The sequence below is a fragment of the Phyllobates terribilis genome, unplaced genomic scaffold (assembly GCF_046119375.1).
Source record: "Phyllobates terribilis strain yellow unplaced genomic scaffold, ASM4611937v1 Scaffold_13__5_contigs__length_258822181, whole genome shotgun sequence".
NCBI lineage: Eukaryota > Metazoa > Chordata > Amphibia > Anura > Dendrobatidae > Phyllobates > Phyllobates terribilis.
In genome coordinates, this window is record NW_027362773.1 from 121,387,943 (window position 1) to 121,460,031 (window position 72,089).

At 45.8% G+C, this 72,089-nt stretch overlaps 1 protein-coding gene across 2 annotated transcripts; it reads right to left on the reverse strand.

The window, feature by feature from the left end:
* Positions 1 to 9,262: 9,262 nt before the first annotated feature.
* LGALS12 (galectin 12) lies at positions 9,263 to 35,599 on the reverse strand. Of its 2 annotated transcripts, none has more exons than XM_073658564.1 (9): positions 35,496 to 35,599; positions 20,876 to 20,964; positions 18,641 to 18,854; positions 18,327 to 18,446; positions 18,104 to 18,142; positions 14,009 to 14,035; positions 13,668 to 13,756; positions 11,236 to 11,398; positions 9,263 to 9,961 (listed from the first exon to the last, which is right to left on the reverse strand). In XM_073658564.1, the coding sequence occupies exons 1-9, from the start codon at positions 35,538 to 35,540 to the stop codon at positions 9,815 to 9,817; spliced, it is 933 nt and encodes a 310-aa protein (XP_073514665.1). In that variant the 5' UTR covers positions 35,541 to 35,599; the 3' UTR covers positions 9,263 to 9,814. The 2 variants fall into 2 exon arrangements, with proteins under 2 accessions (XP_073514665.1, XP_073514666.1); XM_073658565.1 differs by lacking the exon at positions 35,496 to 35,599 and adding an exon at positions 35,372 to 35,487.
* Positions 35,600 to 72,089: the final 36,490 nt, after the last annotated feature.

The window sequence follows — 72,089 nt, forward strand, 5'->3', positions numbered from 1 at the left end:
TCACTCCTGGCACTTTGATTGACAGTTCACTCTGCAGCGTGTATGTGTAGTGTGCACAGAGCAGGCTGTCAATCAATGTGCTGGGAGTATTTATACTGTGTAGTGAGTGGTGACTGTAACGCTGCACTGCTCCAATGAGTGGAAGTGAGCGGCTGCAGGGAGAATATAACTTCATTTTCTCCCTGCAGCTACATTTCCAGTAAACCAGCCAAACATGCTTTAAGTGCCATCAAATTTAAGATGTAGCTGAAAATCTTGAATTCATTAATTAGGGGATATGCCTACATACTTTAAGTCACATAGTTCAATTATACTTCTTAGACAGGATTTTCAGAGTAACTAGTGCTACAGTCAATCCCAGCCATTCTCTGTCTTTTCGTCCTGACATTGTTAATGTTGTGCTCCCTAATTGGATGGAGTCTTTAAAAAGGTAAAGACGTTTGACGATCTTCCTTATAATATTGTTGCACCAGTAGAAGCAAACCACACCATTTCTGCCATTATTTTTTTTGCCTGAAGTAAGAATGAGACGTCACTCGCTGGCTTCACATCAAAGCTTTTTTTTTTTTTTTTACAGTGCCACTAGGGGGCGCTCACTAAATATAGATTTGAACAAGTCATATTGCATTTAAAACTAGTAATATAAATCCATATGCAGATAGCGCCCCCTAGTGGTGGTTGCGTGCATTTTAGGCAAGCAAGAGAGGAAGCAAAAGGAAGTTGGTAAAATCACATCCTGATGCCACAGACTTCTATTGTTAGACAAATAAAAAAAAAATCAAATGACAAAAAACAGTATGTCTGCAAACATAGCCGACTGCAGTTTCCTGTCATGTTGCATTCTTTCTTGCAGTATACACAATTTTGCACATTGCATGCAATAAACACGTACGTCTCCGCTGTCTGACAAAACTGTGTTGTGACCCTAGGCTAACTCCGCGACTGTAAAAGTAAGCAGGGGAGACGAAGATTTGGAGCTGAATTGTGAACCTCACCTCTATAAGGTGTTTCCATGATGAGTTTTTGGTGAGTTTTTACTTTGCATATTTTTGAAAAATGCAAGTAACTGATTTTACTTCATGTGTGCAGAAAATCAAAAAGTCACCAAAAACTCATTGTGGGAACGTAGCCTAAAGATATTATGAAATGATGGTGCTACCATTAAATAAATAAATAAATTACTTTGGAAAAATAAAAAAAAAGTGCAGTTGTAGTCTAGGCACTGTCAAACAAGGACCATCCGAGACCATGAAGAAACAAAAGTTTATTTAAAAAGACAGCGCGTTTCAAAGTCAGTCATCAAGCTTGTGAAAAAGTGTAGCCTTTGCAAGATTTAAATTTGATTTATTTTTTTAAAGTACAGATTTTAATATGGAAAAAATTCGACAAAATTAAGAAAAATTTTAGGGTTGGTGCAAATTGATTTTCAGAATCGAAGTCCAGCAGCCAGGTCTGTAATCTGTGGCGACAAGAGTGGTAGCCCTGAGAACTGCCTCCTGCCTTCCAGCACCCGCGGCTCCTCTTTTGAATAGCCGGCCTGGCACAAGAACACATGACCGTCACACCTTAATAATGATATTTTGCCAGGCCGGATAAGCACAAACAGAGCTGCGAATACTGACAGGTATTAGAAACACAAAACCCAAATTCATGGTTGCTGAAGGCACGTCAATACCAATAGGTAAGAATGTGCCGGGACAGCAGCATAGCTCCAAGATACATATAATAACAGGAGACAACAAGAGCTTTTAAATGCAAGTACGAAAATTCTTTATTAAATAAATGTATAAATTGTAAAAATTTCACATAGAGTCAATAAAACATCTACAATGTGTACAGGACAGAAGCAGACACCCCAAACGGATAACCACTCCAAGGAGTAAAGTGGAAGGTAATAAAGTTGACAAGTATACAAAAGCCACCTATCAGCACATTAGCCACCTAGTAGAAAGACTATTAGGAGGTAACATTAGATGAAGGGGAGCAGACAATGCTGCTAAAACACCCCATAGCTAATCAAAAGCCAATCAGAGGGAACACTAAATGATAGCCCTCCTGAAAAATTGTGCTGAACTGGAAAAAGAGTGAAACCAGTAGTGGACACTTACCCAGGGATAGGAGACCCCCCAGTGGGATGAAAGGGTGCTAAAACAACTTCCCAACGCGCGTTTCGCGCTGAGAAAGCAACGCACTGTCAATGCGAAACGCGCATTGGGAAGTTGTTTTAGCACCCTTTCATCCCACTGGGGGGTCTCCTATCCCTGGGTAAGTGTCCACTACTGGTTTCACTCTTTTTCCAGTTCAGCACAATTTTTCAGGAGGGCTATCATTTAGTGTTCCCTCTGATTGGCTTTTGATTAGCTATGGGGTGTTTTAGCAGCATTGTCTGCTCCCCTTCATCTAATGTTACCTCCTAATAGTCTTTCTACTAGGTGGCTAATGTGCTGATAGGTGGCTTTTGTATACTTGTCAACTTTATTACCTTCCACTTTACTCCTTGGAGTGGTTATCCGTTTGGGGTGTCTGCTTCTGTCCTGTACACATTGTAGATGTTTTATTGACTCTATGTGAAATTTTTACAATTTATATATTTATTTAATAAAGAATTTTCGTACTTGCATTGAATACTGACAGGTAGTAGGCACTTATCCCTTCTAGCAGCTAGAGATTACGAATGCGACAGAGGGACCGGGCGATGCAAATAGATTCGCACTCACTCATCACTTTCTGATTAAATCTACATTTTAGGCCAGGTTCACACGAGCGTAAAAAAACAACAACAAAAAAAAAAAAACGTTCAGTTTCATCCAGAAAACTCCAATAATTTCTCACTTGTCATCCATGTATCATTTTTTACAATAGTAGCAATTAATAATTTACAAGATCGTTTACAGTTTCCTATGTTACGGAATTGCAATGTACAGTATTTGTAAATAACGGAAGCTGTACTATGGCTCCATGTGGATTCCGATACTATGGCTCCATGTGGATTCCGATTTTTTTATTTGCTCATCCATAGACTTGAATGGGCGAGTCTCATCTGATTTACGGAAGACACTAGTGCACGCTGAGATTTCTTTCACACGCAGATTCAATCAGTGCAGAAAAAAAACGCTCATCTGCACTGCCCCATTCTATAACATTGGTGCGGTCCATTTTCTTCACGGACAGCGCTCAGACCGAAAATACGGTCATGTGAACAAGCCCTTCAAGGGTTAAAGAACAAGGAAACTGGCAATGTGTTTAAACATTAAATAAAAATTACTTACCTATTCAATACCCCGATGCTACCACTTGGCCCAGGTGCAATGATGTCACATTCTTTCACAACCGCTGCAGGCAATCACCTGCTTTAGTACTCAGGGTTGTGAATGCCAACAGGATCACTGAAGCAGTTGATTGGCTGAAGCAGTTACGCAACTGATGGATGTTAGAACATGCAGTTAGACCGGCAGGTGACTACCGAAACACCGAAGTATTGAATAAGTCATAATTATTTTATTTGAAAATATTTCCAGCTATTATCACATATCACCCCTAATAAGAGTGCGGCGATACGGTGTATGTCAGGGAAGGAGCTGAAGCATAAACCTCTGAAGACATAAGGAGATAGAAAACCAAGCAGCAAGCACAAGATGGCGTGAGCAGGATCAGAATGACGATCTTCTCCACGTAAGGAACAGCTGGGGATCTGCAAGGATTGTGGGGGTGGGGGGGGATGAGAAGAAAGGGATTAACAGAAAGATTATCGCTAAAGGAGAGAGAACGAGAGTGTGACAAAGGGCAGAGACACAAAGGAAGGATAAGGTAATGGTCAAAGTGACAGAGACCTGACGGATGCAGAGGTTACAAGCAACAGCGATGTGGGAGGAGTGACACCACCACGAGCTTGGAGGAAGGCTTACAAGAAAATACAAAGAAAATAGTACCATAGTGGGAGAACCAAGAAATATAAATTGACCACAACCTGCAGAAACGCTGGAACCTTTAACACAACTCAAAGTCTACTTGAAGCAAAGCAGTCGCTTCTACGGTGAGAGTCATTTAACTATTCCCCCTCCCCCCCCAATACGGTTTTTTCTACTATCCCCTATAATCTGGTATTCCACCTACATGCAACAATTCTCCCATTTCCAGCAATAGATGACCAATATAGGGCGCCTGCTTCTCTCTGACTTGTTATACCCTTTAATTACACTGAATTTTTTTTTTAACTATTGTTAAAACTACACATTTTTCAAAAGAAATTGTAGAACAGCATGTTGAGGATGTTGCTATAGTTCCATTTCTTCTGCGGGGAGATGCTTTGTCCTCAACCACCTATTCTAAATAAGGCGTTCAACGTTATCCTGGTATACTGGTCCACAGCAAAACCTATAGCACTGCATTCTCAACCCATATTCTCATAGATAGCAGCAGAAAATACACAAAATTACCGTAGCTGTATTTTGTTGGATCATGCTTTTGTATTTAATATAATACCTACAAAAAACTAGGGGTCCCACAGAGGTGAAGTGCAAAATAGATTGGCTTTATCATTAAAAAAAGAAAAAAAAGCACACATAAAATTTATATATATTAGTCACCATACCAGCTATACATGTGGCAGTCTATGGTTACGTAACAATAGTCAATTTTTTTTATATTAAAATATCTTTAATTAATATCGATACTTGAATGCTAAAGTGCATGTGCAAATAGTTTAGTTATGTAAACTAGATCTATATAGTATAACAATAGTAAATATACATAGTAGCAAAACAATGCTGGAATGTATAAACACCAGGGACGCTGCACGTAACAGCCCAACATGTGTTTCGCCATTGCTTCTGCTGGGGCTTTAACAACAGAGACTGGTGATCCTGGAAGAATCGATGGTGAAATATGTGTCAGGCTGTTACATGTGACATCCTTTGTCTGTATACTTTATTGCACTGATTTGATACTATTTAGCTGCTTTTATACCTGATAGCTATGTAGATATACAGTATACACATAGATATTTGCACTAGCACTTTAGTATTCAGGTACCAATATGAATTACAGGTATTTAAACATAAAAATTATAACTGATGACTATTGTTATGTGACCATAGACTGCTGCATGTTTAGTTGGCATAATGACTAATATCCTTTTAAATGTATATCATTTTCGTGTATGTTTTGATGAATTTTTACTTTGTTGTTTTACACTTGGTAGATATAGTTTTTAGCTCCTATAGGTGTTGACACTGGAGGACATAACTGCACAGATATTACATTCCACACAAGTGATGCAAGTTATAGTTTTCATAGATTTGGGTTGCTAAAATTGTGCATTTCTATCCAGATTATACATATATTTATTGCTATGGGTTGCACGTCAGATTGCTTTTGCATTTTGAGCACCACTTCCTGAATATTGTGGAAATTATTGTAAAATGAGGCTAACTACTCTGCAATAGAGAAACAGTCTAAAACACTGTGCATTTAAAAATCTAGTTAAAGTGGTTCAGAGGCGTAACTCCTAGGCTACTCTGGACCATCCACAGCTAATATTCATTGTATACGGTATTTGCTATTAAATATAACAATATTTTTTTGGAGCTGTGTTGTCTATATATTTTTATCCAAAACTGGATAATATATCAAGTACAAAAAGAAAAAAAATCCTATGGCAGTAGCATTTTTCCAATAATGTTGGATGTGTGAAACCAGACTGTCATAACAGGCTCACTGACAGATTCTCAGTTAACTCATTCTGCAGCTAGCAATGGACAGTGGAACATAGAGGCTGTAGATGGCAAATGATTGAACATTTTTAATGAAAAGTAAAAATTATTTTTGGCCCCAATTACATGCACTAAAATAAAAAAATTAAGAGGTTTTTGAGGTTTCGTATTTGAAAAAAAAAAAACACCTTGAAGTTGGCAAAAAATGATAAAGTGCAAGACATCAATTATACAATGCAAAACAGGTTGGCTACCAGTTCTGGCAAGTCTTTCTACATGTTGTACAGTCCAAACAGTCCAAGAAAAATGGGCAATCTGTTCCTGTTGACCTAAAATAATCTCCTTTTTTTTCCCCCGTCAAAATCTCCACTGAATTCAATACATTTACTAAACGTTTTATATTATATATTTATTACATTAAAATATTTAGTAAATAACATCTATAGGAAATGACAGTCCCGCGGTGTTCTGAAAAGACCTGCGGTGACGTAATTTAGTCATCTGACAGGTCACGTGACCGCTGATGTCAGAGGTCGCGTGACCATCACACTACTAAATGACGTCACCGCAGGTCCTTTCAGAACACCGCGGGACACCGAGGACAGCGCACGCCACCGGAGAGAAGACCGGGAGCCACCGGAGAAGTATAATGGTTTTTTTTTTACGTTTTAATTCTTTTTTTTTTTTTTACTAATGGTATGCGGGTCGGATGAGAGTCTCCTCTTCTCCAGACCCGGGTACCATACGCGCATTGAAATGCATGATATCCACATGCATACATGTTTACATGCGGATGTTAATGCAAGTCAATGGCGGTGATTTTGCCGTGATTACACACAATAAATGTTTGTGCCGCGGATTTTTCTGCAATGATAATCCGCAGCGGAAATTTCCGCAGCATGTGCACAGCACATGCGGATTATCATTGGGAAACATGGCAGACAACTTAACAAGCATACTTAATGCGTTTTTGCGGCGGAAATGCCGCCGTGGAAACGCATTAAATTTGCATCGTGGGCACGCAGCCTTAATCTACATTTATTCTTAAGAAAAACAGATTGCTATCGTGGCATGGGATGGACAAAGGAGTAACGTGACCACCGCCAAGCAGCTTTACCTTTTCTCTGTAGTCAGCAGAGTGTGGATCCAGCTCGGAGCGGATCGCGTGATCCGTGTGTGACTGCCTGGTGGCCCTGGATCCATTGTGTAACATCATTGTTTCCAAAGAGTTTGTGTTTCGTAATTCATTCTTTATAACTAGTCTTTCTCGGATTAATCAGGTTTTTTTTTTTTGCTCAAGTAGTCTTGGAAAGGCTTAAAATTCTCTTTCTTCTGCTTTATCAGCCATATTTTTTTAAATCTGGTTCTTCTCTACATACATACAAGTCATTTTAGGTCACTTTGGGAAATTTCTAGCTAAGCTTTTCGATAGTCCAAAAGGTCTACCATGTCTAGAGTTATTGAGGTTTCAGACTATTCCATCTCTCATTGCAGATATGTCTCGTGAACAACTGGAAGGAGTGGTCCGCACAGTCGAGACCCTTTTAAGCGAGGCAGAGGCGCTGAGGGCCCGGTGCCAAAAACAGAGCGACGACGTGAGACAACTATGCGAAGAACTCAGGAATGAGAACCGAGATCTCGTAGAACGATTTTCCCAGGCAGAACGAGACCTGGCGGAGGTGAAACGCTCGGTCAATGAATTAATGGACACGAAGGTGGCATTTGAAGCTAGGGAAAGGCAGGTCCGAAAACTGAGCAAGCAACTGTGAAGAACAACTCTAACAGACGTGGATAATTCCACCACTTCTGAATGGGTTAGACATGGGTGAACATAGTTTAATGACAGCTTGTAAGGACCCATCGTCCCCATCAACTCACATCTACATTGCCAGAGCAGCTCCTCAGACATAATTTAACTTTTCAGAATTGGAAATGAGATTTTTCTGGTTGCTTAGGCCTCTCTTATGAGAAACTTAGCAAATTAGAGGAATGTAGTACAGGAAAAAGATAGATAACAATACGTAGTGTGCAAATCAGTCTTCCCAATAGTTATTGAGAGTGAGCAGACAGTTCTCATTCTTATTGATAGAAGAAACCTCTCATTTGCTACTATGTGCCCTTGTAAGATTCATGATCTACTATCATCATGACTGGTATAGGCAGAAGAGAACAATATATTATGATATATCTGGAATATTCCCCATGTGGGTTGTGGTATAGGGAATGTCCAGGTTTGGAGTGACTGCAGACTTCTGAATCCTGACAGTGTGTGGTGCGCTCGCAGTCAGAATTCTGGGAATTGCCCATGAGAGCGGGCATTCACATGAGCACAAGTATAAGATTTGTATCACATTCCGACTAGACGTGCTCACCCTCCCGCAGTGCCCTTTTATTGAGCGAGGACGAGCAAGTCTAGTCGGCATATCACATACTTGTGCTTACATGACTGTCCGCTCTAGCGGGCAATACCAGAGAATCCGGAAAGCGAGTGCACCGTTCGCCGTCAGGGTTCAGACGTCTGACCTCACATAGAATGACTGCAGACTTTAATTCCCCACCTGAACAAGCCCTTTTCAAACTTATGTAGCATTTTTGAATGATGTAAATGCCACTGCTTTCCAGAATCTGACATTGTTTTTCTTTTGTTCCTGCGCCCCTCCATTCCTGAAATATGGTCCCTTGTTTCTGTATAGAAACCTAATCTTTTTAGCTAACTGGGTATGTTCCTAGTGGAAAGACCCACAGAGAAGAGTTGATGGCCATGCCCATTTGACTAACAAGACTTAAATTTCCATATAAGGAAGGTAGGGTCATATCTCAGGAACGGAGGGACGCAGGAACAAAAGAAAAACATCACCGGATTCAGGAGAACAGCGGCGATTACACCAGGAAACAATAATTATGGCAAGTGACAGGTTCTGTTTAAAGACCGACACACTGAGAATGAGACTGTTTGAGATTTATTCAGGAGGACAGACTATTCTGTTAGCAGTGTAGGGATTAAACATGACTGCAATCCAACTATGGATATTTTTTTAACTAATTCTTTATCAATTTTTATTTTTTAAAGTACAAACTTTATTTCAAGGCAAAAAAACGCATCTAATAATAGATCTGAACACAAATAAATGGCAGCTATACAAGGCTTCATACGGGTCATAGTTTAGTCATCAGGAACAATAGGAACAAATAACATGACACAAAATGACCATAAAATATAACCCAAAATGCCAAAACTGGTGTGGAGAAAAGCAATTATCGCCCGTGACTTTACCGTCACTGTATAGTACTAACCGCCATGTAAGGGTTAAGCAGCACGCGCTGTCTTGTGAGGAGTACTGAGCCGATTAAGGATGATTAACTAGGAATTGGGGACAGTGACAAAGCGGAAAAATACTTAACCGCTTCTTAGCCGATATAAAAGTGGATATGTATCCATAAAATGTAGGATTTCTTGTTTCTATTTGTTGCATTTGACTTTTTAAAATTTAAAAAATATATAGGGTTTTCTATGCTGTAGACATTTGGCATTATTTATAAAGACAAGAGCCTGTAGTGGATGATTTTATTTTGTTTTGCAATGAATGTATAATAAATGCAGTGAATTTAGCAGATACCGTGTGCATCACTGTCAGAGTCTTTTGTCATAAAAAGGAACAATGGAGGAGTTGAGGCGGCTGCTTTCATTGCATCCACTGCGGTTTAGGGTGCAGATACAACAGTCTTGTGATATTTGGCACAAGTGACTTTATATATATTCTTATACTGGTAAGTAGTTTGCTTCAAAAAAAAAATTATTGCAAAAACTTACTCCTAGATATCTTCACTGAAGGGCCTCTCGGGTGCAGTATTCAGTGACATAGGACTGCAGAATTACATGGAATGTGGATGAAATCACCTCCAATGGCTTTGCACATGTTTGAAACTAAATGTAACAAGGCACATTGTCAGCACCTACAGAACAACTGATGTCCCAAAGTGTGAGATAAAAGCTGGTCAAAGCAGCATGGGAGGGTCTGCCAGTCCAGATGGGTCTTATTGGTCTTCAGAGTAGAAGCACAAGTGTCCATTGATCAAGGAAGGAGATCCACAGATACTTCAGATCAGCATTTAACAAAGTATATCAGGGCGCTGCCCTCTATCCGGAGCTCATCCATGGATTTCAGGTCCAGTTCTGGAGGAGCAAAGTCACCAAGAGGCGCCCCGTTGATGGCAAGTCTGAACATGCCAGACTCCGGAAGGATTAGTATCTGAATTTAGCGGGGAAAAAAAAAAAAAAAAAAGAAAAAAAAATTGTTACAAAACAAAACCCTAGTATAATTTTTTTTTTATTGCCTACTACTCTATTAGAAGCATTTATGCTCAGCATGGTAACCAGCAAAGGTAAAGCAGACAGCTGTGAACTGATGTTATCAGGCTGAGAGGATACATGGTTATTGGGCCCAATAACTATGGACCTTCCCAGCCTGATAATATCAGCTCTTAGCTGTCTGCTTTACCTCTAAATGGGGAGGACCCCACGTAGTTTTTTCATTTATTAGATTACTACATGTACAGTAAGCTACACACACGGCACTTATTATATATCTCATGGATATCTATTTTTCTATGTACCTCATATCTAACTATCTATATCTTTGTACATCTTTAACTTCTGTTCTGCATTCTATTCTGGTACATGCCACATGGCCGGCACACACATCATCCGTACTGCCGGAAAAAAAAAACGGCCATGTCTACATGTGAAAACAGGGATATATACACAGCTCCATAGACTATAATGGGAGTGCATGTGTACGTGTCTCCGGTATGTATGAAAACATTCTCATAGAATTTTTTAAACTCATAACATTTTTCCCCATGTAATCTGAGAGCAGCATGATGTAGGGGCAGAAACCCTGATTCCTGCGAGGTGTCACTGGCTAGTCACAATTTTCTCTGCTGCAGATCTAGCAGAGCTCAGAAATCTGAGCCATATATAACCCCGCCCACACCACTGATTGACAGCTGTGTATACTGTACATTGACAGAAAGCTGCTAATCAGTGGTGTGGGGGCGGGGTGACACAGAGCAGGAGGACTAGCAGGCACGAGACACCTGGTTCTATAGTGATGATCTCCAGTTGATAAAACACTGATTTTATTGAAACAGCAAAACACCCCAGTAAGTGACACATCACTGGAATCAGAGTCTCAGTCCTTACATTATTCTGTTCTCAGAGTACACATCAAAAACCTGCTGACATTTTCTTTAAGGCTTATTAAAAAAATATATTTTTATTTATTTTTTTGTTAAAGTGGTGTGACAGGTTGCATTCATGGTAAATTTGTTCACAGGAAGTAGCACTCTTAATAAATGTCTACAAAGCTAAAGACAAAGTATGAGCTATAAAAGGATATTCCAGGCATTACTCCAGTTTGTATGTCATGGTGATAGAACTGATCGCTGATAATATTGGTAACTCACAGACCTGTTGCTTGCTGTAAGCGTCACCGCACACCTATCTCATAGCCAAAGAGCTTACCTCAAAATATTTCTGTGCATGAAACACAAAGAAAGGCGTCTGGATTTGTTGTGGCTCCCCCCATGACTGTCCCGTGGAGTAGTTGTAGGACAAAGATTCACCTTTGAAGCTCGCAGTAAGTTTAAAAGGGACGTTATTCTTAGATTTCAATGAGAGAGTTATCCTATAGACAATACATCAAATGTGTCAGATACTGGTGTAAAACACCAAATCTTCCAGTAGAATAATAAACACCAGTGTTATCACCTACAATACAGATCATATAAAGGTGATAATGTCCTATGTAATAAGGCTGAATATATACTATATACAGAATAGCCATGCTTGTGCCTACGTTATACATGAACTGAAGAGACTATATGGCTCAGTACTGCTATATGATGTCTGTGTAACAAAGAGATAAGGAAGCAGGATTCCCTCATGTCTCTGTGTCCCGTGTATTGGAGACACCATGGCAGCTAGTCTCCACTAGCTCAGAGACAACTGAAAATTAGAGATCGTTTAGAGACTTAGTAATAGGAACAACAGTTTATTTTGAAAAGTTATCTGAAAAGTCTAATAGGTATGGTTTAAAGAGTAAGTAAACGCTCAACATATTTTTTTTTAAATCTTTTTCAGCCATTTTAATTGCATGTAGTTGGGTGAGGGTCCATGTCCTGAGACCACCACTAATCACTTAAATGAGGTGTTCAGCTCAGGAGACAGAAGCAGCAGAAAGCTTTGGACTTTCTATTTATTGCATCCATATTCTGCTGTGTGTGCTCTCAGGCCGGAGCTATGTGCTGCTGATTCCTGAGCTGAACACTTCTTAGCAAACTTTTGAGTGATTGGTGGGGAAGGAAAAATAGTAATCCCTCAGGTTACTCCTGAGTAACTGCTGCACGTATTTCCTTATGCTAAGACTTGCATTCATAGATGCAAAAGTAAGAGGACTTCAAAGATGTGGATGGAAAAATAAATGGCCCTATGGAATGGAAGAACAGATGCCTGGAGCCACTTCCGGACACTCCGCCAGTTCGGCTTCTGTTTCTTCCTTCATATCAGGGATCTGCATTAACGGGCAGGGTTTCTTCTTTCTTAGCCGCGCCCACTGCGCGCAGGCACCACTCATAGGGGGCTGCATCATTGGTCCAGCCTGGCATCCATACCAGACAGTTTTTCGCACCGTTTTGCGCTCAGGACGCCCATGATGGGTGGAGCTATTGCCAGCCTCCACGCCATCATTTGCCATCTTAGCTTTCACTGAAATCTTCCCCGCATCTGTCTCGTTCTCACGATGCATGATTTTGTCCTGCCGACTACGCCAATTTTGTGAGGATCCCAGAGCAGTAGTGGTGTCGAGGGGCTGCTGTGTTCCTACACCTTGGCTCCCTACAAAAGAACAATGTCCTATTTTTCCTGTGCGGTGCGTATCACTCACATTTTGGCTGCAGGTCTTTGCTGTTTTCGGTTCTTCACTTCAGGAACCGACCCACACACACACACTAGGGGACTTCCACTCCATTTTATAAAAAATAACTTTACTTAAATGTCCAAATTCAACATAGTGGAACACGCAGTATTGGGTACACACTTTTCCAGGTTCAAAGTCCATTGCACAGCACATATTGATGTTCATGGTCCGTTTGTCCTGAGCTATCCCTTCCATAGTTGACCTTTTTGGCCTATGAGACACTGCAGTTCTAAGAGTCCCGTACAGTCTTCCCCTTCTGGGAAGGTTTTGAGACATGCTACTCTGTGGCTCTTGTGAACCATAGGCCCCGAACGTTAAGGAAATATCTGCTTCAGAGTTTCTGACTGACGTTCCTCTGCTGCTGGACAAACCGTGGTCCTGGTGCCCCCTGGACCTCCAACTACAGCTCTGTCACATCTCTCTCTCTGACTAACTACAACATCAGGAAGTGTCCCACTAGTTCTTCACTGTCCTCCTCCTCCCACACTGGAGCAGCTCCTGAACCCCTTAACTGTTTTCTGACTAATAACTAAATACTTCCTATGCTATTGTGCCCACTTCTGCACTACCCCATTCCTACTACAACACTATCTATACCTGTCCTATACTGACCCTGTAACTAATACATCAGACAGTACGCAATATGAAACAGTCTTATATAAAAATAAGGTACAACATTATATTCACACAGGGGGAAGAGGAACATTACCACTCAGGTCACCCTCTTACAACAAACTAGTCATACTGCCTAGATCAATTATAAGGGGTACAGAAGTAACAACTGCACCCAGGCCCTGATGCTCAATTGGAACCAATGGCCACACTACCAAGAAAGAAGACCTGAGCGTCATAAAAATAAAATGGTAAGTTGCAGATTTTGTTTTGCTGTCAAACTACTCTTGAGCATCGACAATATAACACAATATTATAGAAATACATGACATAATGAAATAGCATAAGAAAATCATAGTTAACTGACTCTTGTGGGTTTTCAGTCACCGATCCGCGAACCAAGATCATCTGACCTTCTGACAAGCCCATGGGCAATGGCCTGGACAGGGGAAGATTCTGTTTGCAAAAGAAAAAGAAGGTCATTCTATAACTGATGTCCTAATATATGAATGTATTTTTATACATTACAGAAACGGATTTGGACACAAGTCACAGACAAAGCGTAAATCTTATGACTGTACCTTTGTCCTTGAACAATATAACTATATACATACAATGGCAGTCTGTGCTTTCTCTCAGTGCGGTGGATGCACATGCCACAAGGTTTTAATGTATTTTCTATAAGATCACATATGTAAAAGCACTTACCAGATCTGAATTTCCAGATTTTAAAGGCTTAAAGAAATAAAAATGAACAAATATTAATTTAAAAAGTTGATCAGTTTTGCACAAAACGATAAAGCCATTATTGTTTGCAAGGGTGGACACAGACAGCAAAGGATCCCCTTTGTGTAATACTTAAAATTAAGGGGGCTCCTGCTCCTTATCAGCTAATTTAGGCCAAGTTCACATGATCGTATTTTTGGTCCGAGCACGGTCCATGAAAAAAAATGGACATCGCAAGGAGGGCACTGAGATCAATATAATCAATTGGGCTGCTCAGATGACCGTATTTTTTATTTTTTGATGGCCCGAATCTGTGTTTAAAAAAAAAAAAAGGCTGAAATAAAATAAAATTGCAGCGGATCCCATACGGATCAAATTTTGCATATTCATTGCAATTTGTTAATTTAGGAAACTATTCGATCTAGTAAATTTTAAAGGGAATCTGTCACCCCCTAGCACTTATCTGACCTCTAATATGGGCATACAAGTGATAGAAATGTAAATCTATACCTATCTGTATGCCCCATATTAGAGGTCTTGTTGCTGTGAAATGTCTTTTTAGTCAGTCAAGTTTCTGATGCTTCCAAGCTCGGAAGAAATCCCGCCTACTGTGGTAATTACAATGTTTCCCCCCTTTCCAGCACGTTACAGTGCCCTGTGATGTGCAGTTGCAGCAGCCAAATCCAGGCACTGTGACATGCAGGGGAGGGGGGAAACATAATTACCACAGGAGGTGGGGATTTCTTTCAGACCCCGGGCCTAAAAGCATCAGAAACTTGACTGAATAAAAAGCAATTTCACAGCAACAAGACTGTTCGATAACAGTAAATGGAGCGTCTCCCCTCCACCTATATTTATCAATGAGAGGAGATAAGAAGCCGGGCTGATCCTCCGCGCTGGTCCAGAGACACATAAGGATTAATGATAAACCAAAACTTTCTTTATTCCTTGGCCTACGTGTTTCGTGGCTACACTGCCACTTCCTCAGGGCTGCCCTGAGGAAGTGGCAGTGTAGCCACGAAAAGCGTAGGCCAAGGAATAAAGAAAGTTTTGGTTTATGATTAATCCTTGTGTGTCTCTGGACCAGCGCGGAGGATCAGCCCGGCTTCTTATCTCCTCTCATTTGTTTCCTGATCAGCGGGGTCTCCTGCAGCGGCCATCTGACAGGTGCTTCACAGTTGGTTGTGACTCACACAACCTCAGAAGGTGAGTCAGACTGATTGTGGGACCTGGTATTTACTTTTATACGGATAAAGCCCTATGTGCGCTGTCTTTCCTATCTTTTGCTCCACCTATATTGAATCGTCGCAGTGGTCTTTATAGTGTAAGTTTCTCCTTTTATCCGGGTCTATTTGTGCATCTGCTTATGTATTGTAATGTCTCCTTTGCAACATCCTTGTGTATATATTTTTCCTAAACACTGCCTCACTTTTGGATTAAATATAAAATTTAATAGTTCTGTTTCTTTTGTCCTGTAATCGTTTCCTCCCCCGAAAACATATACGCTACTAAAACGCAGGCGTCCGCCCAGGCCTGTATATATTTCAAATCTGGATGGTGGTGGCAGAGAATATAATAATTGGGCTATCGTGAAGCTGACAGTGACCGTACAGAGGGCGTAAACACAGATTCCAGGCTTTGGAACTCAGAGGTGTGACGCCATACTCTCACTGGTCGCTTGTCGATACCCACGTACCGAGTAGTCTGGATTGCGAGATACTGACAGCGTGACGGCACGGTGAGGTATCGCGTGATCTCCCCGGTGTCATTGCTGTGTGGGAATTCCTGACAACTTGTGTGAATTTAGGCTTACAGAGTTTTAGGAGCATAAAATAGAGTCTAATTTATATGGTTCTCTAGTGGATGACAATCCACCAGTACCTATGTGTCAATCGTTGCCACAGCTGTGACCTGCAGTCTGTAGCACAGATATTCTCTGGGCGAAAAAAAAAACCTGCTGCCGAAATAAGAACCCTCTCAAAATTATCGAGCAATATGGGTACTCATATCAGAGCTCAAAGAGGTTATAAAATGAACATCGCAAAGTTGGATTCACCTTAACCAGACAAGCCGAAACCCTTTATTTTAACCAGAATGTCAAATTCTGATCTTGTTTGTGCATTTTTTGTAGACAAACAATCCTTCCAAAATTGTTTTGTGTGACCCTGGGGCATGCACATGGCTGGATTGTGGCTCTGATTTTAGCAGCACCATAACAGGACTGCAACTGAGATCTCCAAGGTGCCTCCATGGCCCATATGACTATTGTTTCATAGAGAAGACTTGAGCAGGTTCCTCACAAACTGGAAAAGAAAAAAAAAATGTGGTATGCTCTATAGTGCTCCAAAAAAAAATATATGGAATTGTTTTCTCCTGGAAGCATTGCTTTACATTAGTGTATAGAGGATATAGGAATAATAATGGGTTTGCACAGAGTCTTTTTCACAAGGTTGTTTCGGAGACAAGCACAGAAAGCATATAACTGTCCACCCTACAACTAATGCAAGTCCCTGCCCGACTGCAAATCCAAGGATCGGAACCTAAGAGCAGCTTTTCTGGTAGGTTACATTTAGATGAATTTTTTTTTAATTATTTTTGCCTTTATCCTGACCATTTCTCCTTCATAACAGTCCTCATTACAAATTAGGACCTTCTGGTAACAGGAAGAGAAACTTCTAATTCTTTGTAACATTCAGCACCCCGGATTCTGTCGGAACAAAACAGCTCTGTAATTTCCATAGTGGCTGCGGTCGGATACTGCAGATCCACCCTCTATTCAAAATGAATAGAGGGTGGACCTGCACTACCCGACAGCGGCCTCTATAGTTTTAATGTAGCTACTGTGTTACCAGTGCTAGTAACAACTGATGGGCAGGAGTGCTGTTTTTCGCACCCTCACCAAAGAGATATTGGTGGCCTGCCCAAGGATAGGCCATCAATAAAAAAAAAAAAAAAAGTAGTGGCCAACCCCTTTAATTCTAGATGTGACATGCAGAAGTAGTGCTGGTGCTTTGAAAGCATCCAGCAACTAGGGGGGTTAACAGAGTCATAGGAGAGTGTTTTATCAGAGCCCCAGGGGGATTGTGGGAAAGTTGTTCACTGTCTGGCTGGAGCCGAAGAGAAAGGTGGTGTGTGTGTTCTGTATCTCACCGAAGCATCCCTGCAAGTGAAAAGGATTCAAGTCAGGAGTGAAGCTAAGCACAGGTCAGGTAGAGTTCCTGAACAAGCAGTGCAGAGTATTGTCAGGCATAAAGATAAGGACTGGAAGAAATGGTGTCACAGGGATCATCTCCCTCAGCAAACCCTCCCCCTCCTCCACCTCATTGTGCTGTAAAGAATGCTGTGTTCATTAATGAAGACTGTAAACTGCTGTGCTGCTAAGGAAACTGTACTGTTTGTCACTGGAGCCTGTTGCTCATAAGGCTTAACTTGCACTGGCTGTGCGGCTTCTTCTTAAATGCTACTGTTCTACCGTTTATGAGGACTCTTGTCAAGTGTGTCTGGTCAGCAAGTGAAACAAACTACGTGTCTGTGCTTGAAGGTCAATACCCCTGTGTGCCTGAGAGAAGCTGCAGCCTTTGGTCTCTCTGAGTAACGGTTCCCCCAGGATTCCAAAGAATTCATGAACCTAGCAGCGTGCGTGTAACAGAGTACAATTATTTTTGCACCCCCACCGATTAGATATTGATGGCCTATCCTAAGGATACGTCATTAATAAATTAAGTAGTGGCCAACCTTTTTTACTCTAGAGTACAACTACTTTTAAAACCATGAAGATCAAGAACATTCACATTGTATTATCACACAGTGGCTCCATCTGGTGAATAAACTGAATATTGCATTTTATTGTATTGGCTATAGATCATATGTAAATACTTTTATGCCCAAAAAGACAAAAGTATTCTTGGAGTGATGCGATTATTAACCGAGAGAAAATTATATTTGCTTTCTGGTTAGCTAATCACTTCTAGAATACTTTTTGTATTTTTTTGGCATAAATGTATTTTGATTTTTCTGGCTAACGCAGTAGCAGACAATAGTTTTTTATTGCACATTAGAAGGTCAGAATTCTATTACCTGGCAGAGCGGATAATCGGTCATTTCAGCATGATAAGGCTATTGGAATAATAAAAAAAAAAAAGTTGTTATAACTTATATAGATATTATATTTCCAATGCATAAACCATGAGTTAATAGGACAAGAACATGGAAAAAGTAAAGTAAAGATAGTTACATTAACAGCCAGATTATGAGGCTTCCAAAAACGAAACAATGTTAGACTGTAAATGTCCCAACTTACATTACTGCTCAGAAACGAGATCTCCTTTACAGTGACATCTCCATAAATCCCCAATGTGTCCACGTCACGGAGGGGGAGACGATAGGTGAAGTCCAGGAAATGCTGTCCCCCAATGCTGACCTATACAGAAGAAAGAATGTCATGTCACGTAAGAATAGTTAACCCCTACACCACCTTGGGTTTTTCTGTTCTTGTTTTTTTTTGCTCCTCTTCTTCCCAGAGCCACAATCTGCAGAGCGTTGCAATTTGGGCTGCCGTTTCTTTTTTTCTGAAATTATAAAGCCTTATCAGATTGCATCTTATCAGTCTCTTACCTTTACTTTGTCTGCAAGAAAAAGAAATAGAAGCACAAAAGCCCCTCCTTTTCTAAGTGGGAAGCCTGAGAATTTCTGCTCATCTTGCCACTGATCCCTGCACATGGTATTACAGATAACATGGGCATCCGAAGAAGAAAAGCGTGGATTGAAGTGAAAGGCGATGTCAGAGCGAGGACGAGTGCTGCAGCCGCACTGAAAGTCTATTTGGAACCTGGGAATCAAACAGATTTTACCAAACTCATAGTTATACCAAGTGTATGAAACACACTATCAGAAATAACCCCCCTAACTCCAGCGTGTCACCACCACGACTCTCCGAGCAATAAGAGTATTGCAGATACCATCCCAACTATGGATTTGTAGCTTATGAAATGCCTTATTTTGGTAGGTACTTCTAATTAAGGGATACTAAATATGTATTCTTATTAGCAATATAAGATTGGAGGCATGAAGAGGTACACTATGGCTACTGTAATGTGGAGGAATAAAAATTTATATTGTATCACTCATAGCCACAAGATATCCAACTGATGTTCCAGGAGTTTTTCAATGTTTCCCCATCTTATTTCTAAATAGGTTTATAATGGTAATTGCTTAAAGAGAATCTGTCACCAAGTTCTTGCTATGTAATCTGACAGCAGCATAATGTACAGACAGAGACCCGGATTCCAGCGATGTATCACTTAGTTAACTGGGTGCAGCAGTTGTGATACAATCAGAGTTTTCTCTGCTGCAGATCTAGCAGAGCTCAGAATGCTGAGCTGTGTATAACCCCGCCCACACCAGTGATTGGCAGCTTTCTGTGTACACTGTGCATAAGAAGAAATATGCTAATAAGTGCTGAGGGTGTGGCTGGACCAGGAGGCAAGAAACACCTACTCCTGTAGTGATAATCTCACACTGATTTTTTTTTTTTTAAACAGCACACAGGCTAGTAAGTGACACTGTTGGAATCAGTGTCTCTGCCCTTACATCATGCTGCTCTCAGATTACATAACAAAAAAACGCTTTTTCAAGAAGAACTGTATGTATTTGATTCGGATTTTATACATTAAAAGGTTTTCTGCTTTCTTGCAAAAAAAAAAAACTTTAACAATTGTATGTAGTAAAAGGAACCTTACAAAAGATTGTAACTCATTTGATATAAAACAGAAATGTTTGCATTCACTGGTATCAAATAAAGAAACTTTAAAATAGTGCGGAACTGAAAAAAAGGTATAACAGAAAGTTGTAGAACTTTCATATCATACAGTAATTAAACTTTATTACCTGAAAAATAGCTTGTGTCAGTGTTTTTCTCGTATTGATAAATGAGTAATTTACAAAGCTTATTTTCTGCGCGGACACACGGTCCACAAAAAGTCATGAACATGTGAACATCCCCATAGACTATAAAGGGTGCGTCTTCTACCAATATAAAATCAGTATGTGAAACATGGACATCTGAATTAGGCCTAAGGATGCTTTCACATTGCGTTCCGACACCTGCTCGGTGGCCCCTTTGGGGCTTATATTTGAATCCCCCGCTAAAACGGGATCCTTATGTATGCGCCGACGGGGCCATAGACTATAATGGTGCTGGCAGAGCATGTCCTCCATCCATTTTTTTTTCCCAAGTCACTTTTCTATTTTTTGATTCATGGTATTCGTTGACATATTTCCACCAAATTCGTCAATATGTTGCACACAATCATAACATTTGTGCAAAAAGTTGATGGCATAATAATAATAATAATAATAATAATAATAATATGATAATAATAATAAAAAATATAATATTATTATTATATTTTATTATTATTATTTGTTATTATTATTATTAATAATAACAAATAATAATTAACAAATATTATTATTAGCAATAATAATAATAATACTCCGGTAAAGGACTAGAGTACATTTCCAGAAAAATGTTGCAATTTTTTAAAACGTAGCAATTGATAAATGGATTTCTAATATCTGGAAAACAAATGACACCTACAATGGAGAGAATTAAAAAAAAAAAATAGGAGAACACTTCTAATAGACTTCAAAAAATGTGCAAATTAAAAGGCGAAGCTGGTGCAAATCAAACACAAGGCTTAAAGCACCAGAAACTAAACAAAACCAATCGTAAACACAATAATGAATCAAGTTCTATGACAGAGAGGGATACCTAAATATCATAAAGGTAAAACTGGAATGGATAATAAAAAAAAGGGAAACAGCAGACAAGTGCATTGAGCCACATACCGAGCAGCATCACTGGCAACACGTCCTTGTATAAGTATCATCCGTCCATGTTGCAGACCCCCAAATATCGTGCATGCATAAGGAACAAACTGTATAACCATAAAGCAAAGTAACACAATCAGTAAAAAATGCACAAGAAAATTGGTGGTCTTCACATATTTGCTATTCAGAAACATATTAAAATATTTACAAATATTTCAAACAAATTGAAGTTATATTTTATACACAGAATATTCCACAATACACTGAATAATGGGTCTTAGGCTATGTGCGCACGTTCAGGATTTAAAGCAGAAATTTCCTGAATGTTTCTGCATCTCCTTGGCAGGAAAAATGCTGCCATAAAACCGTGAGGTTTTGCCACATTTTTATGCATTTTTTGTGCTGTTTTTGAAGAGTTTTTGTACATCAATGAATGTTTTTTGGAGCTATATAAAGTTATTTAGTGGGACATTGCTTAAACCCTTGGTTTATGGTCAGAACTGGGGTGAGTATAGTGGTTAATTTAACTGATTAAAGAATGTGTCTGTTGTGTTTCAAATAAAGTGTTTTCTCATTGTCTGTTTATTTAACTCTTTACTTTAGTTTAATTAGGTTTGGTGATGAAAGGGTTTGATTGACACCTTGTCTTCACCAAACAAAAGAACTAGGTGTCAGCTAATCCCATTCGCCCAATGTCATTAGCATTTCCATTCATGTAATTTCTAGGGCAGCTGTGAGCTGCTATTTTTAGCCTAGGAAGGTGCCATTATTAACAGCTTACAGCTGTTTCGTTAGCCACTACGTCCCCACGAATAGCACTCAGCAGCGCTTTGGACACAGCGTATTTTTGCTGCATACAAAACGCAGTGTTCTAATGCCGCACTCTTGTTGTTGGTACATGTGAATCCACCGCATATAATGACACTTTAATTGGTCAAAATCTGCAGCGGAGACTAGCGTGTCTGCTACAGAAATTGACATGCTGCGGGTGAGTTTGGGTACGTGGCCACGGTCAGAAGCCGCTGCAAGTTTGTTGCTGCGTGTTTATACAGCGTCAAACCCACAGCGTCCAGATGTTACAGCATAGTGGATGGGATCTCTAGAAATCCCATGTCCGCTATGCTTGCATCAAAGGCTGAGAATCACCCGTGGACACTGACATGCGGTGCGTCTTTCAGGACCGCAGCATGTCAAATTCTCTTGCGGAGTCGCTAGTCTCTGCAACAGAAATTTGACCATTAAAATGTACTGAATGAGGTAAATACGCATGGTTCAGTGAACACATGTGGATTTACCTGCGTTCAATAGAATGCAATGTTTTGGATGCAGCAAAGAAAAATATGCATCCAAAGCGCTGCTACATAAGGATCGTGGGCACAGAGCCTAAAATTTAAAAAAAAAATGGCGTGGGCTCCTGCGTCATTTTTATAATCAGCAGAGGGAAAGCCGACCACTGGAGGCTGATATTATTAGCCGGTGAAGGGGCCATTAGCCAACAATGTTCCCTGGCTATTAATATCAGCCCACAGCTGTTTGTTTAGCCTTTACTGGCTAGATTACAGGGGAACCCCAGAAAAAAATTGACGTGGGGTCCCCCTATAAAATCTAACCAGAAAAGGCTAAACTGACAGCTGTGGGCTGATATTAATAGCCAGGGAAGGGGCCATGACTACTAGCCCCCTCTGCGGCTATTAATACCACCTTTCAGCAGTCCCAGAAATGGCGCATCCATAAGATGCACCAAATCTGTCGCTTAGCCTCCGCTCGCTCTTCCCACTGTCCTGTAGCAAGTTGGGTAATGGGGTTGGGGTTCACGTCAGCCTTGTATTGGCGGCTGACGTGAAGCCCAGGTTAGTAATAGAGGGCATCTATAAGAAGCCCCCATTACTAACTGCGTAGTAAAGTTATCGCCGCCTTTTCAATAAAAGACACGGCCAGAATAAAGTATTTTAATGAAATAAAAAGCACATGGTTTTTTAAAAAAAAAATATATATAATGTACACTCTGTCCGCAAAGCCTTCGATCTTCTGAAAAAAAAGTAAAACAAACAACCATATCCCTCACCTGTCCGCTGTCATGACGCAGTCCACGATTACCGCCAACGATTGTCCCTCGGCGATCGGTGTCACTTCTACAGAAGTGACATCAGCAATCACTGATGTCACTGCTGTAGAAGACCGCAATGTATACTGACAGGAGTGTAAAATCACTCTTATCAGTATACATTTCTGCTGAAGTGAGGTCACTGGGGTTCATCAGCTGATGAGCCCCGATGAGCTCACCATCATGGGAACATTCCCACGGTGAGGTCATGTAAGTGATCAGCTGATCGCTCACGTGACTGCATGTCCTGGCAGCGCAGTACACTGATGGGAGCGAGCACGGGGACCAAACAGGTGATGATAGTGTTTTTTTTTACTTTCTTTTTTTACCGCAGACACGCGGGCTCGGCAGTTATCAGCGGGAGCGGCAGTCGGCTGAGAGGAGTAGTAGTGTAGTAGTCCTCTTCTGTCGACCTGGGTACCACCTGCAGCGCGATTCCGCCGCAAATTCGCGCTCATTGGCTTTAATTGAAACGTAGCAAATCTGCATGTATAGACATTAATAGTCAATGTGCGCGAATTTGCTGCGGAAACGCGCAAAAAGTGGACATGCTGCGCTTTTTTTTCCCCGCAATGGTAACCCTGAGCGGAAACTTCCGCGTCATGTGCACAGCACATCAGGATTATCACAGCAATAGCTGGCAGACCAATTGGCAAGCATTTTAGCAGTGTTTCCGCGGCGGAGGAAACGCGGCAAAATCACTTCGTGTGCACATACTCTTAAAGCTCAGCACTAATAATGCACAGCAGTTACTTGGGATATTTTTCCTACAAAGGGTATATAGATAGCAGGTAGATAGGTTTGTGCACAGAAAATGCCAAGGAGACTTAAAGGGGTATTCCCATCTCCAAGATCTTATCCCAGTATGTAGCAGGTTTAACCCCTTTAAAGCCCAAGACGTACTAATGCGTACCTGTGCCCTGTGACTTAACAGCCAAGTACGGAATAGTACGTCATTGTGATCGCACCCACACACAGGCTGGGCGGGCGCGATCGCTGCCGGGTGTCAGCTGATTGTCACAGCTGACACCCGGTGCTATGTGCTGGGAGCGGTCCCGCACCGCTCCCGGCACATTAACCCCTGGAATGCTGCGATTGAAGTCGATCGCAGCATTGCGGTGGCAAGGGGAGGTGATCGCGATACTCACCTCTCCTGCCGGCGTCCAGCGCTGTCTACTGCGGCTTCCCGGATGTTGCCATGATGACCTGACGTCGTCATGACAACATCCGGGTCACCAGACAGCAGGAAGATACTTTGGTCATGCGCAGTGCATGACCAAAGTATCTTCTGCATCTGCAGCGCTGACAGCCTGTATAGCACAGGGATAGTGCTCCATCCCTATGCTATACAGGAGATCAGAATAAAAAAAAGTGAAAGTCCCATAGTGGGACAAAGAATAAAAGTAAAACAAGTGTTAAAAAAAAAAAAAAATAATCCACCAAAAATAAAAATATAAATATACCCATTAATAAATATTATTATGAAAAAAAAAATAAACAAACAACAATAAAAGTACACATATTTGGTATCGCCGCGTCCGGAACGACCTGACCTATAAAACTTTTCCACTAGTTAACCCCTTTAGTGAACACGGTAAAAAATAAAAATAAAAACGAAGCAGAAAACAATGCTTTATCATCTTACCGCCAAACAAAAAATGGAATAACACGCGATCAAAAAGAATATAAATAAAAATGGTACCGCTGAAAACGTCATCTTGTCCTGCAAAAAACAAGCCGCCATACAGCTCCATCAGCCGAAAAATAAAAAAAAGTTATAGCTCTCAGAATAAAGCGATGCAAAAAAATAATTTTTTCTATAAAATAGCTTTTATTGTGTAAAAGCGCCAAAATATAGAAAAACGATATAAATGTAGTACCGCTTTAAACGTACTGACCCAAAGAATAAAGCTACCTTATCAATTTTACCACCCGAGGAACAGAATAAAAAAAATTTTAAAAAAACAATTCCTGAATTGTTGGTTTCTGTTTATTCTGCCTCCCAAAAATCGGAATAGAAAGCAATCAAAATCAAAAAATATCACATGCCTGAAAGTGGTACCAATAAAAACATCAACTCATCCCACAAAAAACAAGCCGTCACATGACAGTCTGACAAAATATGGCGATGCAAAAATAGAATTAGTCCTTACCGGTAATTCGGTTTCTAGAAGCCTTCCACGACAGCATTGGAGGATGTTGTCCACGCCCTATTGAGGGACAGGAAGATCACCTGGAAAAATGGTTACCTGACAATTATATGGAATCCATAGGGAGGGAAATTCGTGCTGTCGTGGAAGGCTCCTAGAAACCGAATTACCGGTAAGGACTAATTCTATTTTCTCAATAAGCCTTCCACGACAGCATTGGAGGAATACCAACGATATTTTATTAGGGAGGGACAATAGCTTGTAGGACTTTCCTACCAAAGGCTAAATCCCTAATGGATGATAAATCTAATCTATAATGTTTGCAAAATGTGTGAAGGGAAGACCATGTATTTGCCCTGCAAATCTGCTACGTAGAAGCGCCCGCTCTTTCGGCCCAAGAAGTTGATGTGGATCTGGTAGAGTGAGCTTTTAAGGTGATCGGTGGATCCATCTGTTGGTTGATGTAGGCTTCCTCAATTGCCTTTTTAATCCAGTTTGCTATAGTGGATTTAGCTGCCTTCCTTCCCCTGTTATGTCCTGAGTGTTGTATGAATAGATTTTCATCCAATCTCCAAGACTCAGTCTGTTGAAGATAATAAAGAACAACTCTGCGGACATCTAAGAGATGGAACTCTGCCTCATTTGAATTAGAAGGTTCCTGGCAGAAGGAGGGAAGGATGACTTCCTGGGAACGATGGAAATCCGTAACCCCCTTTGGGAGATAGAATTACGCTTCATTTGGACCCTTCCTATCTTCAGTCACAGTCATGTAAGGTTCTCTGATGGAGAGAGCCTGCAGTTCTCCTACTCTCCGTGCTGAAGTGATGGCTACTAAAAAGGCAGTCTTATGAGAGAGACAACACCTATTAGATTTTTCCCTTAATGAGAACATAGAACCAAAAAAAAGGGAATTGTATGGGAAAAATATCAACAAACCAGATGGTAAATACCCAATCCCAAGAAAAGGCAGCCAGAGAAGAAACCATTAAATTGTATAATTATTTAATGGCTTTCTTCTCTGGCTGCCTTTTCTTGGGATTGGGTATTTACCATCTGGTTTGTTGATATTTTTCCCATACAATTCCCTTTTTTTTGGTTCTATAGTCTTATGAGAGAGAGTCTGTATTGTGCAGGAGGATAGAGGCTCAAAGGGAGAGTGGGTTAGACCCCGGAGCACCACGTTAAGATCCCAGGATGGGACATGAGACTCAATTTTTGGGTGAAGTCTGAGTGCCGAAGTTATGAATCTTTTGATCCATCTGTGAGAGGCCAAATCTTGGTCGAATATGGAACGTAGGGCTGAAATCTGCACCTTAAGAGTACTAGGTTTGAGACCCAACTCCAATCCATTCTGTAAAAAATCAAGGATCCGAGCAATGTTGGGATGTGAGGTGTCAGGAATATCCGGGGCATACCATGATAGGAATTTTTTTTCCATATTTTGCTGTATGGTATGTATTGGTTACTGGTTTCCTACTTTGAAGAGTTCTCATAACTTCTTCAGAGAGACCTTTGGATTTTAAGATCTCGGCTTCAGTAACTAGGCTGCAAGGTTTAGCCACTGAGGATTTGGGTAAAATAGGGGACCTTGTGAGAGAAGGTTGTTGACCGGTGGAAGTATCACAGAACCATCCAGGCAAAGTTCTGTGATGGCGCCGAGCCAAGGCCTTTTGAGCCACAGAGGGGCCACTAGAATTGTTGCCACTCTCTCTAACCTGACTTTCTGGATAGTTCTTGCCATCAGTGGAATTGGAGGAAACGCATAGACCAGTTTGAAATGCCAGGGATGGGCTAATGCGACCAAATTTATGGCATTGTCTCTGCTGTCCAATGAAAAGAAGAGGGCAAGTTTTGCGTTTAGGCAACTGGCAAAGAGATCTACTTCGGGGAGACCCCATTTTGCTACCAGTGACTGGAATATTTGAGGATTCAGGCTCCATTCTCCTGGCTGAATGTCTTCCCTGCCTAGAAACTCTGCTTCAATGTTGTTTGAGCCTTTCAGGTGAATTGCCGAAAGTGACAGGAGATGTTGTTCTGCCCAGGAAAATATTCGAGCTGCAATTTGTTTCAGGCTGTCTACACTCGTACCTCCTTGATGACGAAGGAAGTCAACTGTAGTCACATTGTCCGAGAGTATCTTGATGCGAGTACCCTGGATTTGGTTGACTGCGGCCGTGAGCATTTTTTCTACTGCCTTCAGCTCCCTGAAGTTGGAGGATCTGGCACTGATCTCGGGACTCCATCTGCCTTGAAAAGGAGTCTGGGCCACCATGGCTCCCTAGCCTCATACACTGGCTTCGGTAGTCACTGTAATTAGAGGGTCCTGGGTCCAAGAAATCCCCCACTGAAGATTTTGGGTGCTTAGCCACCAAGAAAGGGAAGCTTTAACCCGACCGGGGGTCCTGGTCCGTTTGTTTAGTGAGTCCCTTTGTCTGTCCTATGATTTTAGGATATCATCCTGGAGGGACCTTGAGTAGGCCTGAGCCAATGATACTGACTGGATACAGGCCGTCATCGACCCCAATACAGACATTGTCGTTCTCAATGTTGGATTCTCCTGGTGTCTGAAAATTGAGATCTTGGTTCTGAGAGCTATTTGATGCTCCAACGGAAGAAAGTACATTTGTATGTTGGAGTCCAGCAAGACACCAAGGAATTTCCTCCTCGACGAAGGAAGGAGTTCCGACCCCAACCTAACGAGCAGAGAGTTTTTAAGGTTATAGAAACATGAAGATTGAGAGTCCCCACCGAAGGGGCGACGATCAGCATGTGGTCCAGGTATGGAATTATGCAGACACCTTGTTTTTGGATAAGTGCAATGACTTCTGCCATAATCTTCGTAAACATCCGAGATGCTGAAGAGATGCCGAAGGGCAGTACGTTGTACTGGTAGTGTTCTGTTATGTTGTCCCTGAAAATCGCAAAGCGCAGGAACTTCCTGCGGGTCAGATGAATTGGCACGTGGTAGTATGCATCTTTTAGGTCTATGGTTGACATGACATAATCCTTCCCTATTAAGGGAATAGTTGATCTTATGGACTCCATCTTGAATCGTCTGTATTTGATGTGATGGTTTAGGGATTTCAGGTTGATTATGATGCATGGGGTCCCTGACGGTTTCAGTATTAGGAAAATTTTTGAGTAGTGACCTGTACCCTCCTGGCCAGGGGGGACCAGAGACACCACCCCGGACATCAGCAGATTTTGTAGACCAACTGATAGCAGTTCCCAAGCCCCCCGAAGGGACGTGACCCTCAGGACCCGAGGGGGGCGACTCTCGAATTCCAATAGAAGATACTTCTTGATGGTATTGAGGATCCACTGGCAGGAAGATATTGCCTGCCACTGGGGAAAGAAATCCGAGAGACGCCCCCCTGCATGGCCCAAGTCATTGCTTGTCCTGTTGCTGGTGTTGTTGCTGGGGAACAAGGATGTTACGACCTTTGCCGTCCTTAGGATAGCTCCAGCGCCCAGACTTTCCCTTTCCCCTATATTGTGAGGGGTGACTCTGGGAAGGTCGAAAGGGACGTTTTTTAGTTTGTTTGTTTGTGTTCAGCAATGGTTTTCTTCCTATCCGAGGCCTTCTCCATGATATCATCCAGTGCTGGCCCAAATACATATTTCCCTTGAAATGGAATGGAACAGAGTTTAACCTTAGAGGTGACATCCCCACTCCGTGTTTTGAGCCACAGTGCATGGCGAGCAGTATGAGATAGGACAGCTGCCCTAGCCGCGATCCGGACTGACTCAGCCGAGGAGTCCGCTAAGAAGCAAGTGGCTTTTTGAAGGAGAGGGATGGAGTCTAACAGGTCTGCCCTGAGACAGATGTTCCCCTAGTTGGGCCACCCACTTGAAGAGGGATCTGGCCACACAAGTCGATGAAATATTCGCTTTGAGAGAGGCAGAAGAGGTTTCCCATGATTTTTTAAGGATGCTTTCCATTTTTCGGTCTAATGGATCCTTCAATTGGGATGAATCCTCAAAGGCAAGTGAGGTTTTCCTCACTACCCTTGCCACCTGGATGTCCACCTTAGGTAAATCCCACTCAAATTCTTCACCTTCCAACAGGAATCTATGTTTTAATTCCGAAGGGGTGGTGAGACGGTTTTCCGGGAATTCCCATTCCTGTCGGAAGAGATCTCTAATGACCTCATGAACAGGAAACCCAGTCTGCTTTTTTGATCTAAGGCCCCTAAACATTTCATCTTGAACGGAACAGGTGACCTTGACTTCCTCCAGACCCATAATGCCTCTAACTGCGTCCAGTAATTCTTCTAAGTTGTCCGAGGAAAAATAATATCTTACGGTTTCAACTTTTTGGGCAGGCCCTAAGGATGCTATTTCATCCAAATCATCAGAGGTAGAGCTACTAACGTCAATAGAGACCACATCTGAGTCTAACTCTTGGATCTTCCTCTTCTTAGAGGGAGAGGGCCTGGAGGAGGAGTAAACAGGCAGCGCAGCAAAAGAAGCTTGGACTTCCTGACTAACTACCTGGACTTCCTGTTTAACAAGAGATCTAAGCTCCTCAATTAGAGAGGGTTTTTCTTCTTTAATTATTTTATCTGTACACGGTCGGCACAACTTCTTCTTATAGGATGAGGACAATTTTTTAGCACAGATGCCACATCCACAGGTCTGGTCTTTATCCTTCTTAGAAGCGGGCCCTTGTCTTCCTAAGAAAGGGGAAAAGAAGGGGACCCATGTAACTAGAAGAAGGGGAGATCGAGTGTCATCTAAAAGAGAGGCTAAGATAACCCCTTAGTGACCACCCAGGTACTACTCACTGTAGCCGAGGGCGTGCTGGGCTCTGCAGATGCAGGGATACTGGATCTGTCACCCTCCAGGGTAGAGATAGCCTTACCTTTGGCGTCTTCAGGCAGGTTTTTATAGAAAAAAAATGTGCCTCCCTGCAAGGAACCTCAGTTCCCTCCCCCTTCCAGTCACTTGAGGGCCAATCCAGATCGATATGGGCCTTGCCGGCCCTGGGACGCGCTCAAACATCAGCGTCCCGGCGTGGGGCACACAGGCCGGAAGCAGGACCTGCGGTGACGTCACCCTGGTGTGTGCGCGCGCCCAGACCCCGCCTGCCGACTCTGGGAGTGCCCATACTGTGCGTCCCAGTATGGAACGCACAGGCCAGAAGAGACAGGACCTGCGATGACGTCACTTCCGGCGAGCGGGCCCAGAACGCCGGAGGAAGGAGGAGATGCCGGGGGAAAAGATGCGTCTTTTAGTGTGTGACAGCTGTCAATCATAAAAACCAGATATGATTCTGGTATCGCTGTAATCGCACCGATCTGAAGAATAAAGAAGTCTAATCACTTATACCGCACGAGGAATGGCGTAAAAAATAAACTCTAGAGTTAAGGTTGTGCTAGGGTTAGAGTTGGGGTTGGGGTTAGGGATTTTTTTCAAAAGTAAAAAAAAAAAAGATGACGATATGGCGACTAGTGTTGTGCGCAAGTGCTCGCTACTTGAGTTTGCATCGGGTGCTCAGGTATGCACCGAGTATCGCGGGTGCTCAAGTGACATGCTTGAGTCTCCGCCCCATATGCTTCGCGGCCAAAAAAATCTTACGGGGATTGCCTGCCATGCACGAGCGATCCCCGCATGTTTTTTTTGGGTGTCTAATAACTGTGAAACATGCGGGTGGGGACTCGAGCATGTCACTCGAGCACCTGTGATACATGGTGCATACCTGAGTACCCGATGCAAACTCAAGTAGCGAGCACTTGCGCTCAAGACTAAAGACAACTTATTCAATATGATGACCTAATGTTATCAAATTCTGTGTCGTACCTCTGGGTTCAAAATGTTCACTATATCCCTTGATAAAATCCTTGAGGGATGTAGTTTCCAAAATGGAGACACTTGTGGGGGGTTTCCACTATTTAGGCACATCAGGGGCTCTCCAAACGCGACATGGTATCCGCTTTCGATTCCAGACAATTTTGCGTTCAAAAAGTCACACAGTGCTCCTTCCATTCTAAACTCTACCGTGCGCCCAAACACTGTATTTTCTCCACATATGGGGTATTGGCGTACTCAGGAGAAATTGCAAAAAGTTTTTGGGGTCCATTTTCTCCTCTTACCCTTGTGAAAATAAAAAAATTGGGGCTAAAACATCATAATTGTGGAAAAAGTTTGATTTTTTATTTTCAAGGCTCCATGTTATAAACTTCTGTAAAGCACTTGGGGGTTCAGGGTGCTCACCACACATCTAGATAAGTTCCCTGAGGGGTCTAGTTTACAAAATGGTGTCACTTGTGGGGAGTTTTCACTGTTTAGGCACATCAGGGGCACATCCGCTAAGTATTCAAACAAATTTTACATTCAAAAAGTCAAATGGCGCTCCTTCCCTTCCGAACCCTGCCGTGCGCCCAGTCAGAGGTTTTCCCCCACATATGGGGTATCTGCTTACTCAGGAGAAATTGCACAACAAATTCTGGGGTCCATTTTTTCCTGTTACCCGTGCGAAAAAAAAATTGGGTCTAAAGTAACATTTTTGTGAAAAAAAGTTAAATGTTCATTTTTTTCTTCCACATTCCAAAAATTCCTGTGAAGCACTTGAAGGGTTAATAAAGTTCTTGAATGTGGTTTTGAGCACCTTGTGGGGTGCAGTTTTTAGAATGGTGTATCTCTAATTTAAGGGCATACAAATTAAAATTTTGAAAATTGCAAAATTTTCTCCAAATTTCCGTTTTTTTTTCACAAATAAACGCAAGTGATATTGAAGAAATTTTACCACAGTATGTTACGAAAAAACAATCTCAGAATCAGGGGGATCCGTTGAATCATTCCAGAGTAATTACCTCAAAGTGACAGTGGTCAGAATTGTAAAAATTGGCCTGTTCATTAACATGCAAACCACCTTGGATGGTAAAGGGGTTAATAATAAAAATAATAATATTAGCTTATACCTCCAATTAGAAATATAGTATAGTTCTTCTGATTAACTATGTCAATTAACCAATTTGCAGTTAGTAATCATAAGCATGAATACGTAAGCTACTGCACATGGGGTAAGCGACATAGTGAATCAGAAGAACTATACTATATTTCTAACTGGAAGTTTTTGCTAATATTATTATTACTACACCTACTACATATTGGGAATATTGGGATAGGATCTTGGATATGGAAATACCCATTTAGCTCTTTACATATACTACCAGTTTGTCAAAACTTTTATGGTAGGAAATCCTAATAAAGTTAAAAATATCAATTCTTACAGCATGCCTCCTGATTTAGAATAAATCAATCCAAAGGGGTTATTCAAGATTTTGGTAATTTTTTCCTATGAGTCCAAGACCTGACTGGCAATGATCTATCCCAGCTCAGGCAGTGACTCTCCTGCTCCCTGCTGGCTAACTGCTGTTGGCTCCCCACAGTCCGGGTGGTTTCACACGTCCGGATATTTCCGGTACTGGAAAAACCAGTACCAGAGATATCTGCGTCCATGTGTTGCAACCGTGTGAAGCATCAGGAGCACACACACTGGCGCTTGGGAATCAGTGTACAGATAGCGCTGTTCCCAAGTACCGGGTGATGAACGATGCCCTCATCATTGTCCCCTGCCGGCGTTGTGATCAGCACCAGCAGGGACAATGATGAGACTAATAGTGTCTGCTCCCGGTGTCTTGACCTGTAAAAAAAAAAAAAAAAAAAAGAATAAAAAAATCCATATACTCACCTAAGTGTCCCCCGCTGTGATCCATCTAATCACGCCGAGGAGCAGGGGAGAATGACTCCTGCAGCGAGCGGGCTCCGGAGCTGCGCTGAGCTCATGAGCAGTGTCCTGTCACTCACTGAGCTCAGCTGATGTCCGGGACCCGCTTGCTCCTCAGCGTGATCAGTCGCATGGATTACAGCGGGGGATACTTAGGTGATATATGGATTTTTTTTACAGGTCGAGACACTGGGAGCAGACAGACACTACTACTCTCATCATTGTCCCTGCTGGTGCTGATCGCAGCGCTGGCAGGTGACAATGATGAAGGTGTGTCACCCTGGCCTGGATGCCACAAATATAATAAAGCTGTGTCTGAGAGCAAGGGGGAGGTTCTCTAGTCAAGGACCATTAGCATGCAATACCTCCTGTCCCAGGCCAGTAGGGGGAGCAGGCGGCCCCTATAAAAGCTGGAACTGGGGGCAGGGTTAGAGAGAACTGGACAACCTGTCTCTGGATTGAGAGGTGTCCCAGAGCAGGGACAGACAGTTGTGTTGCAGCCTAAGAGGACGTGTGGCAGTAGGAGAGCCACGAGCCAGGGACAAGAGGTGAAGTGAGCCTGTCCTGGCAGATAAAGAAACTAATCTATCAGACTTTGGTGTCTGAGGTTGGGAGGATTCCAAGTCCTACAGCAGATAACCAGTCCGAAGGGGACTGTATGTTCCTTGGCCTAAGAAGCCCGGAGGCTCCGCCACAGCAGAAGGGACCAGCAAAGCCGTACCAGGCCGGGAGTAGAAAGGGACCCAAGTTTCAAGCCATACGGGCGAGAGGACACGGTGAGCTCGGGAACGTGGGCTGTTACCCTACAAGGAGGGGAATAGCCAGAAGGAGCACAGAGAGCACGGTAGGCCTACACCCTCACCCTGACCAGGGCCAGCTTCCCACTTGTTCTCAGACATCCAGGCCCCCTCCTAGCCGGGCCTGTTTCTGGGTCATATTACCTGTTCTAATAAAGACCCTGAACTGTTTAAGAGGCCTCCGTTTCCTGGCTATCGCGGTCGGAATCATCCCCTCCATCATCCATTATATACTGCCCTGGGGCCATACTCCTCCCGTGGGGAGTTGTACTATGCAGTGCTGCACATTTATATCAGCCCCAGCGGTCTGCACTGCAGCGGCGGTTAGCCCTGACCGCAATCCATGGGTGGCGTAGTCGGACATTACCTACAGCACATAGTAGACTACCACTGGTCTGACCACCCTGAGCCACGGAACCGGGTCGCCACTACTACTCCCAGCATTGCCCTGAAGCCCGGTTCCGAGTGCCCCACGGCCCAGGGGGCGAGTGAAAGGCAGCATTCAGAACTCGGCGCTTGGGAACAGCGCTATCTGTACACTGATTCCCAAGCGCCGGTACCGGTGTTCCACACATGAACACACGGACATCTCCGCTAACCGAGGCTACGCTCCCACGATGAGTTTTTGTTGAGTTTTTTATGAGGTGTATTTTTGAAAAAAAAAGCAAGTAACCCAATTTAATTAATGGGTGCAGAAAATCTGCGACATGAAAAACTCACCAAAAGCTCATAGTGGGAGAATGGCCTAAAAGGATCATTTAGAAGATCAAGTCCAACAATGAAAATATCCTCATTTTAGTCACAGTTAGGTCTCATTCAGACACCCATCTTTCACTGATAGAACACATAGCCATTTCAGCCGTGTGGCTTTTTTTGTGGACCATGTAAAAAATAATCATGGCGACAGATCAGTCTTTCATGTGACTCACAGATCAAAATCACTCATACAAGTCTATGGGTCTGTGAAAATCTTGGATGCCAAACGTGCTGTTCAGTAGGAGAAGCTTCCACAATTTTTTTGCTTTCTTTATATCAATGAATAATAAACAGTGTTTCCTCAAATAACATGTGACACAAGACATGCTGGGTAAAGTTATATTTGCACAATGTTTTCCGCAAACCCCCCCCCCAAAAAAAAAAATCAAATTTTCTACATTCGCTTAAATGGAAAATATGCACCGTTGACACCGTCAATACATGAGTAAAGTATTACTCTAGTTATCTCGCCACTCTGAACTGTGTGAAAGGTTGTCAGCTGTGCTGAGTGGATTGGGAAGTAAAAGTCCCATACCCTATAGAAAGTTACCATCTGCCGCACTGTAATGCTGGATTAGTGACAGGTCTGCGTGCACATTGGCAGAACACATGGATGGCATGAAGAATATGTAGGACAAACAAGTATGTTATGCAAGTGCCCATCCTCCCCATCAGAGTTCTGCTTCTTGTCAATACATAAAACCCCTTCCTCCCCCCAAGACAACCACAATACAGCGACATTTCTGCATCAATATTACGGCTACAAAACTTTTGCGGTTTCTACTTAACAGAACTTAGAGTTCCTTAGAATGTGATGTTAAATATGCATTGAAATCATAGCGAAAAGTTGTAAACTTTCCAGCCAGGCGGAGTCATAATTAGGCCTCATTACTGTTATTTTAACCATTTGCTTTCCAGAGTGCTCAGTTTAGAGGGGGGGAACATGTGTAAAACAGACCCTCGTACCCCTCTCACCAGTTTCAGTCAATGCATTTCTGATAGTAAATTCTTATACTTTTCCTGCTGACTTGTTGCACCTCTACAGACATGACATGTGGCGTCTTATCATACATAACAAGCAGGAATATCCTGTACACACCGGATAGAAGACAGGCGGCTGTAACAGCAGGGACAGGGGATCCATATCTGTATCAAGCAATGGATGAGTCACACGCCAGGGAAGTTCTCTGAAACCACTCCTTTTTTTTTTTTTTTTTTTTTTTTTTTTTACTTAACCCTTCTCCTGCTACACTGAAGCAGCTTTATATAAAAATGATGCAAGGACAAGTTTTGGTGTTCTGTTTATGACCAGGGGTGGATTAAGAGTGGCAAGGGCCCCGGGCAGTTTAGAAGGCGCGGGCCCCCCCTCCCTTGTGATAGATCATGTGATAGTTCACGTGAAATTAATTTGGCACAATATTAATTATAATAATTTTTTTAGGCTGTGTGCTCACTATGCGTTTTTTAAGCGTTTCCGCAGCGGCAATTCCACTGCAGAAACGCTTAAAAAACGCTTGGTAGAAGGTCTGCCATGTTCCCCAATGATAATCCGCATGTGCTGTGCACATGGTGCGGAAATTTCCACTGCGGATTATCATTGCGGAAAAATCCGCAGCATAACCAATTATTTTGCGGAAGCGTGGCGTTTTCGCCGCCATTGACTTGGATTGGAACGCATGGAATCCGCATCACTGCATCTGTACATGCGGAATCCATGCGTTTCAATGTGCGGATGGTACCCGGGTTTGGAGAAGAGGAGACACTCCTCTGGACTCGGGTACCATAGGAATAAAATAAAAAATAAATATTATACTTACCTTCTGATGGCCCCCGGTGTCTTTATCCGATGCGTCCTGGCTTGCCGGCAGCTCGCGATGGTCTGAAAAGGACCTGCCGTGATGTCATTTAGTCATGTGACGGGTCACGCGACCGCTGACGTCGGCAGGCCATCAGAAGGTAATTATATATTTATTTTTTATCATTCTTTTACGGTCACACTATATAAATCCATGCTGGTTGCATGTATTTATATAGTGTGACCAAGTTGTCAAGCACTTTCTAAGTGATGCTAAAATCGCTTGGAAAGCGCTTGTCAACCCGCATGCAGAAATGCATGTGAAGAACGCTTCACATCTGCATGTCCCTGGCAGGAAAAACGCATGTACAATCCGCATGCATTTTTTCTGCCAGGGAGATGCAGAAAGGCTCAAAAAAAATCCAGAGCATTTCTGCATCGTGGGCACATAGCCTTACATTAATTGTATGACTCAATATTGAGCACACGTAGCCATCTATACACAGCAGTAGGCCGCACGTAGCCATCTATACACAGCAGGAGGCCGCATGTAGCCATCTATACACAGCAGGAGGCCGCACGTAGCCATCTATACACAGCGGGAGGCCGCACGTAGCCATCTATACACAGCGGGAGGCCTCACATAGCCATCTATACACAGCGGGAGGCCGCACGTAGCCATCTATACACAGCGGGAGGCCGCACGTAGCCATCTATACACAGCAGGAGGCCGCACGTAGCCATCTATACACAGCAGGAGGCCGCATGTAGCCATCTATACACAGCGGGAGGCCGCACGTAGCCATCTATACACAGCGGGAGGCCGCACGTAGCCATCTATACACAGCAGGAGGCCGCACGTAGCCATCTATACACAGCAGGAGGCCGCACAAAGCCGTCTATAGACAGCAGGAGGCCGCACGTAGCCATCTATACACAGCAGGAGGCCACACGTATCGACTACACACAGCAGGAGGCCACATGTAGCCATCTATACACAGCAGGAGGCCACACATAGCCATCTATACACAGCAGGAGGCCACACGTAGCCATCTATACACAGCAGGAGGCCGCACGTAGCCATCTATACACAGCAGGAGGCCGCACGTAGCCATCTATACACAGCAGGAGGCCTCACGGCGCCATCTATACACAGCAGGAGGCCTCACGGCGCCATCTATACACAGCGGGTGGCCGCACGGTGCCATCTATACACAGCAGGAGGCCGCACGGGGCCATCTATACACAGCGGGAGGCCGCATGGCGCCATCTATACACAGCGGGAGGCCACACGGTACCATCTATACACAGCGGGAGGTCGCACGGTGCCATCTATACACAGCGGGAGGCCGCACGGCGCCATCTATACACAGTAGGAGGCCGCATGCAATCACGCACACACACAAACATATACAGACATATACATACTGTATACATACACGCATAAACACATTTGAAACACAAAAATACATATAAACAGACATCACACAATGATATCTGCACACACACACTCACTCACACACTCTCACACACTCTCACACACTCTCTCACACTCGCACACACTCACCATCCCCCGGCTCGGCTCCAGTCCTCCTGCTCCTCTCAGTGCAGCAGAGCAGGCCGGGCGCGCACTGCTTGACGTCACAGCTAGGAGACACGGCCGGCCCAGCACAGGGAAGTTAACTGCTGCAGTGCTGGCCCGGCCGAAGAAGAAGTAGCGGCCGTGCACCGCTGCTGGGGGAGCGGTCCGGGGGCCCCCCCACCACTGTCTGCTGGTATGTGCCATGGCACCGCACATATAATGAAGGCAATCTGGCCATAGACACCCCGGAGCCCCGGGCCCCCTGGAGGCCAAGGGCCCTGGGCGGTAGCCCAGATTGCCCTTATTATAATCCGCCTATGTTTATGACACATTGTTAAAAAGTAGCACAATCCCGGAAAAATGTAACGAATACTATTGGAGACATTTGACAATAATTCATTATTACTAGTGTTGAGCGAGCATGCTCGACACTGCTCGTTACTCACCCAAGCATCTCACTACTCGGGATGTTTGGCGAGCACCGAGCATTTCCGGGTTACTCGGGCGGGAGCTCGGGTCTCCGCCCTGCACGTTTGGCGCTCTTTACTGAGCCAATGAACATGCAGGAATTGCCAGCCAGTCACTGTAATACCGCAGCCATGTTGTTTGTGGGCATTACAGTGATTGGTTGGCCGCACAGCGTTACATCGAGTATTTAAAACCGGGCGCCGCCATCTTGGACACAGTCGTCCGGGATCAGACAGTGTAGGGAGAGTGCTGCTGAGTTAGCGAGAGATATATAGTGCGACATAGGTAGTGTAGGGTCTCTAAAGCCTGCCAAATCAAACAAACAGTCCTTCTCATGACTAATATCCATCCCAGATATCAGGCAGGCAGGCTGTATAGGAGACGCAGTGGTTATACCAGCAAACGCTGCATTACAGTCCTGTGTGCTCCTGTTGGTCAAATTGCTAGACTTATCCCCCCCGGTCTCAGGGGCCCGGAAAAAAACCTTTTATTTTTCATCTAAATCCTGTATTTTTTTTTTTCCTCAGTCAGACTGTACAAATACGCGTCTTATTAACCTTTTGGTATTCCCCCCCCCCCCAAAAAAAAAAAATTTAGTGTGTCTGTGACTGTTCAGACACCAATATATCTGTTTAAAAGTGTCTGGTGTAGGCCAGAGAAATAGAACTGTGGTTTTGCAGTTCCAAGGGTCAAATCTCTGTATTATCCTGCTTTTGGCATTTTTTTCTGAAAAAAAAAACTGTAATAGTGTCTCCCTGACTGTTCAGACACCAATATATCTGTTTAAAAGAGTCTGGTGTAGGCCAGAGAAATAGAACTGTGGTTTTCCTCTTCCACGGTTCTAATCTCCTTTTTGTTACCCTTTTTCCAATGATAGTGCAAGTGTAAGCTATTTTACTTCATTTACAATGGGCAAGGCGCGTGGCAAGGGACGTGGAACTGGACGTTCTGGTGATGGTGCGTGTAGAGGACGGGGCCGTGGCCAAGGTGAAAATGTGCCACAACCAACAGCTACATCTTCTCGCTCCCACTTCTTTACCGAATTACTAGGGAAGCACACTACAACACCAGTATTGCGAACTGATCAGTGTGAACAGGTTATTAATTGGATAGCAGATAATACTTCCAGTTATCTGGGCACCACCACCTCCGGTCTGTCTTCCACACGGTCAAGTTTCAGTAGCCGTCTCGACCGCATACTCCTCACCCTGATGCTCCTTCCTCCCACCATGCCGAGTGTCGTCAGACAGCAACTGATCCCACACTTGGACACTCTGAAGAGCTGTTCACTGGTCCATTTCCATATTTGTGCCCCTCGCCTGCTCCGCTTGAAGCGGTGGAAGAGGAGATCCCATGTAGCGATGCCCAAATATTTGAACAGCCATGGCCACAGGAAGTCCACGCTGGCAATTTGTCACAAGAGGTGGACGATGACGAGACACAATTGCCACGAAGTGAGGAGGAGGACCGTGGTGCGCGAGTGGAGGAGGAGGAGGTGGTGGATGATCTAGTAACTGACCCAATGTGGCAGGAGGAAACGCAGAGCGAGGCCAGCAGCACACAGAGGGAGGGAGGCAGAGTACCCCAACAGGCAGGAAGAAGCAGTGTGGTGGCCGCACACAGAAGGCGGGCAACAGTTCCCCGTAACACCAACACGAGGGACATTGCCAGTACAACCGGTAGGTCCTCCAGAGTCTGGAATTTTTTTAAAGACTCTGCTGATAACCCCAAAAAGGCCATTTGTACCACCTTCCATGCCAGCATCAGCAGGGGTGACAAAGCTACCAACCTGACCACCACCAGCATGATCAGGCACATGTCAGCAAAGCACCCGACTTTGTGGGGCGAACCCCAGGGTCCACGGCCAGTGTCAGCGGGTGTCACCACTGCTTCTTCCGCTGTTGTGCGTGTAATAGAACCCCCTGTTGTGCGTGCAAGGCAATCACCTGTCCATACTGCATGCAATGATGCCCCCTCCTCTCAGTCTTCACTTGTTATGGCAGTTTCTCAAGAAACAGCATCAACGTCCACGTCCCACCACAGCGTTCAATTGTCCATATCCCAGAGCTTTGAACGAAAGTGCAAATTTGCAGCCAACGCCCCACAGGCCACAGTCCTAAATGCGCACATTTCACGACTGCTTGCGTTGGAAATGCTGCCTTTTAGGCTGGTGGAGACGGAATCCTTCCACAACCTTTTGGCGGTGGCCATCCCTCGGTACTCGGTCCCTAGCCGACACTATTTTGCCCGGTGTGCCATCCCCGCACTACACAAGCACGTGTCCCAAAATATCTGCCGTGCCCTCAGTTACTGGGAGAGTCCACCTGACAACGGACACATGGACAAGTGCTTGTGGCCAGGGATGGTACACCTCCCTGACGGCACACTGGGTAAAAATAGTGGAAGCCGGGACCCAGTCGGACCTTGGGACGGAACACATCCTCCCCACACCGCGGATTGCGGGCCCTATGTCAGTCAGAGTTGCCGCCACAGTGTACAGCTCCTTCGCATCATCCTCCTCCTCCTCCTCATGTTCTGCCTCCATCTCAGATATCACCACATCAGTTACAAGCTAGAAGCACTGCATTACTTCCTCAACCAAGCGGCAACAGGCTGTGCTGAAACTCATAAGCTTAGGTGATAAACCTCACATTGCTTGTGAGTTGTGGACAACTGTGAAAGAGCAGGCAGATCTGTGGCTGAGACCGCTGAACCTACATCCAGGCATGGTCGTGTGTGACAATGGCCGTAACCTGGTGGCGGCTCTGAGGCGAGGCGAGATCACACACGTACCATGCCTGGCTTATGTGCTTAACCTCGTGGTTCAGCGGTTTCTTAAATCGTACCCGAGTTGCCAGATCTGCTCGTCAAAGTACGCCGCCTGTCAGCTCATTTTCAGAAGTCGGCTACAGTTTCCGCCGCCCTTGCTGTGTTGCAGCAGCGTTTGCAGCTTCCGGCACACCGACTGGTGTGTGATGTCCCCACATGTTGGAACTCTACCCTTCACATGTTGCAAAGGATTTGTGAGCAGAAGAGAGCAGTTGTGGAGTACCAGCTGCAACAAGGCCATCGATATTCAGGTCAGACTCCACACATAAGACCTCAGGAGTGGACCTGGATGTCTGACATATGTACCATCCTGACAAACTTTGAGGAGTCCACAAAGATGGTGAGTGGCGATGACACCATCATTAGCGTCAGCATCCCACTTGTCTTTTGCAACGCTCTCTGCAGAGAATTAAAGAGAAGGCATTACAGCCAGAGTATGATGAGATGGATCAAGAAGCCGCAATGGGCGATTACACACAGCCCAGCCTCATCTCATCCCAACGTGCATTGGGGGACAATGAGGGAGAGGAGGAGGAGGAGGAGGAGGAGGAAGAACAGCAGCGTGTATCATGCGCTGTAGATGGTAGTACCTGTACAACTGTCATACAGTCGGTTCAGCGTGGGTGGCCTGAGGACAGGGGGGAGGAGGAGGAGAGCATGGTCAGTCATCATCTTGTTGAGGACACGGAAATCTTGCCCGTTACCAGTCTGGCACGCATGGCTGACTTTATGTTACGCTGCCTTAACCGTGTCAAAATGTTGGGTGACAGTCATTACTGGTTGGTTTTGTGACGCCCTCCCTGAGTAAATGGGGAATACTCGGAGCCGGGCCTTGCAAGGTTGTGGGGATGCAGTCGTAGCCTTGACCCGTTCCGTGCCCAGGGCTGTCACTTTAAATAATGGGCTTTTGGATGAGTGGTTGTTCGACTACGCCACCTGTGGTTTCTGGTGAAGGCCACCAGCGCTGCAACAGTCCTCTGAGGCTGATGTTCTGGCAGCTTGGTTGGTACTACTCCCCACAGGCGGAGTAGGCCTCAGGGCAGTGATTGAGGAACTGTGTGGAGGTATAGTGGGTGCAGTGCCGTGCAGGAATAAACAAGCGGAGGCGGTAAATGAAGTCATCCAGGTTTTTACTCACTTTAGATGCACTTTCAGCCGCAAAGCTTCTCTTTGCCACACACGGCGTACTGCTGCCATCAGGAAGGGAGTTCAGCACTTCCCAGGTAGGTCAGGAGCACCTGACAAGACCTCGCTGGTGTGTTCCTCTCCTTCATAAATTCTCCCACTGAGTCCTCTCCTGACTGTGTGTGGTATGAACGTGGTGTAAGGCTGGGTCCCCCTGGGTAAACGCAGGTTGAGAGATACAGGTGGCGACTCCGCTCCGTCCGTATCCCCCTGGGATCCACTAAGCCTCCGGGCTTTTCTGACTGAGACCTGAAGTGGCAAAGTCAGATATCGGGGGCCGGTCACCCTTTTTGCGGCAGGAGTCCCTCTGGCTAGGCCAGAGTGAAGAATACAGGTGGCGACTCCGCTCCCTCCGTACCCTCCTGGGATCCTTTCGCCTGTGGAGCCTATCTCCTCTGCTCCCCTCCAAGGCCTTCTTAGAACGGGACCCTGACCGGGCAGAGACACTTGTTAACTCCGACCCGCTCCTCGTCTCAACGCCAGAGAGCGAGGACCGCGAATCTTCAGCCAGCTACAGACTCTTGCTGGACCCTGACAGAAGACCCACAATCAAAGGCCCTGAACTTAAGATGGCCAACTATTATATATGATTCTATAAGTGCTTCCGGTAAGTGTTTCCTCCACCCTCACCCACTACTTGGTTCCCCCTATCTTTGGTTCCCCCCATCTCCTCTATCCCGGACCGGGGCAGCACCGTGGTGCATTTAGGCCCCCTTCAGGACAGGAGTGGTGTAGTGTTGAGTGTGAAGTGGGGTCCTGTGTGATGCTCCATCCCTACCTGGAAGAGGAGATACCACACCTCTATCTGAGGTGCAGTACCCTTGTGGTGACTGAACCCCCAGGGGCGCCACATTCCCCCCTGGTGAAACACAGCAAGTCTGCGGGCTGCAATAGAGCAAAGTATTGGTAAGACATTCAAATTTTTTTTTTAAAAGCTTTGTAAACAGTAAAACAATCTTCCCTTTATGGGAGGCTCGGATACTTTAACGTTACGGGATATATGGTATAAATATATAAAACATTAAAGAGACATTATGCATGTAGAAATATACTGTAGAAAAGTGCTAGTTCAGCAGCATGAGGGACCTGCCCAAAACCCTCAACGGAAGCCCTGGGGTGGCTGCAGGGCATGGAGATCCTGAGTTGGACCTCCAGTAGAGCCACGACCAGACAGGTTTTGCTTCTGAGGTTAGAGGTAGAGATGGTTTCGCATAAAACCAATAGGGAGCACCTAAATATGCTCAAACTATATACAATGTTAGTCTGTCTCATGTTCAGTGTCCGCAGGGACAAATGTTTGTTTCAAATAAACCGGGTGCAAAAAGGAACATGAAAACAAATAAAAGTTCACACAACAGGGAGGTGCACCCTCCGGGGCTGCTCAACAGTGGTATCCCCACTGGGGAAAAGGCTCGTACTTTCCGACGGAACCGGACCGGTCCTCTGTGGCTAGGTGCGTAGAGGCATCTTCTTTAAACACCCTGTAGACATCCAGGGCATACCACTCACGCTCCCCGTGGTGGCGGGTGTAGGACACTAGATCACCCGGGTAGAGGTTCCCGCCAGGGTGGCCCTGCTCCAGCCGCGACTCGACGTCCCGCCGGTTGACGAAGACGTCCCGGTTGAACTGTGAGCTCCGGATGAAGCCCCATCCTGCCTTCTGGTGGAAGCACACGATAAGGCCTTCTTCCCGGGGGCTGGGACGGGTGGCCTCCACCTGACGGGCCTGTGATTTAGCAGCCTTTGCACGCACCTCCAGGCGCTCACAGCGGATCCTCCTCTCTCGCCGCTCCTTCTCGAGCTGGAGGAGCTCCTTACAACAGAACTCCTCCCGCCTCCGCGCTTCGAACTGGGTCTCCCGGGGGAAGCCCATCAAGTAGCCCCCCTGGTTGTCCCAGGCAAACTCTTCTGCCGCTGGGCAGGCGACTGGGGGTGCGGGCTGCGGCAATAGCAGGGGTCGTTGCGTGCCCTCTATTGGTGCGGACCAGTCCGGGTTGGGGCAGGTGTACACCCAGGAGAGTGCAGGGTTCTCTGGATCGGGAGTCGGGAGGCATAGCAGGCCTCCCGGAGTGGCGGTGGCTTGGGCCTCGGCCCCCGGAGCCTGGAGCTGCTCCCAAACGATGGCACCCGGGGACGGGGGTTACGGCAGGAGATCTAGGAGGGCTTCAGTGCGTCCCGCGCCCGGGATAGGGGTTTCGACCTTACCCGCTCTTGGGCTGCACAGGACCTCCTGGGCTTCCTCTGCCTGGGCCGAGGCCTCAGTAGTCAGGCACGACGACCTCCGGCGGCGGGTCTTAATCTTCCGCAGCACCTCTTCCCTCTATTCAGCAGCGACCAGTCATTGGGCCTCTTCAACCCTCCGGGTCAGATCCTGCGTTTCACTGCCTAGGAACTCGGCCTCCTCCGTGGTCAGGTGCATTCCCTCCATAATGAGGGAGGTGGCAGCTGGTGGGCATCTCCTTGGCTGCATCCATCTCTGCTGCTGGGTGCGGTCTTCTTCTCCTCCTCCTTTTGGGGCGGCTCCAGGGCAGCTGGCTGACGGGCAGTCCTTGGGACGTCCCATCCGTCTTGACGGACACTACTATGCGGACAGTCTCTGCTGGAGGGGGTGGTCGGCACTTTTGGCGCCATTGGGGAGCCAGGCCCACAACGGGAGGTCTTAGGTTGCTGTTGTTTTTGCACATAATGGCGTCCGTTCTTCTTGGGCGGGCGCCACATTAAGTGTGTAAAGACAGTCTTTTACGAAAAGCACACAGTACCCTGCGGCAATGGGGATTATCTTCTTCCGTGGCTGCGGGTACGCAATCCTGCTGACTGCGCCAGTTTTGTGACGCCCTCCCTGAGCAAATGGGGAATACTCGGAGCCGGGCCTTGCAGAGTTTGTGGGGATGCAGTCGTGGCCTTGATCCGTTCCGTGCCCAGGGCTGTCACATTAAATAATTGCCTTTTGGATGAGTGGTTGTTCGACTACGCCACCTGTGGTTTCTGGTGAAGGCCACCAGCGCTGCAACAGTCCTCTGAGGCTGATGTTCTGGCAGCTTGGTTGGTAATACTCCCTACAGGCGGAGTAGGCATCAGGACAGTGATTAAGAAACTATGTGGAGGTATGGTGAGTGCAGTGCCGCACAGGAATAAACAAGCGGAGGCGGTAAATGAAGTCATCCAGGTTTTTACTCACTTTAGATGCACTTTCAGCCGCAAAGCTTCTCTTTACTACACACGGCGTACTGCGGCCACCAGGAAGGGAGTTCAGCACTTCCCAGGTAGGTAAGGAGCACCTGACAAGACCCCGCTGGTGTGTTCCTCTCCTTCGTAAATTCTCCCACTGAGTCCTCTCCTGACTGTGTGTGGTATGAACGTGGTTTAAGGCTGGGTCCCCCTGGGTAAACGCAGGTTGAGAGATACAGGTGGCGACTCCGCTCCGTCCGTATCCCCCTGGGATCCACTAAGCCTCCGGGCTTTTCTGACTGAGACGTGAAGTGGCAAAGTCAGATATCGGGGGCCGGTCACCCCTTTTGCGGCAGGAGTCCCTCTGGCTAGGCCAGAGTGAAGAATACAGGTGGCGACTCCGCTCCCTCCGTACCCTCCTGGGATCCTTTCGCCTGTGGAGCCTATCTCCTCTGCTCCCCTCCAAGGCCTTCTTAGAACGGGACCCTGACCGGGCAGAGACACTAGTTAACTCCGACCCCCTCCTCATCTCAAGGCCAGAGAGCGAGGATCGCGAATCTTCAGCCAGCTACAGACTCTTGCTGGACCCTGACAGAAGACCCACAATCAAAGACCCTGAACTCAAGATGGCCAGCTATTATATATGATTCTATAAGTGCTTCCTGTAAGTGTTTCCTGCACCGTCACCCACTACTTGGTTCCCCCTATCTTTGATTCCCCCCATCTCCTCTATCCCAGACCGGGGCAGCACCCTTTTGCATTTAGGTCCCCTTCAGGACAGGAGTGGTGTAGTGTTGAGTGTGAAGTGGGGTCCTGTGTGATGCTCCATCCCTACCCGGAAGAGGAGATACCACACCTCTATCTGAGGTGCAGTACCCCTGATGCGACTGAACCCGCAGGGGCACCACAGTGACACTTTTAGACCCCCGCTACAAGGAGAACTATCACTCTCTTATTCCTGAGGTGGATAGGTCTACAAAAATGGGGCAGTACCAGAAGGCCCTTGCTGCAGAACTGTTAAAAAAATTCCCATCTAAACACGCTAGCGGCAGAGGTCACAGTTCGTTGACCAACCAAGTGCGTACAGGCGAGAGAGACGCAACTCCAATCCAGCAGAGGCAGGGGAACACTGTCAACATTCTGGGACAGTTTTCTGAGACCCGCCCAGCTTATAGGCCCTGAGGTGCGGGGTACTCTCACAAGTAGTGGAAAGTTACAAAAGATGGTGAGGGAGTACCTTGCCGACCGTACCAGTATCCTCCGTGATTCCTCTATGCCTTTTAATTATTGGGTATCCAAGCTGGACACTTGGAATGAACTCGCTCTGTACGCCTTGGAGGTCCGGGCCTGCCCTACCGCTAGCGTGTTATCGGAGCGTGTTTTTAGTGCCGCTGGGGGCATTATAACTGATAAGCGCACTCGCCTGTCAACTGACAATGCTGACAAGCTGACCCTTATCAAAATGAACAAGGGCTGGATTGGGCCAGACTTCTCATCACCACCAAATGACAGCAGAGTAACATAAAGACAAATCCACTGTGTTATTTCGGGAGGTGTATTCCCATGCACCGCTTCACACCCACACATGGGTATACGCTTCCTCATTTCGGCTGTTTTTTGCTCTTCTCCTTATCCTCAGCCTCCACCAGGGTAACCGTGGTCCGTGTTGCCAGCATTGCAAGTTCCTCCATCCTAATTTTTGGCAGCTGTTGCTTGGAAGGCATAGGCAAAGACTATGGGAGACCCACTCCCCAATAATGGGAATAATGTTTTTAATATGCTATACTGCATGGCTCTTGTAAGGGGCATTAAAATCATCTTGTTAAGCTACTGCGACCTCCACGTCTCTTCCAAGGGGCATTAAAACCGCCTTGTTAAGCTACTGCAACCTCCACGTCTCTTCCAAGGGGCATTAAAAACCGTCTTGTTAAGCTACTGCGACCTCCACCACTTTTCCAAGGGGCATTAAAACCATCTTGTTAAGCTACTGCGACCTCCACATCTCTTCCAAGGGGCATTAAAACCATCTTGTTTAGCTACGGCAACCTCCACGTCTCTTCCAAGGGGCATTAAAACCATCTTGTTAAGCTACTGCGACCTCCATGTCTCTTCCAAGGGGCATTAAAACCGTCTTGTTAAGCTACTGCAACCTCCACGTCTCTTCCAAGGGGCATTAAAACCATCTTGTTAAGCTACTGCAACCTCCACCACTTTTCCAACGGGCATTAAAACCATCTTGTTAAGCTACTGCGACCTCCACCACATTTCCAAGGGGCATTAAAACCGTCTTGTTAAGCTACTGCGACCTCCACTCTCTTCCAAGGGGCATTAAAACCATCTTGTTAAGCTACTGCGACCTCCACATCTCTTCCAAGGGGCATTAAAACCATCTTGTTAAGCTACTGCGACCTCCACCACTTTTCCAAGGGGCATTGAAACCGTCTTGTTAAGCTACTGCGACCTCCATGTCTCTTCCAAGGGGCATTAAAACCATCTTGTTAAGCTACTGCGACCTCCACCATTCTTCCAAGGGGCATTAAAACCGTCTTGATAAGCTACTGCGACCTCCACGTCTCTTCCAAGGGGCATTAAAACCGTCTTGTTAAGCTACTGCAACCTCCACGTCTCTTCCAAGGGGCAATAAAACCGTCTTGTTAAGCTACTGCGACCTCCACCACTTTTCCAATGGGCATTAAAACCGTCTTGTTAAACCACTCTGAACTCCACAGCTCTTCCAAGGGGCATTGAAACGTTGTTTTTAATTAACTCTAACCTCCACGACTCTTCCAACGGGCATTGCATTTCCTCCTAATTTTAGTCAGCTTTTGATTTTCAATGCATAGGTGAACACTAAAGGAGACCCACTCCCCAATAATGGGTAGAAAGTGTTAAGTATGCTGTAATCCACGTCTGTTTCAAGGGGCATTGCAGTTCCTCATAATTTTTGGAAAGCCTTCCATTCACTGCTTAGGCCAACAGTGCACAGGAAACCCAGTTGCTATAAATGGAAAAAATGGTTTAGTTAACGCCCTCTGACCTCCATGTCACTTCCAAGGGGCATTAGAGTGCCTCGAAAGTTTTGGTAGGCATTGCACTCACTGTATGCCCTAGAACTGTGTAGCCGAACCGCTCCTTTTGGTACAGAAACATATCCTACAAGACATGTGTGGTTGACTGGCCTGATATTGATGTGAATGGTCCCTGTTCCTCCTGCTCTTTCTCCTTTGCCACCACCTCATCCATCATTCATCACCTGAAGCTTTGTTTTAACGGGAGTCATAGAACTGGGATAATAGCAGGAAAACATCCAGCAATCCTCGGAGGAGGTAGGATATGCGCCAAAACGCTGACCACCTCAGGCCTAGCCGCTACTACATACATGCGCTTGCATTCCAAGGAACAGAAAGCTAAGGAGATGGATGGCCTCATGATCATGAATAATTTACTCGTTGTGTAGGAGGCCGACCACTGCTGCTGTCTACCTTCTGAACTTTGTGTTGAAGCCTGATTGACCCAGGACCCGCAATCCTCTATGTCTGGAGGACATGTTGCATCCCAGTGTCCAACTGTGTCCCGGCTTCCACAATATTAACCCAGTGTGAAGGCGTGAGATGGACCATCCCTGGCCACATTCACTTGTTCACGTGGTTGTGGTTAGGCTGTCCTTCAAATAGGGGCGGCTGGTGACCGAGTATGGACACCCAGCCGCCCCCTGGCATCTGGGGACCGAGCGTGTACACCCGGACGCCGGGCGGCTGGGGACTGAGTATGGATACCAGCCCGCCGACGCAGCCATGACATTGTGGCCAGCGTCTGCCTCCACATGCCTAAAAGGCCCAATTTCAAGTGCAAGCAAGCTAGCAGTATGGTATTGCAGCCTGGGGGTGGGTGGCTGGTTGCACACTTACGCTTGCATTCCAAGAACTTCTATCATCATCATCATGTTCCTCACCTTGGCACTCTCAACTCCCCTGATGGAGAAGCCAGGGCCCACCGGAGGAGTCTGGTTCTCTGGTGGGCTCGTCCAATGCTGCCCTAAAGCAGGCCAGGCTAAGAAAAGTGAGAAAAGTGTGGGGGAAGTTCACAGGAGAAATAGAGGCGGCTGGGGACCGTGTGTGATAATGACACGGCAGGGGTGACACTGCACCTTTAATTGTCCTTGTGTGTCGCCTCTGCCGTGTCATTACTATCAGACACAGCCGCACAGCGCATTGCGCGTGGCCCTGTCTGGGGAAGTGCCGGCATTCAAGCACCGCCAGCGGAGCAGGAAGGGGGCCCCGATGAAGAGGCGGTGCAGCAGGAGGGGTCTCCGATGCAGGAGCGGAAGAACAGGAGGGGGACCCCGATGAAGTGCCAGGATTCTAACACTGGAGGTCCTGCGCCCTGTGGAGATGCTACTCACTGCTGCCCCTATTTTCACTGCTGCCCCTATTTTCACTGCTGCCCCTATACCGACTGCTGCCCCTATACCGACTGCTGCCCCTATACCGACTGCTGCCCCTATACCGACTGCTGCCCCTATACCGACTGCTGCCCCAATACCGACTGCTGCCCCAATACCGACTGCTGCCCCAATACCGACTGCTGCCCCAATACCGACTGCTGCCCCTATATCGACTGCTGCCCCTATACCGACTGCTGTCCCAAGGGGGTCGGGTCCCCAACGGCGAGTAGGCCCCCCTGATGGTCCAGGGCCATGTGTCTGATGGCTAAAGACATGCCGGTGGCCCTGCACAGTCACATCCCTAATTTGCTGGATGGGACACAGGCCAGGGGCAGGTAAGTGAGGCTTGTCGCCAGATTCCCCAATCCCCATATTAAATATATTTCTAATGTGTCTTGTGTGTATGACTGTGTATATATATATTTATGTCTGTTTTATGTGTTTTTAAGAATGCGTTCAAATATGTATCTATGTCTGTATGTGTACGTATCTGTTTATGTTTGTGTGTGCTCGCATGTCTGCGTACCGTGTACGTGCGCATGTCTGCGTACCGTGTGTGCATGTCTGCGTACTGTGTGCATGTTTGTGTACTGTGTGCTCGCATGTCTGCATAATGTGTGTGTGTGCATGTGACGCGCCCCTGGGCCTGTGTCGCGCTGCGTTGCGCACGCGGGAGCTTACCCGGAGCCGGATCTCTTTAGGGTTGTAGTCTCGTGGCGGTGATCCGGTCCGTGCCCAGGGAGTCAGACTAAGTGGCGGTCTATGGCAGTAGATGTTAACTTGATGTCGACTACGCCACCCGTTGAGTGCGGCTTTGCAGCCGCCGCTGCAGAACAGTCCGCTGAGGCCGGTGGTATGGGTGCAGCGATGATGTTATAACCCCCAACGGGAGGGGTATGGCCTCAGGGCAGCAGGGATAAATGATGGGGGTGATGGTGGTACACGAGCGCAACAAAGACAACTCGGAGTCTTGGTGGTGCAGTTCAGGGTCTTTACTCACGGTTACTCGGTTACTGCTCCAGGCCACCGCTGCAGAGGTTGCCGCCTGTGTCGCGCTGTGCTCACCAGGTGAGGGGCTCGGTTAACTCCCAGGTCTTTCTGGAGTGCTTTGCAGGACCCCCTTTATGTCCCCTGTCTCTGGTCTTCAACCCCACTAGTGACCACGCTTATGTCCAGCTGCCTCGGACCTTCTTGGTGGGCAAACGTTGGCCTGCGTTTCCCAGGTCCTATGTGGTGCCTTTCTAGCGGGTGTGGTGAGGGGCTGCTCCACATGTAATGTCGCAGCCTCCGGTTCTTAGTTGAGGGTAGTTTCTCTCCTCCACTAATTTGAGATCCGGTTCCCATCTTCTTGACCTGACCCCCCTACTCAGGTAGCGGCGGGTGTGTGGTGGCTACCAGCCAGTCCACACCCCTGGGGTCCCCTCTGTCCTTCCTGGAGCCCAGTCTGCTCCTCTTCCTCCTCCAGGCTCAGGCCTCCTGATAGGGCCTGCCTGTGGAGCAGAGCCCATAAAGCAGCTCTGCTCCCTGTCTTCTCCTCTCTCAACTCACTCCCTTTCCAAGATGGTGCCTCCCTTTATACTCCTGTACAGAGTGCACCCAGGATCTACTTCCCCCACGCACACACTACCGGGTTCCCTTCTCTAGGTGTTCCCTCCCCCCACTCCAGCCAGGGACATGCTCACTCGTGCCTGCATAACTAATGGGAGCACCGTCGAGCTGTCCCCCGGAAATGTGGTGTAGTGCATGTGGGTGTTAGGGTCCTGAGCCACACTCCATCCTTACCTGGAAGTGAGATATCGCACATCTGGGTGAGATGCAATACCTCTGTAGCAACCGAACCCTCGGGGTGCTACATTCCCCCCTGGCAAAACCCAGCACGTCCGCGGGCTGGAACTGAGCAAAAGACAGGGTATACATTAGAACATGCAAATTTTTCATAAACAACAAGTATAACCGGTATCAACATTCAGTTTCCCTTTATGGGAACGGCTCTCTCTTAGACGGTATAAGTGCATATGTACTGTTCTGGAACTCTTTTTCATAGTAACACATTCTAGCATATAAATTTTTCATATAAAACATTTCTAGCAGCAGATCCACGAAGAAGTCTCTTTATAACAGGTCACAGTTTATTCTGCAACCAGGTGTCCATTTTCTTAAAACAGGGAGACTTAACCAGGTAGGGGTCTGTCCTGCCCCGAGTCCTTAACAGTCTTTTAGTCCATCCTGGGTTACGCTCCACTAACTGTACAAAGGATTCCCGGTAAATCCACCAAGGACTCCTATACATTACTAGAAACACATAATTATTTACAGGATATGGCCGCTCTCAGTCCTCGGCCAGGTAGGGGTGGCTGTTCTCAGTCCCCAGCCAGTTAGAGGGAAAAGGGGGTGGCTGTTCTCAGTCCCCAGCCAGGTAGGGGGTAAGGGAAACAGTTCTCTTTCTGTCCCAACGGGGACCACACTCTTAGTGGAAACAGTCCCACAACAGTCCTTATACCCGGTCGGGTAACTATTTACATCTCCTCTTTTACCGTTTACGATTAACGGTGTGCTCCACACGCTCCTTTCTCTTTCTCAGGTTCAGACCCGTCCGGGCCCTCTTGGTACTCGGGGTCTGAGTGGTACTGTTAATGACGCCCGGGGTCAGGGGGTGCGACTTTGGGCCTGGGCGCGGGCTAGTGGTGGCAGTGCCCAGGTCTGGAGGGCTCGGCTGCAGGGCTTGTTGCGGGGTCTGGAGCAGGTCTGCGTCTGCAGCGCCCGGGATCGGCGGCTCCACCGGGTGGCCCGGGAGCAGGCTGACGCTGGCAGCGTCCGGGACAGGGAGACTCCTCTTACCTGCTCCCGCGACCGCTCCTGCGTCACGCGTCTTCTCCTGGTGCTGGTCGGGGCCCGCGACGGCTGGGGCGCTGCCGATGCTGGGCAGCTTAGTCTGCTGCCGGTCCGCCATCTTGCTGTCCGTTCCTGGTGTCCTCCTCCCCCCTGGTGGACCGTGGCCTACCTGGCGATGATCCTCTTCCGTAGGCCGCGGCTCCGCAGTGGATCATCAGGGTCGAGGACCTTCCGTCGCGCTCCAGTGACGTCGGCGTCTGCTGGGCTCCTTCCAGGACCTTACGCAACGTCTGGACGTGAGGCGGGGCTTCAGTTCTCGCGCGCTTTCGGAGTCCACGCCCCTCTTCTTCCCGCGCGGCGTCCTCAAGATGGCGCCCAATGGCGGGAAAACTCCACAGATGGCGGGAAGAAGGCTGAAGATGGCGCCGGATGGCGGGAATCTTCACGGATGGCGGGAAGAAGGCTGAAGATGGCGCCGGATGGCGGGAAAACTTCACGGATGGTAAGTTTTAAAAGTCTCTTTTTCAGGCACGCAGTACCCGGTGGTTGCGGGCACGAAATCCTGCCGACTACGCCAAAAGTTGACGCGCCCCTGGGCCTGTGTCGCGCTGCGTTGCGCACGCGGGAGCTTACCCGGAGCCGGATCTCTTTAGGGTTGTAGTCTCGTGGCGGTGATCCGGTCCGTGCCCAGGGAGTCAGACTAAGTGGCGGTCTATGGCAGTAGATGTTAACTTGATGTCGACTATGCCACCCGTTGAGTGCGGCTTTGCAGCCGCCGCTGCAGAACAGTCCGCTGAGGCCGATGGTATGGGTGCAGCGATGATGTTATAACCCCCAACGGGAGGGGTATGGCCTCAGGGCAGCAGGGATAAATGATGGGGGTGATGGTGGTACACGAGCGCAACAAAGACAACTCGGAGTCTTGGTGGTGCAGTTCAGGGTCTTTACTCACGGTTACTCGGTTACTGCTCCAGGCCACCGCTGCAGAGGTGGCCGCCTGTGTCGCGCTGTGCTCACCAGGTGAGGGGCTCGGTTAACTCCCAGGTCCTTCTGGAGTGCTTTGCAGGACCCCCTTTATGTCCCCTGTCTCTGGTCTTCAACCCCACTAGTGACCACGCTTATGTCCAGCTGCCTCGGACCTTCTTGGTGGGCAAACGTTGGCCTGCGTTTCCCAGGTCCTATGTGGTGCCTTTCTAGCGGGTGTGGTGAGGGGCTGCTCCACATGTAATGTCGCAGCCTCCGGTTCTTAGTTGAGGGTAGTTTCTCTCCTCCACTAATTTGAGATCCGGTTCCCATCTTCTTGACCTGACCCCCCTACTCAGGTAGCGGCGGGCGTGTGGTGGCTACCAGCCAGTCCACACCCCTGGGGTCCCCTCTGTCCTTCCTGGAGCCCAGTCTGCTCCTCTTCCTCCTCCAGGCTCAGGCCTCCTGATAGGGCCTGCCTGTGGAGCAGAGCCCATAAAGCAGCTCTGCTCCCTGTCTTCTCCTCTCTCAACTCACTCCCTTTCCAAGATGGTGCCTCCCTTTATACTCCTGTACAGAGTGCACCCAGGATCTACTTCCCCCACGCACACACTACCGTGTTCCCTTCTCTAGGTGTTCCCTCCCCCCACTCCAGCCAGGGACATGCTCACTCGTGCCTGCATAACTAATGGGAGCACCGTCGAGCTGTCCCCCGGAAATGTGGTGTAGTGCATGTGGGTGTTAGGGTCCTGAGCCACACTCCATCCTTACCTGGAAGTGAGATATCGCACATCTGGGTGAGATGCAATACCTCTGTAGCAACCGAACCCTCGGGGTGCTACACATGTCTGTGACGCGCCCCCTGGGCCGTGGGGTACCCGGTACCGGGCCGGTAGATGCTGGGGGTTGTAGTCACTATGGCGGTGACCCGGTCCGTGACCCAGGGCGGTCAATCCAAGGGGAATTTATATGTATAGGTGTAAATGTCCGACTACGCCACCTGTGGAATGCGGCTAAAGGGGGCCGCCGCTGCCGAACAGTCCTCTGAAGCTGGTGGTCTTGGCAGCAAGGGTGGTATAACTCCCCACAGGAAGCTTTAGCTTCAGGGCAGTGTATGTGGATGATGGTGGTTGTGCAGGGTGTCAGTAATAACCACAGAGTCAATATAGTGCAGTCCCAGGGTCTTTACTCACAGTTGTCAATTAGGGAAGCATGGACTGGAGTACTGGCTAGAAGTAAGAGTCCGGTCAGCCTGGAAGCAACCATAGAGTCCTCCTTGCCAGGTGGAGTTGTAGGCCTGCCCTTCTCACTATACTCTTTGGCTTTACTGCTTGAAGCTGTGTTGTAGCCCACGTTCTTGGGTGTAACGTGTTGTGCTCACCCGTATGGCTGGCAGCTCGGGTCCTGTGCATGCGTCGCTCCTCCTTGGTGGTGCTGATACCTCTGTGCTGCTGAGCCTCCGGGCATCTGATGGGGCCAGGAGACCTGCAATCTCCTACCCTATGGCATCTGCTGCTGGGCCTTCAGTGCCCCATAGCCTCGGACTCTGGTATCCGGTTCTCTGTGTTGATCAGCTAGGACGAGCTTCCTCAGCTCCAGCCCCTAGCTCCTCTCTCTTCGATGTCCTAAACTCAACTCCTCACACCGAGACTAACTAACCCCGCCCCCAGATACCAGTTGCCAAGGGGAGGGGTCTCCCCTTGCTGGCCTGGAGCCAGGAAAGTGTTGCATGTGTAGTGTACCTGACTAAAAGGGCCCCTGCTTGCTTCCAGGTATGTCATTACCTCTTTTGAAGGAGGCAATACCACTGTGGCAACCGGACCCTCTGGGGTGCCACATCTGCGTATTGTGTGCATGTCTGCGTACGTTTGCATGTCTGCGTACTGTGTGCATGTCTGAGTACTGTGTGCGTGTGTGTGGCGCCCCTGAGGGTTCGGTCGCCATAGGGGTACTGCATCTCTTTAATGAGGTGTGGTATCTCCTCTCCGTGGTAAGGATGGAGCACCTTTCAGGACCCCACCTCTGCATCCAGCACTTCACCTCTCCCACCTGAGGGGGGCTTATATGCACCAGGGTGCTGCCCCAGCTGGGATAAGAGGAGATGGGGGAACCAAAAATAGGGGGAACCTAGTAGTGGGTGAGGGTGGAGGAAGCACTTTACTGTTACACTTGCTAATACATATTTAATCAACGGCCATCTTAGGTTCAAGGTCTTTGATTGTGATCTTCATCACTGAACGTGGCTTTCTGTAAGAACCTGCAGCTGACTGAAGATACATGGTCCTCGTACTCTGGCCTTGAGGCGAGGAGCGGGTCAGAGTTAACGGCTGTCTCTACCCAGTCAAGGTCCCTACCTAAGAAGGCCTGGAGGGGAGCAGAGGAGAAAAGCTCCACAGGCAAAAGTATCCCGGAGAATACGGACGGAGCAGCATACGCCACCTGTACTCTTTATTCTGGCCTAGTCAGAGGGACTCCTGCTGCAAAAGGGGAACCGGCCCCCGATATCTGACTTTGTTACTTTATGTCTCAGTCGGAAAAGCCCGGAAGCTCAGTGGATCCCACCGGGTAACGGACGGAGCAGAATCGCCACCCGTACCCTTGTTCTGTGCATAGTCCAGAGGGAGACCCGGCCTTTCCGCACACACGGACAGGATAGGACCTAGTGGGACATTCTAGGAACACTCTGGTGCTGGGGGTCCTGATTCTTGCACCAGAACTACCTGGAGTGTGCCGAACACCCTTTCATGGTGGCCACAGCACACCGTGAGGAGTAAGGAGAAGCCTTGCAGTTGCCAGTTAACAACGTGAGTAAAGTTTGGAAGACTGCATCCCCCAGAGAGGCGGGACGAACAGGCAAGGAGCGTGTTCAGACAGGACAGACAAGATACAGGAACGGATCTAGGTAATCGGCCCCTAGAAGGCGGGAGGAACAGGCTCGGAGCGTGTTCAGACAGGCCTGGAAATACAGCCTCCAGGAAAGGCAGCAGGCAAGAGTACACAGACAGGACTCAGTTCAGACACGGGAACTGATACCGCAAGGCAGGAGACATAGACAGGACTCCGTTCAGACACGGGAACTGATACTGCAAGACAGGAGAAATAGACAGGACTCAGTTCAGACAGGAACAGATACCGCAAGGCAGAGACACAAACAGGACTCTGTTCAGACGGGAACAGATACCGCAAGGTACAGACAGGCAGATCTAGGAATACGGCCCCTAGAAGGCGAAAGAACAGGCAAGAAGCGTGTTCACAAGAACAGACCACAGTTCAGACACAGAACTGGAAAACAGGATAGGACCTGGCATGTCAGAGACAAAAAGCCGACTGACAGGACACAATGCTCAGGCGCCATCTTGAGGAAGAAGGTGGTATAAATACCCAAAGATGGACAGCAATAGGCTGAAGGTGCAACAGGGGCGTGTCCGCAGCAGGTACAAGAAACAGGAAGTTCAGCGGGCGTCGCCCTATGCAGCCAAAACAGACAAACAGACAGCAAGGAGGGAAGCCAGAGAGACATTCTGGACTGGAGATCAAGTGCGCGCTCTTGCACAGTGGGAGATGGACCACCATGCAAGGACACCGCCAGGTATGTTACATATATATCCTGCAATGTTACAAGTGTCCGAACCTCCCATAAAGGGGGAGGATTGTTTTACGGTTTACAAAGCATTTAAAAATTTTGAATGTCTGTACCAATCTTTGCTCTATTGCAGCCCGCGGACGTGCTGTGTTTCACCAGGGGGGAATGTGGCACCCCTGAGGGTTCAGTCGCCACAGGGGTACTGCACCTCAGATAGAGGTGTGGTATCTCCTCTTCCAGGTAAGGATGGAGCATCACACAGGACCCCACTTCACACTCAACACTACACCACTCCCGTCCTGTAGGGGGCCATATAGCACCAGGGTGCTGCCCCGGCCCGGGATAAGAGGAGATGGGGGGAACCAAAGATAGGGGGAACCAAGTAGTGGGTGAGGGTGGAGGAAACACTTACAGGAAACACTTATAGAATCATATATAATAGGTGGCCATCTTAAGTTCAGGGTCCTTTGATTGTGGGTCTTCTGTCAGGGTCCAGCAAGAGTCTGTAGCTGGCTGAAGATTTGCGGTCCTCGCTCTCTGGCCTTGAGACGAACAGTTAACAAGTGTCTCTGCCCGGTCAGGGTCCCGTTCTATGAAGGCCTTGGAGGGGAGCAGAGGAGATAGGCTCCACAGGCGAAAGGATCCCAGGAGGGTACGGATGGAGCGCAGTCGCCACCTGTACTCTTCACTCTGGCCTTGCCAGAGGGACTCCTGCCGCAAGAGGGGTGACTGACCCCCGATATCTGACAGCGTACTTCACGTCACTGTTAGAAAAGCCCAGAGGCTTAGTGGATCCCAGGGGGATACGGACGGAGCAGAGTCGCCACCTGTATCTCTCAACCTGCGTTTACCCGGTGGGACCCAGCCTTACACCACGTTCATACCACACACAGTCAGGAGAGGACTCAGTGGGAGAATCTACGAAGGAGAGGAACACACCAGCAGGGTCTTGACAGGTGCTCCTGATCTACCTGGGACGTGCTGAACCCCTTCCTGGTGGCCGCAGCGCGCCGCGAGAAGCAGAGAGAAGCTTTGCAGCTGCTACTTCACCAAAGTGAGTAAAGCTTGGATGACTTCACTTACTGCCTCCGTTTGTTCATTCCTGCGCGGCACTGCACCCACCATACCTCCACACGGTTTTTCAATCACTGCCCTGAGGCCTACTCCGCCTGTGGGGAGTAGTACCAACCAAGCTGCCAGAACATCAGCCTCAGAGGACTGTTGCAGCGCTGGTGGCCTTCACCAGAAACCACAGGTGGCGTAGTCGAACAACCAATCATCCAAAAGCCCATTTTTCATGTGACAGCCTTGGGCACGGACCGGGTCACGGCCACGACGACATCCCATACCACCACCATACATTGACCCGGCACCGAGTAACCCCACCGCTCAGGGAGGGCGAGTCACAAGCAAGCTAGCAGTATGGTATTGCAGCCTGGGGGTGGGTGGGTGGCAGGTTGCACACTTACGCATGCATTCCAAGAAAACAAACCAGATGCTAACTTCTATCATCATCATCATCATGCTCCTCACCTTGGCACTCAAAACTCCCTTGATGGAGAAGCCAGGGCCCACCAGAGGAGTCTGGTTCTCTGGTGGGCTCGTCCAATGCTGCCCTAAAGCAGACCGGGCTAAGAAAAGTGTGGGGGGAAGTTCCAAGGAGAAATAGGGGCGGCTGGGGACCGTTTACGGACACCCGGCCGTGGGGCGGCTGGGGACCGAGTATGAACACCTGGCCGCCCCCTGGCGGCTGGGGACCGAGCGTGGACACCCGGCCACCGGGCGGCTGGGGACTGAGTATGGATACCTCGCTGCCAAAGCAGCCATGAGGTAGTGGCCATCTTCGGCCTCCTCCAAACTAAAAGGCCCCATTTCAAGTGCAAGCAAGCAGTATGGTATTGCAGCCTGGGGGCAGGTGGGTGGCAGGCTGCATACTTGCGCTTGCATTGCAAGGAATGGGGGAGGTACAATTGAACACTGCCCTGGGACAAGGACTTGCACGGGGATAGTTGCAAGTCTGCATCTTCTGATGCGGCAAGGATCACTTCTGATGGGCACACTTTTAGGCAGTGACCTGGGAGTCAGAGATGCTTCCAGGGGTCTTCCCCATGCTGTTCCCATGTCTTTTCAGCACTGTATGCATGTGTCACACAGCACATAGCCAGATAAGGTTGTAAAATGTTAAAATGACATTTCCCGGTGAATGCATTTGTCACGGTTGAAAGCAATACAAAAGTGCAAAAACGCATAAAAATGCTACTTGTGAACATAGCCCAAGGTGTGGAGGAGTATTTTTGTTTTTGGTTATTTATTTTACCTTATACACAAGTCTTTACCCTGGAAAGGATGTTCCTTAACATATTTCACAGGAAAGCACTTTCAGTTTTGTTTTTGAACGTTTTATTGTGAGCCCGTAAAAGTGGCTTAATACCTCTGACCACGTTGTTGACAGCAGTGACCTGGGGCCAGAAATGCTTCCTGGGGCGATGCCCATGCTGTCCCCATGTCTTTTGAGCACTGTCACTATCGATTTGGGCACTTTTTAAGCTTTCTACAGACTGCCGGGGGTGCCGCCGCAAAAATGCTCGGGTCTCCCATAGACCAACATTGGGCTCGTTGCTCGGGTCGAGCACCCGAGTATCACGGTGAGCTCGGCCCGAGCTTCGAGCACCCGAGCATTTTAGTGCTCGCTCAACACTAATGATTACATTTGCACCATTTTTGGGCTATTTTTTTGTGTTTTTTTTTTACTTGCTCTTCTTGTGTCTCTTATTCTTTTTTTATTTATTTATTTTTTTTAAGGTTTTATCCTCCCATCAGTATTTGATTGCTAAAACCAGGAGTGTCTCCAAAACACAGAACAGGTGGCAATCTTTTAATTATAGTTTTTGTCTGATTGTTCCACTCCTGGTTTTAGGCTACGGTCACACTGTCAGTATTTGGTCAGTATTTTACATAAGTATTTCGAAGCTAAAACCAGGAGTGGGTGATAAATACAGAAGTGGTGACGGGTTTCTATTATACTTTTCCTCTGATTGCTCCTCTACTGGTTTTGGCTTATAAATACTTAAGTAAAATACTGACCAAATACTGAATGTGTGAACGTGGCCTTAGCATACAAATACTGATTGAAAATACTGACGTGAATTATCCCATAAAGTCCATTTTATATGTGTCCATCCGAATTTTTTCTTTTTTTTAGTCCGTCATTATCGAAGGGGTTTAGAGTTTCTAGATGTTTTCGTCTGATTTATCAAAAATCAAAAGCGCAATTTTGTACAATTGTGCTCTAGTTCCCACCTTGAGTAATTGTATGTATGTACTAGGTTTTTTTTTTTGCAAAATGCACAACATTTTAGAAGAACTTGCAACTTTTTACTCTAGAACGTAGACAAAACTTACGATAATTTTGCACTAAATTCATGAACCACGTGCGCTGCTTAGACAAATTTGGCGCAAAAGATATAATCAAAAACCACAAGACAAAGAAAAGTGACTTAAAAAATATGTAAATGATGACTCATCCAGGCAGCCGTTTTTCACATGGGTTCTATCCGTGTTTTTCGCAGATGGAGCACGTACCCATTATAGTCTATGGAGCTGTTCACATGTCTGTGACACATGCTGGTTGCAGAATTTTGCAAGTCACAAGAGTTCAGTAATCAATAATTGACCAGTAACGCCACAAGCATTGTATCACTTGCACTTCCATATACCATGACCAGTCTAGCAATGAGATTTTCATGACTTTGCACACAACTTAATGGAAAAGTAATAAGTAAAGCCAGTAAGGGGCGCTGTATAGCCTGTGTGCAGGAATGCATATAACTGCAGTAACAATGGATACATAAGAAAAAAATTATTGAATTCAACATTTCCAAAAAAAAAAAAAGAAGAGAGAGATTTAGTCTAAAACAGGTTTTTATACAGAAGGTTCTCTATAGCAGCCAATAAGATCACTCCCTAAGGCCATGTTCACACGTTCAGTATTTGGTCAGTATTTTACATCAGTATTTGTAAGCCAAAACCAGGAGTGGGTGATAAATCCAGAAGTGGTGACGTGTTTCTATTATACTTTTCCTCTGATTGTTCCTCACCTGGTTTTGGCTTACAAATACTGATGTAAAATACTGACCAAATACTGAACGTGTGATTGTAGCCTAAGGCTATGTTCACACATCATGTTTTTTCAGCATTTTTTTATTCAATTTTTCTGCTGCGTTTTGCAGTACCAGCAAAGTCTATCAGATTTAGTAAGAAAGATAGAGCAGGTCACTTCTTTCAGCTTTTTTTCACCCAATGGAAGTAATAGGTGGTGAAAAAAATGCCGAAAAAACGCAGGTGTCAAGTTTTCCGCATTTTTTCAGCATTTTTTGTGCATAGACCAGAATGACATTTTTTTTTTGTTCACTGAACTTGATGTACATACATAACAGAGACAAAAGGACAGTGATAAAAACGCTGAAAAAAACGCACCAAAAAAAAGCAAGAAAACCGCAACAAAAATCCTGAACAACCTCCTGACAAGAGATCAGGTTTTGCTGCAGAAAATGAATGCAGAAAAAAAACATGATGTGTGAATATATCCTTAAGGTTAAACAGAATGTATCACTAATATTATTTGTTAGCATCAGATAATGTTACATTTTATTTACTATTTGTATAGTATATTTTGTATTCTATTTCCTCAACCGGATTCTGAGGGTGTCTATTGCGCATGAGCTGCTGCTATCGGCATTCAGACATATACTCTCCAGCAGCCTTATGCACCGTAGGAAGCTTCAGACTGCAGCTGATTTTTTTTCTTCCATGGAAGAGCTTTTTAGGCATGCTCTGTGACCTGCGCAGAGGTCTTCATGCAGGGAGGTGGAGGAGGTTATCTCCTGTTATCAGAGGTGTATCTCGCCTCCAGCTTTTCCCAGAGATGTCCCCTTACATTGTGATATTATAACGTGATAACTTGTTGAAATACATGGGAGCTGAGCCGCAGCCCTTGAGAATAACAACTACTCAGTGTACAGAGATGTTCTGTTCTGGCTCTATATTCTGTGTACATCTGCACCATCTTTGAGGTAGGTAAAAGCTGATTCATTGGGGGTACCAGGTGTCAGACCCCCAAGAATCTGATATTGATGACTTATGCTATGCAAAGATTATTAATGTCTATCCCCTGGAAAATTCCTTCAAGAATTCAACAAAGTAAAGGCCCAGAAGAGCAAGGGGAGCAAAATGTGTAAGAATGGGCTTAGAAGAGAAGAGGCTGCATGTGAGGAGACAAGGGGGAGAAGGGGGAAGGGGGGTTTACAATAGACAGGGAAAGGCATAATATACCCATCAGTGGTAATATTTATGAGATCTGATTCTGAGGTGGTATATAGAACATCGATCGAGACCAAGTGCACTGACATTTATTTTTTTTCTACAAGAATAGAGGTTTGCATCTTGTTCACAGGGACATAGGGGTGGCAGAGGGTGCGAACGCAACCAGGCCCACGAGGGAGGAAGGCCCACTGATGCTGATGCCCAGGTCTGTGCGGGAGGGGGGCCCTCAGATGCACATTCAGCTGAAATTTATTGCGGCTCAAAAACCCACTGATTCTCAGCACCGTAATACAAGCCGCCGGCTAGATGCCAGCAGCTGATGTCGGCTTGCCTGTCAAAGTCAGCTGCCGGGTTCTGTGGCCGTTATAGAAGAGGACCCCTCATGTCGTGGGAGTGAGGGAAGGTAAGAATAATCATTTGTTTCTTTTTAAAATGTGATGGAGAAGAACTAGGAACATTATAACTGAAAGAGGCCCAGGATGGGGGAGATTATACCAGGAAGGAGCCCAGGATGGAGGAGGACATTATTACAGGAGGGGAACATTATAACTGTAAGGGGCCAGGAGCGAAACATTATTACTGGAAGGAGCCCAGGATGGGGGAGATTATATCAGGAAGGGGCCCAGGATGGGGGAGATTATGCCAGGAAGGAGCCCAGGATGGAGGGGGACATTATTACAGGAGGGGAACATTATAACTGTAAGGGGCCAGGAGGGGAACATTATTACTGGAAGGAGCCCAGGATGGGGGAGATTATATCAGGAAGGGGCCCAGGATGGGGGAGATTATGCCAGGAAGGAGCCCAGGATGGAGGGGGACATTATTACAGGAGGGGAACATTATAACTGTAAGGGGCCAGGAGCGAAACATTATTACTGGAAGGAGCCCAGGATGGAGGACTTTTTACCAGGAAGTGGCCCAGGATGGGGGACATTATTACAGGAAGGTGACAGAACTATTACATGGGAGGTGAATATGCATGTTTTATAGGTTCTAGAATGCTTCAAGGGCCCAACATGCAGGTGGGGGCCCATTGGACTTTTGTTATGCCACTGCTTGTTCACCATGTACCAAGAGAGCTTTACCATTGCTGCTATGTCTGCCTGCCCCAACATTTGTATTCTCCAACAGTATGTACTGCATATCTCATGTAGACAGAAAAGAAGAAACTATAGGAACCTCAAATCATGTTAGCCAATCCTATCCCTCCATAGTTAGTGTCAACCTGTACAAGGAGCTTTCTTATTGTAGGGACCTGTGCAACAATAAATAAGAAAAAGGGAAGACCAGTGTGATGGACGTAATGCTGATCATACACACAAGGCAGCTGTTGACCAAAAGTTTGCTCGGCGGAAATCAATCTCTTCTGATTCCCCCATACACATAAGGACTTGTCTTGGCAGAATGTTCATGTGTTTTCAATAAGTACAGTAGTGAAAGTAGCTGCCAGACTACAGTTGGTGCTTTCAAATTCTATGAAGAAAGGAGAAACTAGAGGCTGACATTCTGAAGCCAGTTCTCCTGTTACGATTCTCCATAGAACTTTATGAGCACCAACTGTCACCTCCTTATCTTTAATGGGGACATCTGTATTAACTGGAGACAGCTTTTACCCGTGAATTGAGAAAATTGAGAATTAATGATCAATCCTGGAGGAGAAAGAAGCAGATTTCTCTGATAAGATATATTAGATTTTTATTTTTTATTTTCACGTATACTATTCATGTAAGAAAATAAATAAGTGTAATAACGGTTACTCTAAGTCTTTTTTGGTCTTCAAGAGAGTAGTGGGTGGATCAACAAGCTTTAGACTGCTCTTCTATGAGGCCAATCATGTCTATCTGTCCTTTAGATTTCCTTCACATACATTTTTATTACTGTTTTTTTTACTCATACATCTTTTCAGGTGTTTTGTTTAATATCCTATCCAAAAAAACCTATGGGAAAAAATAAAAACTTCACCAAGAACACAACACACAAAAAAAGACAAAGGACATGAGAAAAAAATGTCTGAAAACACTTTCAGGGTGAACATGTAAGGATCAACATATACAGCGGTTATGCAGCAGGACAATGATCCAAAACACATCAGCAAGTCCACCTCTGAATGGCTTAAGAAAAACAATATTAAGACTTTGGAGTGGCCTAGTCAAAGTCCTGACCTTAATCTTATTGAGATGCTGTGACATGACCTTAAAAAGGCGGTTCATGTTCGGAAACCCTCCAATGTGGCTGAATTACAACAATTTTGCAAAGATGAGTGGCCAAAATTCCTCCAGAGCATTGTAAAAGACTCATTGCCAGTTATCACAAACGCTTGATTGCTGTTGTTGCTGCTAAGGGTCCAACCAGTTATTAAGTTTAGGGGGTGATCACTTTTTCACACAGGACCCTGTAGGTTTGGATTTCTTTTTCCCTTAATAATAAAGACCTTTATTTAAAAACTGCATTTTGTGATTACTTCTGTTATCTTTGTCTAATATTTACATTTGTTTTTTACGATCTGAAACATTTAAGTGTGACAAACATGCAAAAGAATAAGAAATCAGGAAGGGGGGAAATACTTTTTCACACCATTGTAAGTATAAATCACTTGTGCTGTATGTAACATACATTTTTCAGGTGACTAAACTTTCTACTTCAGTGTTTCCGTCTGTCAATACTTGCTGTATTGTGATTATTAACTCAGCCGTAAACCTGTACAACGTGGCAGCTTTCTCATTCTATGTAAACTATGTAAATATGTAATATAAATTATGTCCTGAGCATGTTTTTTCTATACTTTATATATAGTAGCTATACACATAGGAATGCTTCCTTGAAGCAGCGCATTGTTCTATAGGTTGAGAATAGAAATTAAATTGAGCATTCATTTTTGTGCAAATCTTCAGAGACTCCTTTTTCTCCCAGTTTTGAATACTTAAAGGGAATCCGACAGTAGTTTTTTCCTACCCCATCTAAGAACAGCATAATGTAGGGGCAGAGACCCTGATTCCAGTGATGTCTCACTTGCTGGGCTGCCTGTTGTCATTTTGATTAAATCGCTGTTTTATCTGCTGCAGATCTAGCAGTTCTATGAATGCTGAGCTCTGTATATCCCCACCCACACCATTGATTGGCAGCTTCCTGTGTACACTGCATAGGCAGAAAGCTGCCAATCAGTGGTGAGTGAGGGAGTTTATACAGAGCTCATGAATATGGAGGACTACCTGGCAGCAGGTTTACTAGTCCTCAAGTGATAAAACAGTTATTTTATCAAAACTATAGCAAGCAGCTCAGTAAGTGATTCATCGCTGGAATCAGGGTCTCTGCCCCTATATCATGCTGCTCTTAAATTAGGAGACAAAAACCTGGTGACAGAGTCCTTTTAATAGTGATGGCTTACAAAGTGACTTTTCCTTTCATGTTAGTCATATGCAGACAAACAGCAGTTTGCAATGTACCATACATGTGTTTCTTTAGACCTATTTATGATGTTTGGCGCATACTTTTGGTAACCTATAAATGTTTTCTATATTCAAGTCCAGACACGCGTTCAGACACACTTGTTTAGGTTTCTTTTTGGTATGTCATGTTTTAAGTAAAGCTGCAAAAAATGGATCTTATAAAGATCATTCATATTGCAACTGATTTTTATGGAAAAAATGCAATAATTAACATAGGGAACTTTATTTGATCATGTAAGTTTTAGGTTATGTTCACATGTTGCGTTTTTGCTGCGTTTTTTTTTTTTGCAGCTTTTTTATGCAAATTTATGCAAACTAAAAGCTGCATTTTACAGTGCCAGCAAAAGCTATGTGATTTCAGAAATCTCATGCACACACATTGTTTCTTTTTCCTGACTGAATTGGAAAACTGCAGCGTGTCACTTCTTTCAGCTGTTTTGCATTGTTATTTCACCCATAGAAAGAAATAAGTAAGTGCAAAAAAGCTGCAAAAAATGCTGAATCAGTTAAAACCAGAAGTTTACATACACTATACAAAAAGACAAATATGCATGTCTTTCTCAATATCTGACATGAAGTCAGAGTAAACCTTTCCCGTTTTAGGTCAATTAGGATTACCATCATTTTTAATATTTGTCAAATTCCAGAATAATTACATAGTTACATAGTTTATAAGGCCGAAAAAAGACAAGCGTCCATCCAGTTCAGCCTATTTCTTGTGCACTGCAGCTATTCCGCAGCGTTGATCCAGGGGAAAGCAAAAAAAACCCATGCGGTATAGGCCAATTTACATCATTGAGGAAAGATTCACTTCCCGACTCCAATCTGGCAGTCAGATTAAATCCCTGGATTAATTAACTATCACTAAGCATAAAATGTAATTTTATTGTTCTCAAGAAAGGCATCCAGGCCTCTCTTGAACTCATTAAGTGAGTTGGACATCACCACTTCCTCTCCCAGAGAGTTCCAGAGTCTCATGGCTCTGACCGTAAAGAATCCCCTTCTATGCTGGTGCAGGAACCTCCTTTCCTCCAGACGCATAGTGTGCCCCCTCGTCTTTGTCACCATCCTTGGTATAAACAGGTCATGGGAGAGATCTCTGTACTGCCCCCTGATGTATTTATACATGTTTATGAGGTCTCCCCTAAGCCTTCTCTTTTCCAACGTAAATAGGCCTAATTTTGACAACCTCTCTGGGTATTCTAGTCCCTCCATTCCCTTCATTACTTTAGTCGCCCTCCTTTGTACCCTCTCTAGCTCCAATATGTCTTTCCTGAGCACCGGAGCCCAGAACTGTGTACAATATTCTAAGTGCGGCCTTACCAGCGCTTTATACAGAGGAAGAACAATGTTCTCATCATATGCCCCTATTCCTCTTCTGATGCATGCCATGACTCTATTTGCCTTCGCAGCTGCTGCCTGACACTGGGCACTCCAATTTAATTTGCTATTAACCAAGACGCCCAGGTCCTTCTCCATGTCAGATTTCCCCAACGGTTTCCCATTTAATATGTATGGGTGACTGCTGTTTTTCTTTCCCATGTGCATGACCTTACATTTATCGGCATTGAACCCCATTTGCCATTTTTTGGCCCAACTCCCCAATTTATCTAAATCCTCCTGTAGCTGTGCCCTATCCTCATCTGTATTAACTACTTTACAAAGTTTAGTATCATCTGCAAATATTGCTATTTTACTATGCAACCCTTCCACTAGATCATTAAAAAATATATTAAATAATATAGGGCCCAAGACAGACCCTAGAGGCACCCCGCTAGTAACCCTGACACCCCCTGAGCTTACTCCATTGATAACCACCCTCTGCTTTCTATCACTCAGCCAGCTATTTACCCACTTGCACACATTATCCCCCAGACCAAGCATTCTCATTTTATATACCAACCTTTTGTGTGGCACGGTATCAAACGCTTTGGAGAAGTCAAGGTATACAACATCCACTGACTCTCCCCGGTCCAGCTGTGAGCTCACCTCCTCGTAGAAGGCGATCAGGTTTGTTTGGCAGGAGCGATCCCTCATGAATCCATGTTGATATGGAGTTAGACAGTTATTATCATTAAGATATTCTACAATAGCATCTCTAAGAAATCCTTCAAACAATTTACCCACAACAGACGTTAAGCTTACTGGTCTATAGTTCCCAGGGTCACTTTTAGACCCCTTTTTGAATATTGGTACCACATTTGCTTGGCGCCAGTCTAGTGGGACAGTCCCTGTCCATATAGAGTGCTTGAATATAAGATACAGCGGTCTGTCTATCACATTACTTAATTCTTTTAGTACCCGGGGGTGTATGTCATCTGGGCCTGGTGACTTGTCTATTTTGATATTATTTAGGCGTTTCTGAACTCCCTCCTGGGTTAGGTGGGTGATATTTAGCGGAGGGTTTACTTTATCACTCCGCATTTCCTCCGATAAATTGTTTTCTTTTGTGAAAGAGAGAGAGAGAGAGAGAATGTTTTAAGGCATTTTTATTACTTATTGCAAAGTCAAAAGTTTACATACACTAAGATTACTATGCCGTTAAACAATTCTGGACTGCCTATATCAGGGGTCCTCAAACTTTTTAAACAGGGGGCCAGTTCACGGTCCCTCAGACCATTGGAGGGACGGAATATAGTTTTTAAAAAAAACTATGAACAAATTCCTATGCACACTGCACATATCTTATTTTGAAGTAAAAAAAAACAATACAGGAACAAATACAATATTTAAAATGAAGAACAAGTAAAGTTAAATCAACCGGTATTTCAATAGGTAGGTAACTGTACCCAATAGGCAGCATAGGTCCCCAATAGGCAGGTAAATATCCCCAATAGGCAGGTAAATGTCCCCAATAGGTAGGTAAATATCCCCAATAGGCAGCATAGGTCCCCAATTGGCAGCATAGGTCCCCAATAGGCAGGTAAATATCCCATATAGGCAGGTGAATATCCCCAATAGGAAGGTAAATGTCCCCAATAGGAAGGTAAATGTCCCCAATAGGCAGCACAGGTCCCCAATGGGCAGGTAAATGTTCCCAATAGGCAGGCTGTTTCCACCTTATAATGCCATATGCAGGCTGCCCCCCCCCCTTATAATGCCCCATGCAGGCTGTTCCCCCCTTATAATGCCCCATGCTGGATGCCACCCCCCATATAATGCCCCATGCAGGATGTCCCTTTCTCACACCATATAATGCCCCATGCAAGATATCACTCCCCTGTCTTTATAATGCCTCATGCAGGATGTCCCTTTCCCCCCCATATCATGCCCCATGCAGGATGTCACCCCCCATATAATGCCCCATGCAGCATGTCACCCCCCATATAATGCCCCATGCAGCATGTCACCCCCCATATAATGCCCCATGCAGCATGTCACCCCCCCCATATAATGCCCCATGCAGGATATTACCTCCCCCCCCCATATTATGCCCCATGCAGGATGTCCCTTTCCCCCCATATAATGCCCCATGCAGGATGTCACCCCCCCATATTATACCCCTTGCAGGATGTCACCCCCCCATATTATACCCCTTGCAGGATGTCACCCCCCCCATATAATGACCTGTGCCTCCATACATTAAAAAAAAAAAAAAATCCAATACTCACCTCACTTCTCACTTGCTGCCGCTGCTCTACTCTGGTCTGGACTCCAGCGTCGCGGCGGCGTCTTACCGCTCTGCGCTTCCTGTGACGGCAGTCGGGAGGGCGCGGTGTAAAGACGTCACCGCATCCTCTGACCTGAGATGTCACAGGAAGCGCAGAGCAGGAAGACAGCGGATCTGCAGAGGCACGGGGAGAGGTAAGTATCCGCCTGCTGGGGCCCTGAGCAAGCGGGGAAGAAGGGCGAGCACTGACACCGCTCTCCTCTCCTCCGCTCATAGCCCGGTGGGCCGGATAAAAGTCCTCCGCGGGCCGCATGAGGACCCCTGGCCTATATGATGATGTCATGTGTTTGGAAGCTTCTGATTTTTTTTGGGCAACATCTGAGTTAATTAGAGACACACCTGTGGATGTATTTTAATGCACACCTGAAACACACTGCTTCTTTGTGTAGCATCATGGGAAAGTCTAAAGAAATCAGTCAAGATATCAGGAAAAGATTTGAGGACTTGCACCAGTCTGGTTCATCCTTGGGTACAATTTCAAGATACCTGAAGGTGCCTCGTTCATCTGTACAAACAATTATACGCAAGTACAAACAAGATGGAAATGTCCAGCCATCATACCGCTCAGGAAGGAGACGGGTTCTGTGTCCCAGAGATGAACGTGCTTTGGTCCAACATATGCATATCAACCCAAGGACAAAAGCAAAAGACCTTGTGAAGATGATGGCGGAAGCTGGTAAGATGGTGTCAATATCCACAGTCAAACGAGTACTGTATCAACATGGGCTGAAAGGCCACTCTGCCAGGAAGAAGCCAATACTCCAAAGGAAACATAAAAAGCAAGATTAATGTTTGCAAATGCACACAGGAACAAATAACTTAATTTTTGGAGACATGTCCTGTGGTCTAATGAAACAAAAATTGAACTTTTTGGGCATAATGACCATCGTTACCTTTGGAGGAAAAAGGGAGAAGCTTGGAAACCTAAGAACACTATCCCAACTGTGAAACACGGTGGTGGCAGCGTCATGTTGTGGGGTTGTTTTGCTGCAGGAGGGACTGGTGCACTTCACAAAATAGATGGCATCATGAGAAAAGAAGATTATGTGGCAATACTGAAGCAACATCTCAAGACATCAGCCAGGAAGTTAAAGCTTGGGCGGAAATGGGTCTTCCAAATGGACAATGACCCGAAGCATACTATGAAAAAGGTAACAAAGTCGCTTAAGGATAAAAAAGTTTTTGGAATGGCCATCACAAAGTCCTGATCTTAATCCTATTGAAAATTTATTGGCAAAACTGAAAAGGCAGGTGCGAGCAAGGCGACCTACAAACTTGGATCAGTTACACCAATTTTGTCAGGAGGAATGGGCCCAAATTCTGACCAACTATTGTGAGAAGCTTGTGGAAGATTATCCCAAATGTTTGACCCAAGTCATTCATTTTAATGGCAATGGTACCAAATACTAATGAAATGTATGCAAACTTTTGACTTCGCAGTAAGTAATAAAAATGCCTTAAAACATTCTCTCTCTCTCATTATTCTGGCATTTGGCAAATGTTAAAAATTATGGTAATTCTAATTTACCTAAAACAGGAAATGTTTATTCTGATTTCATATCAGATATTGAGAAAACCATGCATATGTGTCTTTTTATATAGTGTATGTAAACTTCTGGTTTCAACTGTATCAGGATTTGCTGCATTTTTAGTGAAAAAAGCAGGTACAGCAGGATGTGAAACCCATTGATTTTTTGTGATTTTCCCATGTTTAAACCATAATGTTTTTGTGTCCTCGCCTGAGATGACAGTTAGGATTAGTAAAGTTTAATTTAATTAGTGCAAAGTAAACATTGACTGGCCAAAGGTATAAAATTGAACAATACCTGATCAACTCAAGGGCTGACCAAAGTGTGAGAGTAAACAGTGTCCTACAAACTCAATGCTCTGCCAATGTGTTAGGTAAACTATTCCCGACCAATTCACCTCTGTGAACATAGTTTTTAATTAGCAAACAGATTACAATTGACCATTTTTTCTGGATGAAAATCCAAAGTTTTTTCATATTCTTGTCTGAACCGTGATGACTATATCTGTTTTTTTTTTTACAATGAATAAAAATTTACTATACTTATTTGTCTATTTTGAGGTGCATTTCCTTTTTTTTTAATTTATCTTTTCTTTTAGCTGTTTTACATGCAAGGATAGATGCTGGATTTTATACACCTGTGTCAATGGGACTGGATGAAAAACTTGAATTCAGTGAGGTCTTACCCAAGACTCTTGTCTGTATAGTTTTTGACAAAAAATTAATTGGTACATAATTTTGTAATGGAAAACCACATGATAAAAGGAAAACATTCAATGTTGTTTTGTACTTTTTTGCGATACTTTTTTTTTGCCAGATTTAGTCAGTATTTTATCAGTATTTTTAAGACAAATCCAGGAGCAAATCCTAAATATGGG

What these genes read in the sequence shown, in the direction of transcription:
- LGALS12 (XM_073658564.1), bottom strand. Translation starts at nt 35,540, where the DNA reads ATGGATCCCCTGTCCCTGCTGTTACAGCCGCCTGTCTTCTATCCG. An exon ending in AGCCGCCTGTCTTCTATCCG is followed by an intron (nt 20,965 to 35,495) that starts GTGTGTACAGGA and finishes ATGGTTATACAG; the next exon opens with TTTGTTCCTTATGCATGCAC. An exon ending in AATCTGGAAATTCAGATCTG is followed by an intron (nt 13,757 to 14,008) that starts GTAAGTGCTTTT and finishes TTTTGCAAACAG; the next exon opens with AATCTTCCCCTGTCCAGGCC.